Source organism: Phoenix dactylifera, chromosome 14 (genome assembly GCF_009389715.1).
Source record: "Phoenix dactylifera cultivar Barhee BC4 chromosome 14, palm_55x_up_171113_PBpolish2nd_filt_p, whole genome shotgun sequence".
In the NCBI taxonomy this organism is placed as follows: Eukaryota; Viridiplantae; Streptophyta; class Magnoliopsida; order Arecales; family Arecaceae; genus Phoenix; species Phoenix dactylifera.
Window position 1 is genome coordinate 5,347,999 of NC_052405.1, and position 71,774 is coordinate 5,419,772.

Sequence of the window (71,774 nt, forward strand, 5' to 3'; positions counted from 1 at the left end):
GATTAGAAAGTTAAGTATCTCTTAAATAAAGGTCACTAAAATTAATGAAAATTAAAAATAGTGTTATCCAGACACTTGGAGATAAAACTCTTACCGACTTCATGAGCAGCCCAACAAGCCAAGTCTCGATTGCACACCCTGCTCACTTGCAATTCATAGGTAAATCAATACTTACTTGCAGACAAGTATCTCTATGCAATATTGAATAAAAAAGCAGCAGATTTCCCTGCATGAAGCATATCTAAACCAACTTTGTTTTGAGAAGTAACTCAAGAAATTAATATTCATGGAGTCAACTCATTTGCATTTCATAGGCTAATTGATACCGGCAGACAAGAATCACTCCGTATATAGAATTTTCATGGACGAAGTATATTTAAATCAACTCTATTTTGAGAAATTACTCAAGAAATTTATATTCACTACGTTAACCGTGACAAATATGAAGCTTGTTGAGTAAAACTAGAGCATGGGTAGCTACAATGTACCAATTTGATGCACATGAAATGTTTCTCTTATATGGTGCCAGAAATTAGTTCAATATAGGACAAGAGGCTAAATACTAAGTCAGCAAGTCAACCATCTACTATGCCAATTTTAGCTACATCTATCCCTATAATTGAGCTAAAAGCAGTATGGGAGGAACTTATGGTTGCAATTTTCACTCTACAATGTCAAAGTTTTTTGCTTGAAGGTAATTCTAGTACTATCATTAATTGGAAGACCTCTTCTACAGTTCTACACCATTAAGTTCTCCATCTCTCTACATTTTTTGATTTCTTCACTGCTAATTATATATTTAAAAAATCTAATTTTTCTATGGATTGGCTAGAGATTTCAATTGTGACTTTTCCTCTTGTGATGCTGTACATCCAAAGTTATCTTTATTATTACAATTTGATCTTTCTTATTTGCAGTCTGAAGCCATTTAAGGATATTCTTCCCTCTTTTTTTTTTATAAGGAATATGTACATTTTTATAGTAAGAATCATTCTCCTTGGAGTCTTTTTCCTTCCCAAAGAGCCAAAAAAAAAAAAAAAAAAACCTCATACGCTCATAATTTCTATTCATTTCACCTCCCCAATGCTATGATTAAACTTTATTCTTGCAGAGCAGCCTACATGCTTACTACTTACTAGAGAATTCCACAATTATCATAGTTTAACATTAAACTAATCTTTTGTTTTATGGTAAGATGACATTAAACTAATTCTATGTATAAATACTGGTAGATGTGTATGAAACCAACGCATTGGATGGCTCACCTCTCCAAGGTCAGTCTTCCCCCACTGCTCATTTACACCCCACGCCACCCCCTCCCTCTCTCTCTCCCTCCCCTTTATAAAAATCCGATTTTTTCCCTCCCCTTCTCTTCAAATCACGCCAATCGGATCCGAAAGCGCGAAAAGAGTTGATAGAATTCGATCCCGGGAACCCCGGAACCGACTCAATGCGATCGGTGGAGGAGAGATTTGGATGAAAAATCCGATCTTGGAGGGTTTTTCTTCCCCAAGTTGTGATCTTTCTGCGAAATGGGTTGCTTCCCGTGCTTCGATTCAAAGGAGGCAGCGCAGCTGAATCCAGGAGAGGGGAGAGATGACAGGAGGGAGGAGCTGCCTATGGTCCCCCCTCGTGTGGAGAAATTATCTTCTGGTGAGTTGGATTCCTTTGCGTTCCTACTGAAATTATTCAGTGAATAGATCTGATCCAGGGTCTTGGAACTCTGGATGCTGAGAATGGAAGCTCAGTCTTAGTTTGCTCGATCCCAGTTATCTAGAAAAAAGAAGCTTACCATGTCTTTGATTAGATCTTACCGATATATGATCTGATTACAAATGAGTAATCTTAGTATGTCTTTCCAATTGGTAGTATGGATTTTGAGTTTTGCTTTGTTGATTTTCTGATGATAGAGTGCAATTGGTCAATTTGAACTTCAAACATTTCAATGCGCTTTAAGATTTACCAAGTATGAGCTCAGTTGAATTCATTTTTGTTGATCCATTTATAAAGTTCAGAACTTTAATTATAGATCATGGATTCTGTTCAATGATCGCCCAGTTTTCTCCCAGGTTAGAGATATTTATCTGTATTTTTTTCTTGATTTGCAGGTGCTGATAGGTCGAAGACTAGAAGCAATTTGGATTTGAAAAGAGAGTCATTAAGACCAAACGAGGGGTCTGGTTTTAATATTTCAGCACAGACATTTACCTTTCGGGAGCTTGCAGTGGCAACAAAGAATTTTAGACCAGAATGTTTTTTAGGGGAAGGAGGGTTCGGGCGGGTCTATAAAGGGCATCTCGAAAGCACGGGTCAGGTAATTTGGTCAAATTGCATGAGAATTGTGTTTATAACCCGATCTCTTCCTATATGCTTGAGGCAGAAGATAAAGTTTTGTGAACTAAGTGTCACCTTGTTCAGACAATACTTGAATCCATTAGCAAATGTAAAAATGATAAGAAACAAAAAAGGCTGTTGGTTGATTGATTTGTCTATGCATTTCATAGGTTGTAGCTGTAAAACAGCTCGATCGGAATGGGCTTCAAGGAAACAGAGAGTTTCTGGTGGAGGTCCTCATGCTAAGCCTGTTGCATCACCCCAATCTAGTTAATCTTATTGGCTATTGTGCTGACGGAGATCAACGCCTTCTTGTGTATGAGTATATGCCCTTGGGATCGTTGGAAGATCATTTGCATGGTATGATTTCTGTGCTTCGATTTGGTAGTTTTTTTAAACTATAACAGATGATAGTACTCTTCCTTTGGTTGGTCTTTTAAAAGCCCGATCTCTATTGGTTGTAAGCTCAAGTGAAAATAATATTCTCAGGCAATTTTTTTGTGCTCCATTTCTTTCTTTCTTTTCCTTTTGCTTTCTTATGTCAAACTCAGAGTTCTCTTTGATTGAGAAAAGGATAAACCAATGAACAAACGCTCTCAAATGATATTGTTGACTTGTGCTTGAATCCTTTTTCCTCCTCTATAATAGACTTCTTGCAAGTATCAGGAAACTGAAAAGGCATGACACAAACACTAATACACCAGAATGATCTCAGTTGCAAATATTGAGCCTTTGCATTCTTACTCTAGCAAGCTCTTAGCTTTTCATTTTTGGAACATTTTTTTCCGATGCAAGTCATTATTTGAATGAATATGCCCTTAACCCTATACGAAGAATTCCTGCCTTATACAAACATTTGGGTTTGTACATTAGTTGAAACTATAATTGCGATAGATAAAGCAAATGTAGAAAGATTATAAGATGGTGAATGTTTATCCAGTTTCTATCACCAGACAAGGCAGATGAAATTTTTTCTTCTTATTGGCACAAATCAGCAGTTATTGTAATGCCTACTTTTCTCTTCATTTAAATTATGCTGATGTTCTTTTTTTAGACATTTTATTTAGTTTACTTCATACAGATCCAACTAGTATAATTACTAGAAAGGTCAGCCTTCTATAAATGCTCAGATTATAACCATAGGAACAAGGATGAACCAAATCAATCTTCATCTTCTTAAATTGGATTAATTCTTCTTATTCCAAGCATCTCAATGTGCTTCTTGCTTTGCTTAACCAATTCTTTGTGGTCTTTTAATTTAAAACTTTATTTTCACTCTCACATCGACATGTTTCCCTATATAAGAGGCGTAAGGGCATAAAGTAAAAAAACAGCAGATGGCTGTAGCTGTAGCTTGGTAGCTCAACTTGATTTAAGTTATTCTATTTTCCAGGTCAAGGCATATCATCTCTATTTCCATTTATACTTGCTAAGATGAGAAACAAAACAATGCTTCGCCACTATTTCTTATCTTTACAATCACTATCCATTTTGAATCTTCTGCATGATTTCCCTTGTTCATTTTTCTGCATCCAAAGCATTAGATTCTTCCAAAATAATCAATAGAAACTTATGATGATGATGACTTAATGTTCTCTATATTCATTGGATAGAACTTAAAGGGCTTACTCAAAAATGGAGGAAATAGGTAAATAATAGAAACCCTAGGATCAATCTAGCAATTTTTGTTGTGCCAAGTAATTCCATGTGAAAAGAATCTCAGATATTCTTAGATTATTGATTTTCTTTGGGGTTAAGTATGACAAAGATGGCAAACTAAGATAATAATATGTCCAACTTCTTCATTCATCGTGAAGTCTTAAATGACTCACATCCAACTGTCACTCCCCAATTATGGTTCCATCTATGTGATGCATGTGCCTGTTGACTTATGCATGAGAATGCATATGCCCGATCTATTTTGTATATATTAGTGATCATTTGCTTGCACTGCTTACTAAAATAAGCAAGTTTAACCAAGTATGGGCAGTTTCTGATATAGTAATTCTGGTTATAAGCTGTAATGAGTTTTTATTGAATGATATTGATGATTGACTATGGCATATGTATGAGATAGGCATCACTAAGTGATCAATGAAACTTTTTATTTAATTAACTATTAACTAGTCAATGGATCTTCCTGTTTCTTTATATGCTGTCTATTAAGATGTAGTTGAGCATAAACATGTTAAATCGATCTATTTTTTAGTTAGCCCTAGCTCTGCCCTTGTCAACTTTGAATGCGAAATCATTTGAATTTCACCAGCTTAAAGTCTCTTTCTATGACATTTCCTCTTCTTTTGATCCTTGAACCTAAATTGGACACACCTCCTCATTATGTTATCTGTAATCCATCTCTTGCACTATCAAGAACAAGTTTTATAGCTTTTCTTTGTACTCTATTTGAAATAGAATCTAGCTCCTCTGATATTTGCGATTGCCACCCTAATCATCAAATCTACCATACAAAATTCCTAGCATCCTTATCATTGTTATCTAATCTTATTTTTGCAGCCATTTGATTGCCTAACAATCTGGTTCCTTTAGTAGAGTTGGCATCATATCACTCCTAGTAGAAACTTTTCTGGTTTATTGTAAGGTAAGGACGGCATACTTTAGTTAAGGAACTGGATAACCTGGTGGTCAGGACTCAATTGTCTTATCTGATTCCTTTCATCCAAAATCTGATCTATGATCATATTAATAATTATGCTAGGTTTTAGGGTTTCGGTCGTAAGCACCAAAGGAACAGGGTTCCTTAGACCTTGCCATTTCACCTCTTCATTTAGTCTCCTTCCTATGTCTAGGGGCCCTTTGGGAGAGTTGCTCCTTGGTTGCATGAACTTAATTTGCTTTAACAACATGCTAGGTCTACTTTCCCATCCATTGGCATTATAGGTCTTATACTTGGTCCCTCTTCTGTCTGAAACTATCTTGGTCAGATATCTCTGCTATTTCTTAGATTGATGAAAAGACTGAGAGCCAGCCAGAAAATGCTGAACCAAGCTTTTATGGACTATAGCTTGATCCACAATGCCAACTTCAAATAGATAGGGTGTCCTGTTGGAGATTTTGTTTTGTATCTATGGTTTCATAAGTTCCTACTTTGTGCAGTCAGTCTCATGGTTGTGCTTAAAGTCATGCTTAAACAATCGTCAGTTGCCTGCTATATGACTCAGTTCACATATCGTAATTGTTGCACTAACCGATCTTGGTGTATGCCAGTTGATCTAAAATATTCCTTTCACAATAAAAATAGCAACTTTGGATGGTCTTTCATTATTGAAAGATATAAGAAGCTAGTGCTTTTGCTAGCACTGTTGGGAGCTTGTGATCGAATATTTTAATGATTCTTGCAGACCTCCCACCTGAAAAAGAACCACTGGATTGGAATAGAAGGATGAAGATTGCTGCAGGTGCAGCCAAAGGGTTGGAGTACCTTCATGATAAAGCAAACCCTCCAGTTATATATAGGGACTTCAAATCATCCAACATATTATTGGATGAGGGGTTTCACCCAAAGCTCTCTGATTTTGGGCTTGCCAAACTCGGTCCTGTTGGTGATAAATCGCATGTCTCAACAAGGGTGATGGGAACCTATGGATACTGTGCTCCAGAGTATGCTATGACTGGACAATTAACAGTCAAGTCTGATGTGTATAGTTTTGGTGTCGTACTCCTGGAGTTGATTACTGGAAGGAAGGCCATCGACAGCACCAGAGCGCATGGGGAACAAAATCTTGTTTCATGGGTAAGCTTTCTTTGTTTTCTTGTAGTGGTGTTTACCAAGTCACTTGTATCCCAAGTGGATTTTGAGCTCTTGCCAATTTTCAATTTAAAAGCAATGCAGTTAAGAGCTTGTACTCTGAAAAACCCATTGTCTGTACTCTTCATTTTTATTATGTATCTATTGCTTTCTGTTGTCTGATAAGGCAATTTATCAGGCAACAACTGGCAAGCTGATTGTTTCAGCCTATTTGGGCTGAGTATATCATTCAAATTAATATACTGAAATTACCAAATTGCATCAAACAAAATAGTCACTCATCTTATTCCATGAAGTGGAAATAGAAGAGGAAAGATGCAGGGGAATCATGAATTTGAAATTCTACCGAGAGGTAGTTCAACAGTGCTTTTTTCTAATAATTTTCAAAATTTTCAAAACAAGATTTATTATCTCGTTTTTTAAATTAGAATTCATTTTTGTAAACCTCATAGATGTGCAGAACATATTATAATTTTTGCAGTATACCAGAAGAGACCCTTAAGATCATCATTTCAACAAAACCAAGGCAAACCCATAATAAAGAAAGACCAGCATCCATGACTGGTTCATTAAGATGCTCAATTAAATGCTTTATAAAGATGTAAATGGACTAGCACCAGATTAAGCAACCAATGTATGTTAAGGAAGAGCTCAAATAGCCTTGACATGGCGAGGTGCTTGAATATGTTTCTATGGGTTTAGTTTCTATTGGAAGTTCTGAGCAGTAACAAAGGGAGTCAGCAATCGTGGGTGGACACGACCATGAAGATAAATGGCGGTGAAAAATTTATCCATTACGATGCTTTGCTTGTGTTGTAACCAAAATATTCTTGAATTTATATTCCTTTTTTCATTTATTACACGGATTTAGACTTGAGATACTCAAGCATTGCATGAAAACTTATGCTTTTCCTACTTATAAAGATCATGCCTATATGTATATCTTTGCAGGCTCGGCCCATGTTCAACGACCGAAGGAAACTCCCAAAGCTAGCTGATTCGAAGCTGCAAGGGCGGTACCCCATGCGTGGGCTCTATCAGGCTCTTGCGGTGGCTTCCATGTGCATCCAAGAGGAAGCTGCCTCGCGCCCTCTTATAGCTGATGTTGTGACTGCTCTGGCCTACTTGGCATCCCAAGCTTATGATCCCAATGCAGTACCTAATTCTAACAACAGGTCTGGTGGGGAAAGGAGGAGCAGGACCAGCGATGAGAAAGGTGGAAGGATGCAAGCGAAGAATAATGATGGAGGGTCCGGCTGTAAGTGGGAATTAGATGTGGAGAAAGAAGATTCTCCAAGGGAGACGGTCGGGATCTTGAACAGGGACTTCGATCGGGAGCGAGCTGTGGCGGAGGCCAAGATGTGGGGAGAGAATTGGCGGGAGAAGAGACGGGCTAATGCTAATGCACAGGGCAGCGTCGATGCTGCGAGTGGAAATGGGTAGGCACATAATGGACCACTTCTCCTTCCATTTTTTTTTCTGTATAAGAGAGTTGAAACCATAGAGTAAGGAGCTTGTTCCATGCTACCTTTTCATTTCCTTTTTCCTTCTTATTTATTTTTCCTGTAACATGGAGGGGAAGAGGTGGAAGATTTAAGAGTGTATATTTTCTATAGGCAGGGAGGTTTTCTACTGGTTATGGTTGGTGACCAGACATGTTGTTTTGCTTATGAAGTTTTTAGAAAATTTTGAGAGATGGAAGAGATCTGTATGACGTATATTGTTTATATTGTTTTGCTTCTTCCTCTGTTCTAACCATCAGAAGGTACCTTTTGCATTCCACTTCTGTGGCAAAGGGAACTGTTGCTTAATATCAAAGCTTCTGATGCTGAACGAAGGTGCAAAGCTGGAATATGCTTCTGTTTCCAACTGTTTGGGATCACACGTCACTAGCGAAATTTGAATAGAACCCATAATTTTGTTCTCTTCAGATTGTTATACTCCTTGATATTTGGTAGGCTGACTGGAGCTCGCATGTTTTATATATACATACATACATCTATATCTATATCTATATATTTATCTCTCTCTCTATTTATATATATATATATATATATATGTATATATATATATATGTATATGTATATATATATATATATATATATATATATATATATATATATATATATATATATATATATATTTATATCTATATATTATTTTTCAGATTTTCATCCAAAACAAGTTATTTGAAACTGTCTTTTAGTATATTTAATGTGAAAATATAACAATGTAAATGAAATATGAATTGTTAGAACAATTCCTCATCCACTGCACACCCAAGTCCCATCATATGTTAAGGGGATTTTGTTGGTCGCTTCCTCCTAGTCCTTCATGTCAACATATAATGGTAGTTGAAAATATTTCAAACAATCATCGTCTTTTTTTAATTGAAATAATATATTGTTTGTATGCTAACTATAAATTATAGATTTAGGGTTCTATATGTGTATATATAAATGTCTCTGTTCAAATTCTCAAATGTTAGTATTTCTGTGTATGTATATCTATCTATCTATCTCTCTATGTATATATATATAAAGTTAGTTGCTTTGAGTTTTTGGAGTTTTCAAATTATGCTACTTATAAATTTCATCAATTCAGATATTTTGTGAACCAAAAAAGTTGAAATATTTATGTGGATCACACTCAAAGTATTATAAGAATTTCTTTTCATTTCATCCATTGATTGTAGTCCAATTTGTATGTGTCTCCTTTATTCCTCAAAAATTTACTCAAATTGGTGTTAACTACTTCTGAGAGTCGATCGAGTAATCTTGAAGTGTCAAGTGACGGAATAACATTTTTTTTCTATAACATTTACCATTCATCTTTCTACCTAACTCACTTCCTATTGGAACATTGGTCTCATTCAAAAAATTTCCTTTGACAACTATATATAGGTCATACTCATCAGTCATTTGTTGAGGGAGACTATCTTGATCTTTGATTTGAAACTAGCTAAAATGCCTAAAGTTATTTCTCAACCATCAATTGTTTTTTATTTCTAAGGTAGGATATTGATGTATTAGCCAAAATTATAGCCAATAAGCCAAGATTGTTTGTGGGTCTTCCTTTTATTTAATGGATTTAGAAAGATTGTTTAATTAGGTGGGGTTCTGAATTAGACCGAGTTCTGTGAATTGTCAACACACAGGTGCATTAAGTTGAACAAATTTGACTATTCATCCACATAGACTAATGTTCACTCAATCTGATTGGTCAAATTAGTTGTATGTATATAGAATTCAAACTAGGCCTACCTAATCAAGACCCTAGTGCTACATCGAGGAAGAAATTGTCTAGGTCTAAGAAATGGACATGCATGCTTTTGTAAAAGTTTAGGAGGACCTCTAAAATTTATCGAAAATATGGACAAGATGATATCTTCAACTAAATAGTTATAATGTCTTGTATTTAGAGGGTAGCCTACTAAAAAGACCTCTTTCCTCGGTCCATGGGTCTTCGACTTATAGCATGGGCTGAAATATTGAAATTGCAATGCATGTATAAGATTTGCCTATCCTAGAACTTTTGGAATCATCCTTTTTATATTTTGAGGTTTTCGATTTCTTGTGAGATATAAGAGCTTTAATATTAGGGCATTCTCCTTCCTTTGTATACTCTCTTCGCCATTAGTTCACGATTGTCTCTACCCCTAGATGTCCCAAACCATATAAATTTTTGTGTTTTCTCTCTTTGTTTGCTTTGCTATCTCTAAATCTAGTCACTTTGTGTTATAAGAGAGAGAGAGTCCTTCTAGGGGGCGTTTGATATAGGGTGATCGTCCTAGGATCAAGGGTGATGTCGGTGGAGGTGATGAGATCACCGCGTTTGGTTGCACTACGATGATCCTATGTGGCGGTGATCTTAAATTATCTCCACTCCTCAAATCACCTCCCAACTTGGTGATGGAATACCCGTCCTTGAGGTTGGAAATCCAAAATCACCCCAGGCTAGTGATCCTGGGTTGAAAGTTAAAGACAAAAATACTCCTCAAGTTAGCAGAAAAATTGATATATTACTATACCATCAATATATTATGTCAATGTTATATATATATAAAATATTGATATTATATATTATATTAATGATATATAATATTATAATATATTACTATCCTATTATTGGAGGATAATTTTAAATTCTAGTAGAAATATATTATTATATTTTATATTTATATAATGAAAATATTTAATATATTACTATATTACTCCTATTTACCTTATTTTTCTAATCAAAATAATTATTAGTATTAAAAAAATATTATAAGTATAAATAAAAATATTAATTGTATAATGAAAATAACATATTTTTATAAGATTAATAATTTGTAGGAGTAATAAATATATTTTTATAGAATATATTAATAATTAATATATTGATAAATATATTAATATTTTATTATAATATATTCTATATGATTAATAAATATATGATAAGAGCTACTAAAAGTAGAATATGTGACAAAATTATGGAGCTATTATAGGAATTAGTATATTGACTTACATTTTTAATTCATGAGAATTAAAAATACATAAAAAATCCATCTAAGATATATCAAAGGTATTTATGGTATTATGTAGCCAGTGATTTTGGATCTCCGTACCATACCAAACAAGTTACTCATGGATATCCGAAAATTTTTAATCACTGGACCATGGCCTACTAAATACATTGATCTTAGATCACCGGGGGTCAAATCACCTCAGCATTCGGATCACGGAGATCTTAGATCATCGTGGTGATCCTGTTGGGGTTACCAAACGCCCCTAGGGAGGATGCAGGGGCGGCCCAAAACATTTGGGGGCCTAAGGCGAACTCACAAAAAAAGGCCTTTTTTTTTAATGATGAAATTTTTTTAATAAGTATAAAATACTTTAAAATTTTTTTAAAAAATAACTCGTCTAGCTTTTTGAGATGCAAAATTACTAATCAAATTTTTATACTCAAGATCCATTAAAATACTATTTTCAATCGATAATATAGCTAATCCATTTAATCTTTCTTGTGACATACTTGACCGCAAATAAGATTTTATCAACTTTAATTTTGAAAAACTTCTTTCAGCAGAAGCAACTGTTACAGGTATTGTTAACAATATTCTGTAAGCAATGCATGCATTTGGAAAAGAATCTATTTTTTTTATAAAACTTAAAGTATCAATAGGGGTACTAGTTTCTATTTGTAAAACTTCTTTTAAAACTTTTAACTCTGAAAACAAATCAAGACCATCAATATCAGAATATTCACCATGCTTTAAAAAGTTTTCAAGATTAAGACAACACTTTTTCAAATCATCTTCATTCAAAGATTTTAACTTTCTAAAATTAAACAAAAAACCAAAAATATTTTCATATATGGTAAATTGTTCAAACCTATTTTGAATTGAAGAAATAGCTTGATCTACTATATATAAAAAGTAATCAATTCTAAAAGATTCTTCAACTGATCTTGCTGTCTCATCAACACTATTTTCATCAAAATGTTTTTTTCTACGGATCATACGTTTTTTACGAAATGTAGGTTCTATTTTCATTTCATTTGCAATTTCTTTAGATGAATTCAAAGCATTCATGAATCCATTTTTCCTATAACTTTTCAAATAAGAAAGAAGACTTTTAATTGATCTATAGCAACATCAATATGCATGCCTTCAGATTGTAAAGTCTTACTAACTGAGTTAACAGCAAACAATATATCATACCAAATATTCATGCCTAATAAGAATTCAAAATTTCCAATCTCATATGCAGCTAAGCATGTGGCTTCGCTCTTTATTTTAGGATCTTCACTAGTTTCTGCTAATTGAATTAAAGCATCTCTTATTTTAGGAGCTTGGTTTTTAATTGCTTTGACACTTTCAATACGACTTTCCCAACGTGTCTGTGGCAAGGGTTTAAGAGTCAATGTGGATATATTATTTTGTAAAATTTTCCATCGTTTTGTAGAAGAAGAAAATAAGGTATAAATCCGTTGTATCACTCCAAAAAAAGATATAGCTTTAGAACATGAGTTAGCAGTATCACATAATACTAAATTCAAGTTATGACATCCACATGGTGTGTAAAACGCTCTAAGATTTATATTTAATAATTTTTTTTGTACACCTTGATGTTTTTTTTTCATATTAGACCCATTGTCATACCCTTGTCCTCTTATATCATTAATTTCAAGTTTATGTTTTTCTATTATATTTATAAGTTCATTAAAAAGACCTTTTCCAGAGGTATCATCTACTTCTAAAAATTCTAAAAAATATTCTTGTACTTTTACTGGACTTGTTGAAGTATCTACATATCTTAAAATTAAGGTCATTTGTTCCTGATGGCTTGCATCAGGAGTGCAATCAAGTATTACAGAAAAGTATTTTGTTTCTTTAATTTCAGATGCTAATTTCAGATGCTAATATTTGAATCAATTCATTTTGAATATTATGACCTAAATAATGATTGTGAATTTCACCATGTTGAATGCGTCGAACATGTTCTTGCATTATTGGATCAAATTCTGCAATCATTTCAATAAGACTTAAAAAATTTCCATTATTATTTTGATAGATCTTTTCGTTCTTTCCTCGAAATGCTAAATTATTTTTTGAAAGATTTTTCACGACAGCAATAATTCTCAATAGAACTTTTTTCCAATGATCTTTCTCTTGGTTTATTTGTTCTTGGAGACTTTTATCAGTTGTCTTATTTTTTAGCAATCTCCCTTCTAAATCAATCCACCTATTCATGCTAGTGATATGTTCATTAGCTATTTCATGACTTTTGAGCTTGATACCTAAATTTTTCCAATCTTTAGTTCCTTCATTGACTAATTGACTTGTGCTAGGCTTTGAATAAAATAATTTACAACAAAAACAATATACTCTATCCAAATTCTTCGAATACACTAACCACCTTCTATCATATTTTTCACCATTTGATAACTTACGAATGTAATGTATTATAGAGAAGTGTCTATTGTTTTCATCTTTAGGAAAATGAATATCATAATCTCTAATTGGACCTTTTTCCACTATTAAGTCTCTCAATTTTGTATCAATATTTTTCCATTGAGCAGGATCATATAAATTTGTAAGAATAGAACTAGTTTCATAATATTTTTCCTTGTTTATCCTATCTCCATCCGATTCTTCATTGTGCTCTTCACTAGATATTGTTTCAGTAGATGTTTGAATACTACTATGAATTTGGTTGTCAATTTCATTTTGTTTCGTTCTTTTTATGTCATTTTCTAATTCTATTTTGGGTGCATGCTCTGTTGTTAATTTCTGAGTTGAATTTGATGTGGTTTTTTCTTTGTTTGTGACAACAAATCTATCTAGAGCTTCTTTTTGAGATTGAATGAGTTTATCAATTTTTCTTTTCTTTTTGAGTTTTTCATACCCACATTCATATTTTCTATTAGACATTTTAATCTAAAAATAATATTATCAAATAAAACAATTAAAAAAATACCACAAACAAATTAAGATATAAAAAAGTTGAAAATGATAAAATTTGATTGTGTCAAAAAAACAAACTCAGATCCCGACAAGTAGTGCCGAACTTGACGGGGAGAAGAGGCCGAATAGTGCCGAACTTGACGAAGAGAACTGAGAAGAGGCCGAACCGTCGAAATCACAACCAACCTACAATTAGACAAAAAAAATAATTGTAGTGTCTCTAACTTGAATAAATCAAAATTAATTGGATCCAAAAATTAATCAGTTAGCCATATATTCTCTTGACTTTTTTCATTATTGTATAACATTAAATGCAATAAGCCAATAACAACAATATGGCATATGAAAGAAACCCTATTTATATATAATTGTTCGGTGATCACAGATTCACAGAACTATTAGATAATAAAACAACAATCAACAAATACTTCCATGTGAAATAATTAGTGAATAGTGATTAGTCAATATACAACATTAAAAATTTAAAACTCACCACTGCGGTCTGCGGCCTGGGATTTGATTTTGGCCTTTGCCCTTTGGGATTTGGGATTTGGGAATAGGGATGCCAACGGAGGACGAGAGGAGCCGACGAGGCGACGAGGCCGGAGCCGCGGAGCGGCGGAGCTCGGAGGTCGGAGGCTCGGAGCTAGAGCCTAGAGACGAGTTTAGAGGAGCCGGGGGCCGGAGGTCGGAGCCCGGAGGAGCCTGAGGAGCCGGAGCCCGGAGCCGAGGACGGAGCCGAGGAGCCGGAGGCCGGAGCCCGGAGCCCGGAGGAGCCGAGGACGGCGAGTAGAGCTGGAGAGGAGATCCGGACTCCGGAGTCCGAAGCAGGGGCGGTCGAGCCTCAAGCCGTCAACGGTCGAGCCTCCCGGCTGCCGGCAGAGAAGGGAACTAGGAAAGGGCCGAAGAACGGAAGTGAAGAAGCACTGAGGGGAGATCGGGAGAGCCGGAGAACCGAAGGTACGCTCTGTTTTTTTTTTTTTTTTTGCTTTGAAGGGTTCTGCCGACTGCCGTTTAGCAAAAAAAAAACACTCCTTTTGATCTTTATTTTGGCTGTTATTCTTTCCCAAGAAAGGGGGGAGTCGGAGAGAAGGGGGAGGACCGTTGCCTGTCTCAGCTGTCATAGGCTCGTAGCCATGCCCGTCCAGCCGTAGCCTGTCTCAGCAGGCAGCAGCGTAGTCGTCGCCTCGTCGGGAAGATGGGGATTGCGGATGCACTGTAGCAGGCCGCCGTCGCCCGTCACCCTGCTACTGCCAGCTTTCGGATGTGAAAGCTCAAAAAAAAAAAAAAAAAAAAAGACTCTTCACGAGTCCACAGGCAGAGCGGGGCGGGGCGGGGGGCCTTCCATGAGCCAGGGGCCTTAGGCGACCGCCTCGGTCGCCTAAGGCTCGAGCCGGCACTGGGAGGATGGTTGATGGTTGCACACGTGTGAGAGGGTTTAGGGTCGGTGCCAAGTGGCTTCTTGGGGGCAAATCAGATCCAGCCCCGTTTTTAGTACAGAGAGAGAGGGTTTAGGGTCGGTGCCAAGTGGCTTCTTGGGGGCAAATCAGATCCAGCCCCGTTTTTAGTACAGAGAGAGAGAGAGAGAGAGAGAGAGAGAGAGAGAGAGAGAGAGAGAGAGAGAGAGAAACGAGAATGATGAGTAGGGCCCACCTAAAAGAGGGGTGGAATTCTAACGGTCCAGTTTTGGAGTTTTTTTCATGCGGAAGATGGGCTTCTTTTGGACGAGTCCCGGGTCCGATCTCTTGACGAAAAGGTTAGAGCTTTTGGAACAATGTGATCACGTTCCACGATTTAAGGGTCTATGTCACCCCTAAATTTTAAGGGACTATGAATTCGCCGACTAAGGAGGTGATCCATGTCATCCCTAAAATTTTATTTTTATTTTATTTTATTTTTGTCTCAAATCTTTCTGTCAAATGGCTTTATGAACTTAGGAAAATTAAAGAGGCCAAACCAAATCAACTCACATGAAAATTCATGTAGGACAACATCATCTTTGTTATAGCTTTGCCTATCCTAGAACTTTTGGAATCATGCCTTTTATATTTTGAGGTTTTCGATTTCTTGTGAGATATTAGAGCTTTAATATTAGGGCATTCTCCTCCCTTTGTATACTCTCTTCGCCATTAGTTTACGATTGTCTCTACCCCTAGATGTGCCAAACCATATAATTTTTTATGTTTTTTCTCTCTTTGTTTGCTTTGCTATCTCTAAATCTAGTCACTTTGCACAACACAAATTACTATGTACAAGAAAAATTCTATTTTTTTTGCAACTAAATGAGAGTGTATTTAGCAACTTTCATAGAAAAATATTCTTAAAAAATATAAAGATGAAAATAATTCTGGAATCATTTCTAGTAATCTTATCCAAATTAGAGAATATGGATAGTAGCTCTATACAAAACCTACAATAGAATGTAAAGATCATGTTGAGATCTCCATACAAAATCATTTTTATTTGCTAATTGTGCTTATGGTTAGATCTTTTTGTAAATTTTGTTCAATGTACGGTTGCATCACCTGGTCACCCGTAGTGGTCCTTCATTTTATTTAAACTACACATCATGTTCTCAAAATATTGGACAGTCTAAATAATATAAAATAGTATATATTTTTTGATTTCTTGACACATAGACCAGAGGATCTTTAAATTGTATGAATTTTGGTGTATAAGCAGTTTAGAGTAGTAAATCACATTCAACGGTATAGATCATTCATATTATTTAACGTAGATCTGACTGTATCTGAGTGGAGATCCACTCGAGTGTAGCCAAATCTAGCACACTCTCTCTCGATATGTATATATAAAAAGAGAGAGAATAAGCATAGCAAGTCTATTTAGAACCTAATATAGAATTTAAAGATCATCATATTGAGGTCTTCATACAAGTTCATTTTTAGTTGCTAATTGTACTTATGGTTAGATTTATTAATAAATTTTGTTCAGTGTGATTTATGGTGGCATTGCCTAATGAGCAGTGGCTATCCTTCATTTGAAACTGCAAATCACTGGCTAGATTCTCCTAACCGATTTCCAAGTCCAGCAAAATTTGGCTAATCAAGCGCAAGACTCTTTATTGCAAATTAGATTTTTTAGGAGAATTTGATTACTGCCATCCATTGGGACGTTTATTGTGGGTGTGTGAGTGTGCGAATATAATTTAGGCTCGTCGTAAATTAAGTCCATTGCATGGTCGCAATTGAATGGCACAAGAGTACATGCGGTGCAAATTGCTTAAGAGATGGACATAAGACTATTGTTTACGGCACATAAATGCGGTGGAGGTTGTTTCTTAGTTGGAGCATTGAGGTCGGTTTTTGGAAATGTCCAAGGTTCATGTTGTCCAAATACATGAGTTGGCCTAGTGAGCTTTCTAGCAAAGCTATAACAAAGTTGATGTTGTCCTACTTGAGTTTTCATGTGAGTTGATTTGGTTTGGCCTCTTTAATTTTCCTAGGTTCATAAAGCCATTTGACAGAAAGATTTGAGACAAAAAAATAAAATAAAATAAAAATAAAATTTTAGGGATAACATGGATCACCTCCTTAGTCGGTGAATTCATAGTCCCTTAAAATTTAGGGGTGACATAGACCCTTAAATCGTGGAACGTGATCACGTTGTTCCAAAAGCTCTAACCTTTTTGTCAAGAGATAGGACCCGGGACTCGTCCAAAAGAAACCCATCTTCCGCATGAAAAAAACTCCAAAACTTGACCGTTAGAATTCCACCCCTCTTTTAGGTGGGCCCCACTCATCATTGTCCTCTCTCTCTCTCTCTCTCTCTCTCTCTCTCTCTCTCTCTCTCTCTCTCTCTCTCTCTCTCTCTCTCTCTCTCTCTCTCTCTGTGTGTGTGTACTAAAAAAACCACTTGGGAGATGGCGGCAGAGGCGGGGTGGGCTTTATGATCAAAAGTCATAAGTCACAGCTGATTATTGCGGGCGGGAGGCGGATCGATGGGCTTTCAGCTACAGGGGCAGAGCTTAGAGCAGCTTAGAAGGATATCTCCTATGTGAGACAGAGGCTGGGGGCTGAGCGCATCATCCTAGAGGGAGATTCAGTCACAGTGATTGATTGGATACGGGAGGAGGATGGAGGGGGGATGGGAGTCCTCTGCTTTCTGACATTCGATTGATGCTAAGAGACTGCAGCACGTTTCAGGCTATGCACGTGTATCAGAAGGCGAATAGGGCTGCAGACTGGGTTGCCTCCTACACGGCGCAGCACTCTGGAGGGGTCTTATGGCCACACCAGGGCCCCCCTCGCCCCTGAGCCAGATTGTAGGCCTTGATTCTGTTGGCTGCTCCTACACTAGAGTAGGACAAGTAGCCGTTGTACTAAAAAAAAAAAAAACACTTGGCACCGACCCTAAACCACCTGACACGTGCGCAACCATCCACTAGAGGGACTCTCTCTCTCTCTCTCTCTCTCCTCGCAGGTTTTTGGGGACATCACACGCTCTTACTGCCAGGCTAACGAGAGAAGCAAGGTTTTTTACAGCATGCACGCAAGCCTTGTTTATGCCACAAGATATGCACCAAACGCATCAACTTCTGGATAAAGCCTTCCATCCTCCCTTACATAAGCTTTGTTAACAAAGAAAACCACATTACAATCAACGTAGACAACTAATATAAAAGATTATAACTCTCTCTCTCTCTCTCTCTCTCTCTCTCTCTCTCTCTCTCTCTCTCTCGCTCGCTCGCTCGCTCTCTGTATAACATTCATGTAGCGTTGGGAAGGATGTCATAAGCTAAGAAATGGGCTGAATAGAACTTCAAAGGGGAAGCGTGTGCACCCAAGTGTTCTGTCCCATGAGGGTTGGCTATCAAACCTCAAGCTGGTTCGTCTCAATCTCCTTTTGAGCTTCCATGCCTTCCATGTCACCGTCGTGGGTTGGTTCATGCCGCTCTTGGTCCTCCCTGTCCGCATCCTCTTCACCATGGACACCTGGTGAGCTGATCACATCGATGGGATGGACCTCTGAGCTCCTCTCGCCCGTGCCTAGCTTTGCCATTGTTATGATGTGTTCAGCCACCTTATTCTGATCATATGCAGCCTTCTTAGCACCCTTGTAGGCTATGTAGATTCCCATTTGGACGACTCCAAAGATAAAACCCAATATGTTTGGTAGCTATTAGAGCAAGACATGGCAGAAGCAATCAATAACTAAAACAAAGATTGGTGCAAAGTGATAGGAAACTTGGTAAACAATCAGGCAATTACCGCCACATATATGTCCTTTGTGAGCAGGCCATATGAAAACCAAGCGATGGCACTCAGTGTGAGGAAGAACGATAGCCAGAAGGGCATGAATTCCACACTCTTCGTTCGTATAACTAGCCTCTGCGCAACCGGATTATGTTCATTTGATGCAATCATAAATAATGATGCACAAATATTTAGTTAAGATGGATTGCTCAATTAAGCAAGATAGTAACCTTTGCTCATTAAAAAAAAAAAATGTTAGAAACTATACATAGATCATGTGTATTGGATACTCACAATGATGCTTAAAGGAGCTACGAAGACGCTGATAGAGAAACTCACACAGACCCATCCAAGAACACGAACTTGTTCGCGGGGACCCTTCGCTAGTAGGAGAGTGAGAAGAACTATCAATCCGAATAGCCCCACGTTCAAAAGTAGAAGAATTTGGGCAGTAAAAATCTGCAACTCCAAAGATCATAGTATCATGCAGTCATCATCAGTGTGCTACAACCATCAGCTAAAATGAACTCTAACAAGAGCCACAGCTGTATACCCTAGCTTTCTTCGGGGCATAACTGAGATACATGATGATGTACATGGTCTCGATGATGCATCCGATCGAGTTAATTGTAACTAGAAGGTAAGAATCAGTCTTGATGAGTGCATAGTATATCCATAGCATGGCACTGAATAGTGCAACCACATACGGCACGGACTGAAACCCTTCAGTCGATTTCTTTATGTAAACTCTATAAAACGTTGGCCTGTAATTAGAAGTATGGAATGGCATGGTAACTCATGGCTTGTCCCATTGGCAAAAACTGAAAGAAGGAAATTGAAAAGATGAAGTGCAAGATTAGGAATGATACTTACAGTGGGGCTACATACACCATGAATGAGATGATGTTACCTGTCAATCACCAGTAAATTGGATGGTATTAGTAAGATTCGAAATATTAATTAAAGGCAATGAAGAGAACATGCACATCTAATAAATAAAAAAATAAATCAAGAATTGATGAAGATACTGACTTATATAGCTTATTGCAACCTCAGTAGAAAGTAAAAGATTGATCAGCAGAATCCATATATAGGGAGGTTGAGGGCCAGCGGGCATCAAATGCGACAATATATACATATATGAGTTTTTGGGTAATAATCACATATATCATCTATTAAGCTGTCGATTCTTCTCTCGCAGCACGATGAAGCCTTTAATTTGTACTTCTAGCTGTTCGTTTCTCAGCTCACGATCGACTACCGAACTGAGGAATAATAAAGATGGAAGCTATTGCACGACTGTTCTACTATATATTGTGAGGAAAATATAGTTGTTGCATCGATCATTCCAACAATAGAAAAGTAAAAGAGTTTTTGGAAGGGAATTAAAGGAAGGGAGACCTTTATCAACTCGCACTCACAACTAATCCATGAAAACCATACATACATCCAAACATGATGAACTTATGATCAGGTTCTTACTTAAGCATAGTCTACTTTAAGAATGGTGCACCATCCTAGAATTCTAAAGCTTAGCTACCTCAGCTTTTCTCAAAGGTTAGCAACCTCAGTGTTTCTATGGCAGCTTTTGTAGGTAATACTCAAATCACTATTCTTAAAAGAAGAAAAAACATTTTGTATTTTGAATGTATAAAATATCTACTTAATAAAAGATTCGTGAGAGAAGACTCAAGATCATAAACTTGAAAGAAAAAAAGAGAGGAAAAAACAACTTTCCATGCATGCTTGATATATATGTATATACCTAGGATTCCAAAGGTGAAGGCCCAAGGGTGGTCCAATGATAACCCAGCCATTGCTTCTCTTTTAAGAATAAGTTTACCTGTGGTAGAAGGAAACAAGAACTCAAAAACAGCAAGCAAGAGTACTCTTTCTCCTCCTTTTTGAGAAGAAGGAAAAAAAATATCACCTCCTGCCCAAGAGCACGCAGTGGTGGTGGATGGAGGGGCGTTTGGATCCTTGAGGCTTGAGAGGGTGTAGAAGGCCCCTTTTATAGGAGAAGAGGGGTTGGCCATTCCTCATATGGTTTCCATGACTGATGTGGCATTTGGAGAGCTTCTCACGACTTAACTAAACATAACAATTACTTTATCAAATAAATGTTACAAAAATAATTTGTAAGAATACTCTAATTCTTTCACAAGCTATCAACATATATATATATATATATATATATATATATATATATATATATATATAATTATTCAGGTGGTTTCATGTTGCTGTGGGTCTTATATTTACGTTACACCTACTGGGGGAAAGATGGCTATGATAAGGGGCTCCTTCTTAAGCGAAAAAAAAAAAAGGGGGCTCCTTTCACGTGACCTCTCTTAAATAAGCCCCGCTCTCTCACATATGCCATTTAACCGTTTCTGCTCGACGCCAACACCTCTCCCTTTGCTTCTCCCAATTTTCCTCTCATTTTAAGAACTAAGAAAGAAAAAGGCTTTTTCAAATGCAACCCCCATGTATTGTTATATATGACTTTCAAATTGTTTGCTTTTGCTATTACCTTACTAATTGAGTTGATTTTCTATTAATTCGCTAATATGTAATTTATACTATAGAAAATGATACAAATACCCCTATAAAGTGACATGATGAGGGAAAAGAAAAGCTCGAAAAAAGGGTAGCCTAGACTTTCTCACAATCATATCTAGGGCTCGTTTGGTTCGCGGAAAAAGAAGGGGGGAAAGTGTGGTCAACGGGAAAGTAATGAGATGCCTCTTGTTTGGTTGGAGTTTTCAAAGGAGAGAGAAGGGAAAGTTATATTCCCATGGGAATGTGATTCCCACATTTCATGGGAAAGTCTTTCCCATGAGAAACATGGAAAAGTTACTTTCCCATGAGGCGGGAATCACTCCATTTTTACTTTTTCCCAAAAAGTCCCTTCAGCATTAAAGAAGCATTAAAGAGGCATTAAAAATCTAATCTTTATTAAGGGCATAATAGGAATTATATATAACTTTCTTAGGAAAGTGGATGGCCAACCAAACATAAGCACCTTGGAAATTTGTCACTTTCCCATGGTCAACCAAACATACCAAAAATACTTTCCTAGGCATCCTCTTCCTAGGAATTTGTTTCCCAGAAATCATATTCCTAGGAAGGAAAATACTTCCCGCGAACCAAACGAGCCCCTAAACAAAACATTATTTGCCACCAAGGTGGTAGTATGGTGGTAAGGGGGCGATAATTCCACTCGAGTTGCCCGGGTTCGAAACACGCGGGCAGCACGTGAAAACCTGCGACTTGTATCGAACATTCCTTGGTGGAAGGAGGCCCAGTGGAGCTGCTACGCGAATGGGCCGGTCCCTCCCCTCCTATCGTTTTACCAAAAAAAAAAAAAAACATTATTTCTAATAATAATAATGTTATTAGAGCTAATATCCATATATAACCCTCGCTGCTTCCTGGTTAACTTGGAAAAGATTTTATCACTTAGTTTGCCGCCCCACATCAGAAGAAGTGATTTTTATTTGTCTACACATTTGTTGGCATAGTGTTCCCTTTGTCCGAACTTCATTCATACACAATGCATGTGAAAAAAAAATTGAATTTTGAGGAGGTGTTATTCATAAAGGTTACATGCAATGATGCAAAGATATTTAGAAATAAAGGTGTGAGTCATATACATGAAAATACTTTATGCAATCCTTCTTGTTGTCATGCATGAGGTAGTTCTCACCAATTTTTCCCATGGTATGAACTAATTAGCATCACCTAGTTAGGTATCATTAGGATAGTGTACATCTAGCCTATTGTTACTATTGGAGGGAGGAAGGATTTTTTATGATTTGTTTATTATTGGATGCAGGTTTTACATGGTAATTGCTTCTCTTATCCCATTAGCATACATGGATGGCTTTCTTGTTTCTAAAGCTTTCTATATCCGTTATAAAGGCAGGTGTGAGGGAAAAGTAATAGCTTGTTGTCTTTTGTTCTGTTCTTCTCCTTTGTTCTCTCTCACCTCATTTCTTACGGGGTCTTTGGGTTGTTGAATCTGAAAGCTAGCTGGATATGGGGGTCCAGAAAGACCAAATAGAATGAGCTAAGATGAAGATTTGTCCACTCTATTCTTAGTTGTATCTTTTGCAATGAGAAGGTATAGAGTTCTCAAATTTTTTAATCAACCTCTTAAATAACTCCATTGTTGCTCAAAATTTTTGTTTTTCTTGAATATCCCAATATGTAGAACAATAAAGAAGAGACAAAAAATACAAAAAAAAGAGAAAAATATAAAGAAAAAAAACATATCTTTTGAGCTTCATCAATACATACTCAAATGCTTTGATATGTAGTTGTTTCATCAAATCACATGCATGCATGGACTTGGTGTATCTCATAATTAGAAAAGAGAAAAGATCGAAATGAGAGAAAAAACATGGTCCATGTCGTTAGCGAAGTTTGTTGCACATAGAACCAATCTTTAGTTAATGGTGCAATCAAAGTGCGGGCGGAGCTATCCGTGGTGGTCGAACTAAATGTTGCTCGAGCACATGTGACCGTTAGCCTCTATATGATTCCAAAATTCGAGTCTTTTCCTTATTATTTCGGGGGAAAATTCGATAGGCATCTTCTCACAATTTCATCTCATTTTTCTCTCTCCATCATTCATCGCTTCATAACCGTCTAAAGATGCAGCGACTAGCCCGAGAAAGGTATTGCTACTATTGCATGCAGTCATCAATTTAGATCTTCCCCATTCTGTTCATGGTTTTGTTCTTTTTCACATAGAGATGCTACTGCTCAATCTATATAAACACTTGATTCCAAATTGTGATTTGAGTTGAAAGTCTTGCTCCCTTTGAAATGGTAACTTCATACCCTTTGATATTAAGAGCCCAACATTCCATAGATTAGAGAAAGTCATATATGAACCCATTCCTAGAAAGCTATATATACTATTTTCCTCAAGGTATGGGTAAAGGGCACTGTCAATGGGCAATTGCTATCCGGCTATGCTTTTGGGTTGGGGTCCCTAAACTGAAAGAGGACATTTAGGACAAGATGAAGATTTTTTTATTGGAAAGATGTCTCCATATTCTTGCCGTAGTTTTTGAAGCCAGACACAACTCAGAAGGTTATCTTGGTCCAATATCTCAATTACATGGAGGCAAGGAACCTGCCATCAGGGGGGATCTGAATGCTTTCAGTAGTGGTTTTAGAATGTAATTGTGGTGGAAGCATGGTTAAAAAATTTGTTTGAGTCGACTCGAGACTTGGCCGTGTCAACCCGACTCAGCAATTTTCAAGCCAACTCGATAGGATTTGTTTCATGTAAAACTCAGATGTGTATTGGTCTTAATCCAGATGACTTTTCATCAAGTTACTCAAAACCCGGTCCAAGTCATTTAACTCAATCGAGTCTTAAACATTTTATTGTCCATTTCAATAACCATATTTTGTTTAAAAGTTTCATCTAAAGCAAGTCATTTAGGTTCCTTTTTTTTTGATACAACGATGACTCACACTGATGTTGCATGAGTACAACCAAGAAGGTCAGAAAAAAGAATTTGACGAAGAGGAGGAGGAACAACCTTGTGGTTCTCCCAGAACCCCATCCGAATGCTAGACAACAAAGAAGGCGACCCTATCAGCAATCTTGTTCGCCTCTTGGCAGACGTGAGTGGCTCTGAAAGTGCCACAACCTCTTGCTAGCCTGTGGATATTCTGTAGCAGCAGTTATCCATCGTTAGTCCTGTGTAGACCCCGGATCCACTCGATCACCGCTGCAGAATCTCCTTCAAGGTGGATGCTGTCTACACCCAGGACGAGCCTTGCATAAGTGAGGCCTCTTCAGGCAGCTCTCAGATCTGCTCTAAAGATAGTCACGACAAAGATGTTCGATCCTCGGCTATAACTAGTCTAGAGTCGTGACCTTTAATCACAAAACTTACACTTCCACTGCCGCTACCATTGGTTATACTGTCGTCTTCACCTTAAGAAAACTTGGGGGTGGAGGATCCCAGAAGATGAAAATCACCTGGGTCACTATAAAAGTAAAGTGGCAGTCTCAGATGTCCCTCGCCGCCCAGATGAAACCAAAGTAGTAAACTAAGTTATTTCAAAAGCATGTAGAAGTGCTCTATCCACTACGATACTTGGATACATTCTTCTATTTTTGAAGATGCCAGGTATTTTTGTGAAGCCAAATATGTTAGGCCACATAAGCACATGTAATGCCCTAATCTGCAGTAATAGGTCTCCGCAAGGAATCCTTTAGGTTGCTGAGGAAGTCCTCAACTAAGGACATGAACCGCAACAAGCTCGAAGAAGTGAGGGCCCTCCTCCAAATTTGAATTGCCCACGAGCATGCAAATAGAACATAGGTGATGGACTCCTCCATCTCTGGGCATCCCTCACATGCAGGACTAATCCTCAATCCCCTTCTAGTTAGCACTCTTCTGGTCGGTAAGCAACCCCATACTACCTTTTAGATAAATAAGGCAACATGAGAGTGGATGCACAACCTCTGAATCCAGCCACCATCAATCCATTGAGTTGCCTCCATGCTAACCAATTCATGAAGGTCTCGAGCGCTAACTTCGACATGCTAGTCGCTCTTCAGACCATCCTGTCCGTGACCTCCCCAGTGAAAATTGGTAGAGCCAGGACTCTCTCAGCCAGCTGCACCCCAAAAGGCACGCCGAATGGTGTCCACGTTCCATCTTCTCATCCTCTAGGATGATGTGGTCACAAACTCTGCGACCGACCAAGCTCTCCAGATTGATTATGATAGGTCACAACCCAAGCGGCTTCTTTGTCAGCCATCTGTCATCCATAACATCGAGACTGACCATCACCAATAGCCTATCTGATCGAGGGGAGCACCATCGGGGTTTTGGCACATATCTTCCTCTAGATGAAAGAATTGTGTCACCCAGTTTGGAAGTCTAGCGCCGAGGATCGTGCACCGTATTTGGCCCTTAACAAGGCACTTCAAAGACTCTCAAGCTCAAGAAGGTACCTGGCTACGTGTCTAGCAGCAAGAAGCTCTCGCCTTGCAAGCGTTAAGTGAACACCTAGCCCTCCACTGCTAAGAGGCTAACAAACCACCTCCCAGGCCATCAGGTGAATTCTGCTTCTGCCCTCCCGCTTGCTCCAAATTGAAACTGCCTACTTCAATTGACAGATCGTCGATCCGTGGTCGACCTGATTTGGACATAAACCATCCCCACTGATTATAGGGTCCTTGCCCTTTCTTTTCGGATCACATGCCTTTAAACTACTCAAGCTCGCGATCCTTGGGGTAGGGTGGCTACTCGCCTCCTCAGCCCGTTTGCTTGCAACCCCCATCGGAGCCTCCATGCTAGCGGTTGGAGCGCCTTCGGGTGAACTCGAAATTCGTGGCTCAACCGATAAAGATGGAGAAGTCGGCCACCACGAAGGGGGAATGCCGAACTTGACCTGCTGGTCCGACTCACCACCCTCTCCCACGACCCTAGTGTCTCGGATGCCGACCGCTCGAGAAGAAGGGGAAGTGGACTCGCGTCGCTGGGGATCGTGATTCTCCTTGCCTGGGGAGAGAATCGCACTTGAGGGAGGAGATCTGGGCCGAGATTGGGCAAGTCCAGACTCCACCAACCCAATGCCCCCACGATCCTTGGGTGGCCTCGTAGCCCGCTTTAGTGGACCTAAGCCGGATCTACCCTTCAACAATACAGTATCGGCCTGCATCCCAGCGGCTCGACTTGGCAAGCCCTCTTCTTGGGCTTGGCCCGCATTGCAACTCGGATCAGAACTTGACTCAGGTCCCAAACTGAGTTGACTCACCCCATTAGTGGAATGCCCTGTGTTGCCGTCCAGAACTCCCTTCTCTGGTGATCTCCTTTGGGCCACATTGGTGGGTTTCTACCACCTATCCGAAGCTTGTGGCGAGCCAGGCGAGGTGCCCTTTAGTAAGTATAGTGTGGACTATAAAAGATTGGGACTTCTATTCCTCACTCACCCAACAACACCATGGTGTCCAACTCCCGTCATATGTTTTAATTTTTATTGTTAAATTAACATATTATTTATATGTTTGGATTTTTTATATTTATTTTGTCAAATATTAGTATTGAATAAAATACAGTTAATGGCAGGAGATTGAAGGAGATGAGAAGTGGCACACAGCTTAACCACCATAGTTAATGGCTACTAATAGTGGATAATATGAAGCCTCTGCTGTTAGTGTAAATTATAATCATATGCATCATCAAAAACTCCGCCAAATTGCTCTTCCTCATTACGGTTGCAAGGAATTATGTATATGATCGATTAGATCATATAGTATATGACACTTGAGTGGGTAAAACAACATTGAACATCTGAATTTGAGTGATGGATTAAGCTTTTGAATCTAATGCAAGATTGTGTATATGTGGAATTTGGATTATCCTTGAATGTATCAAGGTCTAATAACATGCCCTATTAAGCCTAAATTCCTTTGATCAGTGCTGAATTTGGAGTTTCTCTCTCTGACGACAAAAAAAAGTGTTTCTGTTCAACTGTAATTCTTATTATATTGGTTAGAGACCTAGATTTGTATACAGTAGCACCGAGTAATATATACAGAACAGTCAGAATGGCACTTATCAAAGGGAAAAAAAATAAGGCATCTATTTTTGAGCATAATAATTTAATGTGGTATTTATTGTATTTCATGTATAGATATGTACATAAATTTGTTGAATGCAGCACATGATATTGCATCTGTTGCTTGTAACCTTTCATACTTGATACTTTCTGGCATTAGTTTACCTTTGAGATGGACTAGTTTCCCTGATATCAAAGATTTGAACCAAACTTGAACCTGATTGCTATTTGAGTAGCATATTAGGTATGATTTATGAGGAAATGGTCTTTGAATGGCTCTGCATTTGGACTACATAAGGATTTGGATAAAATTTGACTTATTTAACAGTCTCTCTCTCTCTCTCTCTCTCTCTCTCTCAAACAGGTGAACAATTTATTTCATTATTTCATATGAATGTAGTTGATCAAAAAATATTGAAGCTTTTATAGACTATATGAATATCATAACTACATATTTACTCCAAAGGAGGTGCCAATGATAGAGTTGGCAAAATGTCTGAACGACGATACTATCGATTTGGATGCTTTCATCCAATAATAAGGCATATTTAATTAAAATAAGAAAAAAAGTTGAATTCCATAGCTGACTCAAGCCATGTCTTTTAGTATTTTCTAATAGCAGGGGAAAGGGTGAAAGTAGTTGTAGTGGCAGATTATTCCTCTACCCCTTGGTGATGGACTAGTGATCTAAAATACAGCTGATCTACACAAAGCATCTCGAAATCTACACAGCCTTTTCTTTTCAGCAGCAAATCTGCACAATTTTAATGCATGCATTAGTTACTATTGTCAAATATATTTTTGTTTCCATGGATACGAAAAATTGAAACCATAATAATTGATATTTTGATGTAGTTACAATACATACAAATTGTAAAAAGAGGATTGTATATCTATTGTCAAATTTAATTACTGGAGATGTAAATATTAAAATTTAAACCATTAGATACAAGATTTAAAATGTTTAATAAACAAAAAAAGAAAATCCTATAGTTTTGAGATTTCTTACCTATATATCAATTTGCATAAAATTCAGCACACTGTATTGTGTCACTAGAACTATTAATTTGAGACAGTTTGGTTCATAGGCAAAAAGATCTTTGAAATATACAATTTCTTCTTTACAAGTATTTTAGACTATGTAAATCACATCTCATTGTTTAAAATTTTAATTATAGAAATCTAAAAAGAAAATGGGCATTGCCTTGGGGTGACCATGTCTTCTCTTTCTCCCCGAGCTAAGAACAACCTCAACCTACCAAGTCATGTTAGAATTTTTGAATCTACCCAAAATGAAACCTCAACCTACCACACCCCATCAAGCAGTTTTCTATCTTTCTTTCTTTCTTTTTTTTTTAAAAAAAAAAGAACAAACCCATCGAGTAAATTGGTCTTGTTCGGAAGGACCCCAACCCGGGTTGCACTCTTGACCCTAGCATGCTAGACCCATTCGAGGCGCTCTAGCCAATACACGGCGCATATAGTTTGATAGCCATCTATCTTCTGATGGTAGCCATCTAGGGATGCACAACACTCTGCAGTGCATGGGCTGCTCCGCAGAGGATCCTAGCTAGTTGCTACCCCGAACCTGTGCCACCTTATGCCATATCTCCCTTTTGCTTGAATGGTGGACCTTGTTGTGTATCTACATTTGTTTATTTCCCTCCTGTTAGATTGCGAGTCAGACCCAACCTGCAGTTCTTGCTCAAATTAGCTATCTTCATGGAAGCTTGTCCTCTTGTTCCAAAGAGCCGCCCAATATTCAATGACTACATGACCTCAACCACTAGAGGCACAAACTACCATTCGTGGTCTCTATACTTTTTGATATTAAAAAAAAAGGTTAAAGAGCAACCAATGAGACTACCTCTATGGTTAGCATTGGAGTCAATATCATGCATTGGGATGGTCGGACCTGCAAAAATTGTTAGATTGACATGGACTCACACTTCGTTGCCTGCTGCCTTATTAGAAATAGTTAGCTCCATGAAAGTTTGTCTTCTTGCCAATACAATCACCCTATTGATGACTGACCTTATGATCTCAGCTACTAAATGGTTTGATGATTGAAAAAAAAGAAATTTCTTCTTTTCGATAAAATAATTATTAAAATATTACCAACTATTTTATAGAAATGATAAGAATTATCCTTGTTAAATACTCGAGGTATTTCTACCAATACAAATTTGATCGACCATAGCCCTAGTTGCACTGTGCTTATTATCAGATTTTGGTCTTGCACATTTTAAAGAGTTAGGAGCAACCAATTGACATGGGGGAATTAAATGTTATCATCGAGATAGTAAGATACATACATTTTAGGTCCATATGTTGTCACATTTTAGGTCATATCTAATCTATATATCTCCCTTGCTCAAAATAGCTGGCTTCATACATTGGGAGTCCTCTTCTACTGTATGACAAGAAGAATCACATGCTCAATGAGATTGCAAGTTCAGCTACTATGTCATCGCAAAGTGAATATGTTTTGCAAATTCAACTATGGGATAGATGATGCTTAGATCTAGTATCTGATAATCGATTTTTTCTTTTTTCTTCTGCCGGGGTTGGATGCAAAGTCTGTCAAACTTTTACACCAGTACTCAATAGATGGTCATTTTTGCAAGGCATAGGAGCAACTATAAGGCCTCCAACTATTGCACAATGTACATCATGCACTAAGCCTAGAGGGTGTTTATGTAACTTCCTTTTTGCTACGTCTATATTATAAAAGCCGTGCCAATTATATGCAAAGAAGCTAATAGTAGTGGAGTGGTAGAGAATCATGCATTGATGGACTAGGTAGGGCAAATAAAGTTATAAAGATTGGATTGCCCTCTAAAATGATAATTGTCACGCCCCCGCCTCTGCGAGGCACGTGAGGCACCTAGTCCCCACGTGGGGGCCACATGAGGTGGGAACACGGAGCTCCCCTGCCAGATATTGTCTGGTTCTGGAGCTTCACGCAAGCGTCCTTCACCCCTCCCCGGTTTTGTTTTCCACCCAAAACGCGTCTGCAGGATTAGGAGACACCCACCTCATATGCCCAGGCTCTAGAACGAGTCTTTCCGATGTGGGACTATTGGGCCTCATACCCTTCCCACCATCAGACAAGAGCCGTCCTCGGCTCCGATACCAAATGTCACGCCCCCGCCTCTGCGAGGCACGTGAGGCACCTAGTGCCCACGTGGGGGCCACATGAGGGGGGAAGACGGGGCTCCCCTGCCAGATATTGTCCGGTTCTGGGGCTTCACGCAAGCGTCCTTCACCCCTCCCCGGTTTTGTTTTCCACCCAAAACGCGTCTGCAGGATTAGGAGACATCCGCCTCATATGCCCAGGCTCTAGAACGAGTCTTTCCGATGTGGGACTATTGGGCCTCACACCCCAATAGAGGCGGGGGCGTGACATTTGGTTTCAGAGCCGAGGACGGCTCTTGTCCGATGGTGGGAAGGGTGTGAGGCCCAATAGTCCCACATCGGAAAGACTCGTTCCAGAGCCTGGGCATATGAGGCGGGTGTCTCCAAATCCTGCAGACGCGTTTTGGGTGGAAAATAAAACTGGAGAGGGGTGAAGGACGCTTGCGTGAAGCCCCGAAACCGGACAATATCTGGCAGGGGAGCTCCGCGGTCCCTCATCATGTGGCCCCCACGTGGGCACTAGGTGCCTCACGTGTCTCGCAGAGGCGGGGGCGTGACATTGAGCCCCGTGTTCCCCCCTCATGTGGCCCCCATGTGGGCACTAGGTACTTCACGTGCCTCGCAGAGGCGGGGGCGTGACATTTGGTATCAGAGCCGAGGACGGCTCTTGTCTGATGGTGGGAAGGGTATGAGGCCCAATAGTCCCACATCGGAAAGACTCGTTCTAGAGCCTGGGCATATGAGGTGGGTGTCTCCTAATCCTGCAGACGCGTTTTGGATGGAAAACAAAACCGGGGAGGAGTGAAGGACGCTTGCGTGAAGCCCCAGAACCGGATAATATCTGGCAGGGGAGCCCCGTGTTCCCCCCTCATGTGGCCCCCACGTGGGCACTGGGTGCCTCACGTGCCTCGCAGAGGCGGGGGCGTGACATTTGGTATGAGGCCCAATAGTCCCACATCGGAAAGACTCGTTCTAGAGCCTGGGCATATGAGGTGGGTGTCTCTTAATCCTGCAGACGCGTTTTGGGTGGAAAACAAAACCGAGGAGGGGTGAAGGACGCTTGCGTGAAGCCCCAGAACCGGACAATATCTGGCAGGGGAGCCCCGTGTTCCCCCCTCATGTGGCCCCCACGTGGGCACTGGGTGCCTCACGTGCCTCGCAGAGGCGGGGGCGTGACATTTGGTATCAGAGCCGAGGACGGCTCTTGTCCAATGGTGGGAAGGGTGTGAGGCCCAATAGTCCCATATCGGAAAGACTCGTTCCAGAGCCTGGGCATATGAGGCGGATGTCTCCTAATCCTGCAGACGCATTTTGGGTGGAAAACAAAACCGGGGAGGGGTGAAGGACGCTTGCGTAAAGCCCCAGAACCGGACAATATCTGGCAGGGGAGCCCCGTCTTCCCCCATCATGTGGCCCCCACGTGGGCACTAGGTGCCTCACGTGCCTCGCAGAGGCGGGGGCGTGATAATAATAGTTGGACCATAGGGAGTTACCTGGCATTAGAGTTGATCATGGGTCGGATCTCGAGCCTAAACTCTATTTCTTTTTAGTCGGGCATTAGACCAGGCCTATTTAAAATTTGATTTTTTTTTTTTTTTTTGCTAAAGTCTGGCTTATGATCAACTCTACCTGGTATTAGGTGAGGTTGATTTCAATGTGCTTCAATATATACTTTCTCCTAAATACCATGTTCTCAATTTGAAATCAATTTTGCATGGTATTCAATAGATGGTCACTTTTCCATGGGCTAGAGCAACCATTCAACTTCCAACTATGGCAAGGTTATACATCATCCATTAAGCCAAAAAGATGTTTTCAAAACTTGTTTTTGGCTGCTTTTGTATCATGAAAGTCATGCCCATATGTACAGAAGCTATTGATTATGGATTGGTAGAGGGTCATCAGCTCCATTGATTATGGTCAATAAAGCTGCAAAGTTGGGACGTCTCTCTCCAAATAATAATGATTGTGATTATAATGAAACAAATATTTCCCAGTATGCACACCATAGGAGATCACTTGGGACTACTTTGTTTTTTTTGCATCGTACCTCATAGCACTAATTTTAAAGTGAAAATCGAAGAGTCAAAGCGGAACGAGACTCCTTCTACTAACAAAGTCCATCTATCACTCTCTCCCTCCAAAAAAAAAATAAGGAAAAATACGTGAAACATCTTCATGCTATCCACCCCCTCCATCCGTCCGTGAAATTTTTCTCCTGCTCTCTAGTCTTTTACCCCTCATCCCTTTTAGATGACTTATTTGTCAAGTACATATTATGTAGCATGGATTGTGCACTATAAATATTATATTCTAAAAATTGTATATCGATTTATTTGGAGGTAGGTATTGGATCGTTGAAAAACTAATTAATTTGTTAAATGTATATTACTTGACAATATATTACGTACCGGTGAATACTATGTTTTAGAAACTATGTCTTAATTTGCTTGGAGGTATGTATTGAGTTACCAAATGTCCTATTTCTCAATTGTGTATTACGTGACCACAGACCATGTACTAGTAAAGAGAGGAGGAGAAGGGAACTCAAGGAGGAGGAAGATCTCATGTATGGAAGAAGACAAGCGGATGGCTGCATGACAGCATGTATTTTTTTTTCTTTTAAGTATGAAATAGTTATTTTTAAATATAAAATGAATTTAGAAAAAGAAAAGAGAGATGAGGTCTAAGTATCAGTACAATCTACTTTCCTGCCATGCAGCACGCATCGCTTGCTCAAACTAGGCAGCTTCGGAACCCTAGCCAGTTAAACTTCTAAGAAGGATTAGAAGACCAGCTATTGAAGAGATACTTCAAGATATGAGGTGTTGGAATGGCCGGATGTGCAAGAGCTAACCTGTACTTCAATCCAAAAAAAATAATAATGCTAAACAGTACAACTTGCTTCCTTATTGAATCAGGACTCAAATCATATGTCCAATAGCTGCTTCTTGGCAGGTTATTGACCCTACTTGGATGAGCCTTAGCCATAAATTTATATTTGGATCGCACTTGCACTTGCCAGATAAAGCTTTACTTCAAAGGTTTTTTCCTTTTTTTTTTGATAAACCAAGGTCACCTACTTACCTTGTTTTTCTGAGAGAAGTCACCTAGTCAACAATCTATTAGCACTATCTTTTAGGAAAAATCAAGAGTAGAGACAGAGAAATTAAGAGCTCATAGTTTTTTGTTTTCTAACTTTGATTTACCACCTCAATAACTTTTGATAAAAGAGACCAAGTGAAGTAAGCAATACCCTAAAGTGGCACCCCTCCTTTAGAAGTTTTGCATCCCCAACTGCTTGGAAAATTTATCCTGGTTGGGTCTTCTCTCTCCCCCAACCCCCACCAAGACACACACACACAAAGAGAGAGAGAGAGAGAGAGAGAGAGAGAGAGAGAGAGAGAGAGAGAGAGAGAGAGATGAAAGATGCAAATAGGGTAGGTTAGTGTAGACCTAAGGAAATGTTGGACTGAGCCCATATTACTAGATATTGGGCCCAAGCCCTGCCCAGCTCACATTTGAACCAACATATATGATAAAAGTTTCCACTTAATAACTGAGGTCATGCTGAAATCAAACTACTCTAAGTTAGCTTTAAGACTTCTTTTCTTCGATTATAAATAAACAACATATAAGAAATCCTCTTATCCATCTCTTTGATCATGAGCATGAGATACAAAAGTTGCTTCAATAATTCACATGTAATTGGAGGGATAACCCTAAAGTGACTACTAATTACTGTTTATAGCCTCGGTTTATGTATATCAAAAATTCATCGTATCCTGTGGCAAGGGGGATCAGTGTCTTGTAGAAATTAGTGCAAAAAAATTTTAGGGGGAGGGCGTATGAGGAGACCCATAGTATTACTCTTATTTTTGTATCAAAAAAGAAATATTGGAAGTTGGAAATATTATATGCACAATATACAAAAATTTAAATGTATGTGTATACGGTGACAGCTATATTCTGTACAGAAATTAATAGTCCACCATTAATATCATTTAGATAATGTAATATTACAATTGAAGGTGAAAAATAATCTCTTTTTTTTTTAAGAAATACCTTTGCTTCATTCACCAAAAGTATATGTCACTTACCAGTTTTAAAGATTATTAGTTCAAAAAATTTTATTTGTTGACTTTGGAATCAATTAGTTTTCTCATCGAATAGTATTTATTATCATCATTTTAACTTTTACTATATCATCCACCATTCTGAGTTCTGCTCAACAGAAGAACTCATAGGCAGTTAGGGTTCAGTCACTTTTTCCTATTTAACTACTTCAAACCAACTGTTCATGCTTAACAGAGAGAGCTCTAAATTACCTGCAGCCAAAACCCAACTGACTGGTGAAAGGTTAACTGGCTTGTAGTGCCAAATCACAGGCAGCGAATTCTAGTTAACTGGGATCTACTTTTTCAAATGATCAGTCATAATGGCTTCATGAACTTAAAATACATGTAGTGCAATGGTTAGAATTCTCTCTTTCATGCAGCAAGCAACAGAGCTCATCTTCTTTTCAAGAATCGTTTCTACTGCATTCTGCCAGCTTTCACCAAAAGCACGGTCCAATTGCAATTACCATAGCTATTGATAAGCTTGCCTCATTCAGAAGACCAATTAGTTGAAATTAGTACACCATACATCGACCACCCAATCAAACAAGAGCCCTGTTTTAATAATTTTGCGCCTTAAAATCATGACATTTAAGACCATCTAGAACCAGAACGACAACTAGAGAACGAACTGGAAGAAATAAGGGAACCAAACAAGATTTTCAGGAACACAATGTCCACAGCATTGAATAATATAGTGGCTCCACTACTCCATTGCAACAGGGAAAAAAGAAAGAAAATTGCGTCAACTAAGTGCATGACTTGAATCCTTCAAATTTCGATCTCTTCATCTCGTGTTAACTTCTCAAAAACTTACAGGCTTCCAGTGTTCGTGCTGCCACTGCGACCACCAGCACTTGCTCTATTTGATTCCCCGACGCCTGCTGCCAGAGCCAGGATATCGGGCGATAGTTCCCAGTTCCCGCTCCTCCCCCAACTGGACCGCCTTGAGTGCACAGCAGAACGCCCTGCTTCCAAGCCCTCTGATGGAAGATCCTTATGTATACCAGGGGGTGCATCAGCAATCCCACCATCCTTATCCTCAGACACATCATTGTCCAGCCCTGCTTCCAGGTCACCGACACCTAACCCTGCTTCGTTCCAAGCCATAGCCTTCCTACCCACGTCAAGATCCCCTTTGCCCATGTTTGGACTAACAAATCCTCCACCCACTGACCTTGCCTGAGAAGCCTGCTCTCGTGGTACCCTCGCTCGAAATTTGTTCTTGGAGGGAGGGATGCTTGAGAAGAAGATCTCTTTAAAGTTCTCCACAACTCCTTGGTTATATGGGTTAGCTCGCCGATCATAACGGTATCTGAAATTCTCATAGGTTGTCTGCCAGAGCAGCAAGAAAGATTGAATAGAACTATTATAACATATTCACTGGTTGGCACCATTGACTTTAGGCGTATTGTACAAAAGTAAACCAATTACCTGGTTGGTGCTGATTAGATATAAATGGAAGGCAGAAAGGCCGCCAACAAACCACACTGAGATGAAGGTGTAGATTAGAAGAACAATGGAAGCTGGTGTCTTGGTCATTGCCCTCCATACATTGGTTTGTTGATCATCCATAATTTTTTTGATATACACCGAGCAGAACCCGAAAACATAGATGCAGAGCAGAGTAGTCGAGAAGACAAACATAAAAAAGAATCTGTAATTGCGCTGCACCAAAGAAAACAAGTAATTAGCAAGAGTGTATATCACAAACACAAGACTAGCAATTGAACAGGACTTTCAACTTTTCTTGCAGGAATCATGGCAATAGAAGTGCTAATTTCTGTAATGTGTCATAAAGCATCGCCTTTGAAAGAATTCAATCTGCAATAAATAACAGTTCAAATGATTTGAACTGATGTTTGTTATATTATATAATGGTTTTTAGTAGGTTCCTCCAAAAATTTCCATTTTGTATGTATTCCAACTCTTTGTCCTACTCTGATATATTTATCATGTGCATAAGAGCAGCAAGTCATGCTTTAGATGAAGATTGTCTTAAACATTAATATGCCTTACAAGTCCAATGCATTGCCCAACCCATGGGCAATGGTGGTCAAACCGTTCAACGCAATTATTGCAGATTGAGCAGTGTGAACAGCGAGGAGGCCGATACAGCATGCAGGTATCACAATATTTAATCTTTACTGTGATCCCATTGATGATTACATCCCTTGTTCGAGGCAAACGCAACTGTGGAGTTTGGCTGCCCCCAACTTCAGTGTTCTCATTATAGACTTCTGGTTCTGGAGGATGCACATTACGAGGTAATATACCTGGATCTCTTCCAGAGGTGAGAAGAAGAAGAACTAAATCCTGAAACAAATAAAGCTTAGTTTTCAGTTTTTACATCATAAAAAGAGAAAGAGCAAGATCATTGACATGATGGATTTTTTTTTGGGGAAAAGATCAGTATTTTATATTTTTCAAATCCCATATACAAACAATATCGAGATCCTGGGGAAGACATGAGGTTCTTTGACAGATATAGCCAATAAAATGCTTTTAAAGATTTAATCATGACTGGGTTCATGAGGAAGTCCATATCAATTCCACATTTGCATCGCACAGGAATTCTTTAAGGAATGCTATAATACTAATGCAACTGTTAAGAAACATGATAGAATTAAATAGTTCATTAGCACATAATGGAGGACACAAGCCACAAATTTAATTAACCAAGTTCTGGATTGTTCTCCATATCTGTAGAACATGGACCAAGATTTGCAGTCTCGGTACTGAACTCTGTACCAGTACCATTCTATTACAGTGTCGATACGTGGTATGGTACAAGATGGCAAGGCGTACCGAGTGTCAATATGGTACGAGACTACGTACTGGTTAGGTATCGGTACAATATGATACACCTTGTATGGTATAGTATATCTGCTACAGTACGGTGCCAATCAATACGGCAAACCTTGACACAAACCAACCTATAGATTGCAGAATAATCAGCACAAAGGATGAAAAAGACATGAAGGCCCTAATCTAAGTATATGGAATGTTGTGATATATCAACATGAATGACACCAGATGAACGGTACTATTTTGATATTCAAAACTTGTTGCTATACTTATTTCTTGGAACAAGCAGGGGAAAAAAGCATAAACTATGATCTCTGTGTTCATAAAGTACTAGAAATCACAATCTTAGATGAAAGATTCATTTTTTTTGCAAACCATATTCATAAGATTTTTTTTTTCTTGGGTCCATGTTTACACCAGATGGAGATTAGATATCATACAGTGGCAGATTGTGATCTTGCAAAGCCTAGTATAACAAGCTCTCCAGCAAAAGATGCTCTAGGGGCCCTAAACAGTTAAAAGTCAAAATTTGTTGAATGAAAGCTAATAAAAGGGAACAAATATATAAAGACGCAAGAGGCATATTCCAACTGCTACAAACATTTCAGTATGTCAAAGGATATAGAAGTCTATCAGGTAATTATAACCAATATAAACAGCTCCATGATCTAAAATGGTTTGTATAATATGACAACTTCTAAGTTTTCTTATGTGTCCTTACACTTTTCTGGTACACAATTTGTTTTTAGCGCACAGGCATTGAGTTTTACAGAAAATGACTATAGGCACAACTAAATTCGTGAAATAATTTATGTCATACTGAAAAAGACAAGGATAAGGTCCATTTTGCGATGGAATGACTTTTTTTTTAAACAAACCCAAAACTTCCCTCCATCCTTGCATGCCCATGTGTGCATGAACTTGAGTACATGGCAAAGCATCAACAAGGAAGCTTGAACTATGCAAACCTGTTTTTACTGAACAAGTGTCTTAGGCATTTACTGCAATCAGATCATTCAATGATAAGAGGAAATGCATATAGATTAAACTTTACAAATTGTCACAGGAATGCTAGTGCATCTTCTGGGAATAGAAGGATCATCTCGATGCAAGAAGCTTATAAGAATGGTACGGGCTTGTCCAGCATGTGAAGAGAATGCATTTAAATAATTTGAGAGCAAGCAGATAGAAAGGAAAATGGAATAGGAAAAATATTAAGCCATAATGAACCCTAATTCCTCATTTTAGCATTTTTTTTCCTTTCCTTGATCCTCCAGCATTCAAAGAGAGACCGGATAGACCTCTTGTAGTCCGACAAAGACCTTTTTTGGAAAAACTTCAAAGTTTCAACCAAGTAGACTTGTATAGCGTGAGTTTATTGTTGTTTAAATATGCAGAGTTTGTGTTAACCTTCATAAGAACCACAATAATACGAAACTACAATGTCTTAACCTTTTGGAAAGTCATGCAAACTGCATGGTAAACAATTATTAAGTATGAAATTTATAATATCTTGAAAATTTTGCAAAGCTATATGCTCACTCCTATATATCCACACTAACCTGTTCTTTCATATATTGCAGAGGCGCCTCGAGTTATTTGAATTTTCGCAGGTGAATTCATACATCTTTCTGAGAATCATAATATGCTCAAATTTATTTGATCCCCCGCCCCACCCAAATAAATAAATAAATAAATAAAGAAGTCACAAAGTTGAAAACATGAATTTAAAAAATTGATGGACTTACACAATAATAGGATTCATCATGAAAACTAGAACAAAAATCACCATCATAGAAACAAATACTAATGACAATGAGATGCTACTTTTTTAATGTATTTGTGAAATTCATGCTTATTAGTTTCAAGTATTCTAAGAACAAATAGGATTCTTACTTCAAGAAGCCTATATAATGAAATGAATTATTGAAGACAACATCAAGATCAACCAATTCATAAACCTAAAACAGAAATAAAAGTATGCACAAATTAATGAAAATCATAAGAAAATTTTTTTTTCCCATATCCACTAGCCTTATAGCCGATTGCATGCTTAAGTGATACCTGACTTTCATTTATGATTTTGTGCCTGCAAGAAGCAAAGAGCTCATTTTTTCCTTTAGGAAGCTGTTAAAGAAATATATATGTCATAGCCCCTTACGTGTGCCACCTACGGTAAAGAACAGTGGGCCGGCATGGTTTGAAACAGTCACCCCATGGCCTGGTTTGAAAAATTTTAATTCCTTCAATGCCACATGGGTGTGCATGTGTGTGTGGGTGGGGGAGAGTGAGAGGGGGCGTGGGTGGTGGTGGAGGGTTCATTTTGGTTTGTGACTCTGTGCTGCTCAACATGGTTGGTATTGGTTTCTGCTGGTCACTGTTTAGAGCATTTCTATCAAGTAGAAACTGACCCCTCTAATATGGGTTTGCCTGTATTTACTGATACATGTTGCCAAAGGCCCTCGAATAGGGGCCTACTTGTGTAATAGTACCACTAAAAGTTTTTATGCATATACTAATGTCAAAATCAATACTATTAATAAATGTTAATCCACACATGACGAGTCATAAGAACCTCAAAAGTCAGTATGAATTGACTTTGGTTAACCAAGTGCTTTTTGCCATGCATTAATACTTCTGCTTGTAGTTAAATTATATTCACTTTATACTCAGTTCTCCAGCAAAACTAAAGATTGCTCAAAGGGAATGACCAAGCAGCCAATGCAATTAGCTTCTTTTAACAGAAAGCAAAATCCACTACATATTTGAACCATCTAATGACAAGCATAACCTTTGAGAAAAATAGAAATATCCAGCTCACATAATGTACACAAACATGATATAAGATTTCCCTCACAAGTAAAAACAATTATAAGCCTTCATACATCAGCCTACAGACTACACTTTGCGAATTAATCACATGGACATAAAATGCATGCTTCCTACTAATGAGCATTTATAATAAACTGAACCTAACAAGACAGAAAAATAGTAACCCATTGAAAAAACGGGCAAGGAGGAGGAGGAAGAATGACAGAGAGAAAGAGAGAAGACAAACAGCACTTACATATAGTGTGAATGCAACAGCAATCACCATTACTGATATCCCAAGATTATAGGAAAAATCATTCATCAGTTTTCTGGCAACAAATATGCAAAATACTGAGACAGGAGCGACAATGAGGATTATGGTCAGAAACAGTGATCTCACATCAGGTCCAAATATAAACCTCCCTTGAAGAAAAAATATCTGCACAGCATGTGATCAACAAGATTAAAAATAAACTTGAATAAGTACAAAAGGCATTGCAGGCTCTTAATAGAGATTAGCAAAATGTTCTAATAATGCATTACTGCAGAGATCTAGTAATGTCTATGTAGTAACTAGAGATATTAAAAAGAGACCCAAGTATTATCCTTTTTCTTTTTGTTTATTCAAGATTTTGTCAGAACAACAATGATATAAACATATCGAGTCCATCACAACAACAGATAATATAATCCTCCAAACAAGGAGGACAAAATGAATCATTATTGCTGTGAACAAACAAATTCGATAATGAATGAATTAATATGCATTGGTATTAAAGAAGGAAATACATATTTAACATTGAAGCTAGAGTAAAAGAAAAATTAATATCAGGGAAGGTATTGGAGATCCACCACTTACGGGAAAGTGGTGAAGAATGGTTCAGATGGCATGGAAATGGACAATTAAGAGAAATGGAGGCCCTTATAAGGAAAGGCATCTAAACAATACATAAAGGTCTGTGGGGGAAATCCACCTAGAAAATCTGGACTTTAAGTTGCATGGAACGGTTTGGAAATTCTAGAACTGAGAATATTGTAGCCTTGGTAGGAACAAGTAACAAAAAAGGCTCATAAAATAAACCCCAAAAAACAGGCTTCTTGCCTAAGGCTTCATGGTTATGGCATGGCTTGACCTGATCATCGCACTTACTACACAATTGTATTACCATTTTTCATCTTCTAATTGGTTTGAAAAACTTAAGTGATGGTTGAAACATCAAGAAGATTTCACTTGCTGCACATTTTTGCATGACCGCTTAATTAAGCTACCAAGATATAATGGGCATGCACCAGTTCATACAACCCACTGACCACCACTTTTTTTAATGAGGCATAAGGTATATGTTAAAATTCCTTAATAACTATTTCAGCCTAGCATATCAGCTTGGTGCATGGTAGAGGACAAAAGTTGTTTCATGAACATCATATGTACAAAATTTACTGTTTCACAATGGTGCAGACCAAGGACGGTGGAACTGTCCAGAACCGAGCGGTTCCAGCCGATCCGAGCCGTACTAGTGGCTGACCGATATGGTTCCGGCAACAGAAACGAGACTTATTATCGAAGCTGGAGAAGGAGAAGGAAAGAGAGAGCGAGTAGGGGAGGGAGGGAGAAGGAGAGGTAGGAACGCCGGCGGAGGCCGCGGCCGTTTTTTCTATTTCCAACGAAATAAAGGTCCGGCTGCGGCTTTAAAAAATTTCGCAATTTTTAAGTGAAGTCGGCAAGCTATTTGCCGACTTCACTTAAAAATCCCAAATTTTTTAAAGTCGCAGCTGCTTCCTCTGTTTCAAACGAAACAGGAGAAGTGGCCACGACCTCGCTTCCCGCAGCCTTTGCCGGCGTCCACCACTCTCCTCTGGCCTCCCACTCCCCCCTTCTCTCTCTCTTTTTCTCTCTCATGGTACCGTCCCTCTCTCCGTACAGGCCCGGCATGGCCCGTATCGAGTCGTGCCGCCGAAGAACCGGTATCAGTTCCTCCGACCTTAGTGCAGACCTACTACCACAAGAAAAGTTGGTCCAATATACTAAAGATCAAAAGATAAACATTTGGAGAATGCTATAAGTTGGTTGCTTCCATGCTGGAACTTCACTTAAGGCATTTTTTATTTCGTTTGGCCGCCTACCACCAAACCAAACATGCCTTAAGTGAAGTTCCACATTGGAAGAAACCTTCACCTATTTCATAGCAAACATCGTCAGAACTTTAACTTTTCTCAATATTAAAATTCAAAAACCTTTCAGCAACCATGCGAACATTGAATTTGTTTCAATCATTTTAAACTTGTGAATGATGGAGTTTTCCCATAATGTCATGCAAATTAGTTTTGAACTTTCAATCACAACTTTCTAGAATTAGAAATACCATTTTGCCTGCAGAAGCATGGAAACAACCTTTCCGAACATGGCGGCAAGGCTGCATATATTTGACCCTCCTCAGATCCGGCAACGGTGAGAGCCTCGTGCACAGAAACACCCCTATTCTATATGTAGAAGCCGCAATAGGATTATAATGAACTGACAAATTGAGAAAAGATGTTTTGATTGGAAGGTTTTTGTAATCCAACCACATGTCATATGATTTCCACATACTGCGAAACTAACACTCAATAGCATGCAATCCCATCTATCTCTCCCTTTAGCCCTCTCTATTATTCCCTTACATCATTGCATGAGACAAACCCAAGAACAGAGACATTTCTCTATGTCTATTCCTATTTCAGAGAAGAATTTTTCGATTGACTAAATGCTATTGGTATGAAGTGTCATCAGTCTCTTCTTATGCACACAGGACAGGATTTGACAGCTGATGATTGATTATTGCACTAGAAGGGGCCTGAACTATTTGAAGGGCAGCATCACAAATGTGCCCTCATTACCCAGGCTCTCTCTAAACCATCTCATCGTTCTTGTATTTACCTTTTATGTAGTTATAAATTTGTTGAATTTATTCTTTAAATCCTCTTCTTCATTTAGCGATTTATGTATTTTTGAGATTAAATACCACAAAATCCCTCTAATATTATCATTCATTTCTACCACCTTGTTCATTGATGTTAATAGTTGCTGCCTTTTCTATTTTTCCTATTTGTATCTAATTATTTCTTTACTTTTTTGTCCTGCCACTTTGACAAGGGACTAGCTTTATCCTTCTTGTAGCTATACCTCCTTTTCCCAGTCTCTTTCATTTAATAAGAATGTCTCAATCAATGCACGGAACTAAATGAAGAAACAAACAGAACAGGCATCAGATTGACGCATCATAGTCCATAAAACAAAAGACACAAAAATAAAATTAGAAAAAAAAACCATTTTTTTCCATTGAATCAAACTACATAAGTAGATTCCTTTAGTTGGCCAGTTCTTCCAAGAGTTAGCATTAGAAACAAGGAAGTGCAAAGTAAAAAAAAACAATCAAATTTGGATATATCTTATCACATCCTAAATCCCCAAATCCTGATTTCCGAATATAGCAAACAGTAGATCCTCAGAAAGAAGTCACGGAGGGAATGAACACCACTTACGTTGCTGCCTTTCCAGACCTCGTAAACCCTTGGCATCTCCACGTCCGCCTCCGTCGCCATAGCGGCGGGAGTCGATCCCCGAGGAGGCGGGGCCACGTACATTCCCCCTCTTCGCCGCCGCCCAAACCTACTTCCCTCACACACACGAAGAACTAGATCCTCCAATCACGACCGGGAAGCAAAGATGGTGGCTAAGCACCGTCTTCCATGGGTTCAAATTCCTCGCCACCACGGCCTCCAGCCTCCACTCCCTTGCTAGATCCAACAGATAGAGAGGCCGACCAGACTCTCGCGATCTCCGCCGCCGCGCGAGCTCCCGGCCACGCGGTGCTCCGGCAAGTAGAGATCTCCTCGCCGGCGCAGATTTCGGCGGTCTCCGTCGTCGTCGCCCCAACCTTCGCTTTTGCCTCGCCGACGGCACCGTGATGGGTAGGAACCGGAAAGGAAAAATGGAAGCTTTTAGATGAGACTACGGAGAGTGGATATGCCCAAACGGGAACGTGGCAACTACTTATTGGAGGAACGTTCGTGTTGCCTGAGCTGGGTCGTACTCCGGATCGATCTCCCAGTTCGACTCCGCGAGTCCCCACCAAGTCCCTTCTTATGTACTGAGTGTCTGAGTCTACTGTCCATAACTCCAGTCCAACGAGAACGCGTTTCCTGTCTCCGCTAACAAGGGGAAACGAATGGCGTTTCCCATGTACTCGCCTTCTTTCTCCTATCCCCGCTAAGCCCTTCTCATGCACCGACCATAACTCCAGTCCAACGAGAACGCGTTTCCCCGCCCACTGACAACGGGAAACGGGCTCATAAGAGATGAGAAGCATTTTAGTAATCACGTGATATTGACGCCCCATTTGTTGATTTCGGCAGCCGGCGGACATTTCCGGCAGAGCTGACTGAAAGAATGCGGCGTGGATGACTACTTTTGCTTTAAAAAGATTTGTTTTTTTCCCCTTTTCTTTTGGATTATGTTGACTGCGCTTTTATCCATCGTGTGTGTGAACCGTCGTTTTCAAAAAAAAAAAAAAAAAAAAGCAACTTGATGCGAAAGAATGATGATGCTACCTTTTCTTCTTTTTTTTTTTGTGGAATAGGGAAGGTCTTAGGGACAGGAGCTGCGCCTTTCGTGCGAAAAATGATGCACCTTTTCTTTTTTTCGCACGCATCCACCACCGTTGGATTGCAGGGGAGTACCAAGAATCACCACTGCTTTGAGCATGGACAGACCCGGTGGAGAACGGACTTCACTTTTTTTTCTTTTCTTTTTTTTGAAGTGAGAGTGTTTTTGTTCAGGGTTGAATTGGCGCGCAAAAAAGGATTCACGTTCCACCGCTGGATCGCTTAACGGTTGATTCGGAATGTCGAAATCTGTACCTTGAGATCTGTGCCGAGCGCGGTCCGACAGGCCACCTCAGTTTTGGGCAGCAAAAAAGGCGGGGACCAAAGACATGAATTAACGGGATGGGTTGTCGTCCCTTTAGTTTCTCCCTCTCAACCATCCACATTAAATGAGGTTTCCAAACGAAAGGCTGAGTAAACGAACGAGCACTCGCTCCATCGAAGAATTATTCCAACTAGAAGGTTGAATATTCCGGTCTACATCTAAGTTAGTTTACAAGAGCACAAAATAATTTAGAAGAGTAGTGGCTAGAGCCGCATCACCTATGCGAGAAATGTTTTGGGCGTGGACCACATCCTCCTCGAAAGAAACTCGGCCACGGTGATCGAGTGAATCAAAGGTCGAAGATGCGGCGCTGGCTCTTAGATGAGTGTGATCTCTATCAGATCACATATGTCTACAGAAAGGTGAATAGTATTACTGACTGGATGGCCTTCTTCGCAGCTTAGAAGACTTCATCTAGACAGACACATTAAGCAAGAAATATTGGGAATGACACGGACGCATGCATAGGATATGGGAGATTGCATAAAAGTGCCAAGGATTAAACTAAGAGTGAGATGGAAGTGTCTTACTGCTAGTCAAACAGTTTAAAAAGAAAGGTGGAGACCCAGTGACTTGCAAGAATGGCACAATGATTTCAAGGACATGCCATTGTGGATCATAGAACACCATTGTCAACTGTAGGAAGCTTATGCCCTTTGAAGACTAGTTCTTCATCCTTTTTCTTTATTAATTTAGAGAGGGACAAACCTGCTTGATCTCCATCTTCTTCTGCTATTGCTTTTGGTTCTGAGGGAAATACGTTTTTCTTATTATAGAGATAACTCAAATTTGTAGCTTTGAGATTACCCTCGGGGATTTTTTTTTTGAGCTACCGTTTTTCTTAGAGGAAAATTTTCTAAACTTATGTTGGAAGCTCACTGCTTAGTCCAATTTTCTGTCACCACCTAGAGCTCACACGTCCCTCTCATTATTTCAAGTATTCAGAGCCCAATAGGCATACTCTTCTCAGTTTTGAGTATAATATTTGGAACTAGTGAAGGTTCAAGACCATCCGAAGCTCTTGTCACCATCCAAAGCTCAAAAACCCCTCATTATTTCAAGTGCTTAGAGCCACAATGGGCACTACTCTTAAGTTTTAATCTTGTTTAGTGGGAAGTTGGGGACACTATAAGACAATGGGTGGTCTCAAGTCCTCAAATTCTTCATGCTTCTGTACTTTGATTGTTTAAAAATCTTATTCAAGGCTCTTGCCCCCCTCCCATTGCTAGCACAAATGGGACAAAACAACAATTGGATGGCTTCTTCTACTATTGGGCATGTTTGTTTGGCTTCTTTAGAAATTTCTCGTTTTTCTAAATGGCAGTTTATTTCTTTATAATTATCATCCTGAACCATCTTCTAGTGTGCAATGGTTAGAGCTGGTCAGAAGGCATGGCTTTAGTCTCTAACATTTCAATGGATTCACTTTGTGATGATTTTGTCCGATTAATATTTGAAATAGAATGCAATTGATATTCATAGTCGGATAGAAATTATGGATATACTTAATATTCAATCTGTATCTGTATCTGTTGAGAATAAATATAGATATACTTAATATCCAATTCACATCTGTGTCATTTAGAACAAATATGGATATGCTTAATATTTGATTTATATTTGTATCCATTTAGAACAAATTTGGATATTTAATATTTATTTAATATCCGTATCCATGTCCATTAAAAAATATGGATACAAATATGGTTATTGATACCCAATCCATATCCATGCCATTTTTAGCCCTTCTCATGAAGCGACTCCGGATTTTGAAGCCAGGTGTTCATTCCCTTGCCCTCTCTCTTTTTTGTCGGTTTTTTTTTATCTCAATTTTTACAGAAATCTAAAGAAGACATTCTAGAAAGAATGGGCTGCTTTAGTTGAATATATATTGAGATTCTATTCTCGTGTAAATTAGAAGCACATACTGCTAAGATTTGAGATATGTACGATATTTCAATGATTCTTTTTGTTTTTTGATTTTTTCCCTCTACCATAAAACTTCAGAATATGAAAAATTTCAAGGATCTTTTTGGATTTTTGTTACATCTCTGGTAAAGTAGCATTGGTCCTGTGATGGGTGGTGTTGTTCTCGTAAACCTGCATCTCGTTTCCGGCGTGCATGCTAGCCTCCTAGTGACACTTTTCCATCAAAAGAGTGTTCTATAGAGCTCGTTTGGTTTGCGGGAAAAAAGGGGGGAAAGTGTGGTCAACGAGAAGGTGATGAGATGGCTCTTATTTGGTTGTAGTTTTCAAATGAGAGAGAAGGGAAAGTTGTATTCCCATGGGAATATGATTCCCACATTTCATGGAAAAGTCTTTCCCATAAGGCGGGAATCACTTCATTTTTACTTTTTCCCAAAAAGTCTCTTCAGCATTAAAGAAGCATTAAAGAGGCATTAAGAACTTAATTTTTATTAAGGGCATAATAGGAATTATACATAACTTTCCTAGGAAAGTGAATGGCCAACCAAACATAAGTACTTTTAAAATTTGTCACTTTTTCATGGTCAACCAAACATGCCAAAAATACTTTCCTAGGCATCCTCTTCCTATGAATTTGTTTCTTAGGAATCATATTTGTAGGAGGGAAAATGCTTCCTACGAACCAAACGAGCCCATAGTGTTACCATGAACTTATTGTCCAACAACCCTAAATATTTCTCTTCCTCAGGCTGAGGATACCTAAAGATGAATGTTGACAGATGTACTTTCCCCTGCCATACAAGTGTGTGGCCGTGCTCTTTGTTTTACCATTGTTAAGGGAAGTGAAATATTCCTATTTCTTTTTATCTTATGTCTGCAACCATATTTACTTTGTCTGGGTTTTTAATTCTACCCAATTTCTTGCTCTTGCTTACGAATTTGTGTTTCCAGATATTTAAGCAGATTTTGCTGTGTTTTTGTTTCGAAGTTTATCGCTGTATCTGAAAATTGAAGCAATGGTTAGTCTATCATTTTTCTTTTTAATCAAACGTTCTTATAATTTATACAAATTAGTGTTTGCATCTGGTAATGATCAGTACCTTGTGAATTAATGAAATAAGAAAAGGTAAAAGTTAGCATATGTGATAGTTTAATGTCTATGCATATCTGTTTAAAAGGGCTATCTGATGTTGAAGGAACACATAAAAACATAGGCTATCATGGAGGAAGAAGACTCAGCCACCATTATAGAGAAGATTCAGAAGGTTCGCCAATTAGATAGCTAGTCACTCAAACAGTACTCTATGAATACAGAAGGAAGAGCAGACTAGAGCTCATTTTGTTTTCTGATTTTATTGAATGTATTGGTACTTATGTACTGCTTAAAATAAAATAAAATAAAAATAATAAAAAAAAAAGATGGGACTGGGCAAGGTGACTCCAATTATTAGCTTCTCCTTTTGGTGTCAATGTGACAAGAAAGGCAGCATTGCTGATCCCATGGTTGAGTGCCAAGTTTGTCTTTCTCGACAGGCAAAGCATCGACATCTCAAATGAAATATGTACACCTACTTATTTGATGAGAGAAATGACATGGAATGGAGCTTATTGCAGACCGGTAGTTAATTTACAATGGCTATCATCCAGGAAAACAATAAGAAGCACACACATCGAGCACTGGAAAGGGACTCCACTAGTTTCTTGGCAACATTCTTCTATATTGTATTGGTCTTGGGAGATGAAAAAGACCACTTAGAATTTTAAATTTACAACAGAGAGACAATTGAAATATCTAAATTAAGGTCTCTTGATCTTTGAGAATGTCCCCATCTCTGAGAAGTAAGTGCTTTGGATTCCACTGCCGAGCAGATTTCCATGAGACTGTGGATTCGTGAGCTCTATTCCCTGAAAAACAGAATGCCACCACAGATTTAATTCATGAATGAGAAAATCCTAAATCCTTACATCGGCAGTCAAAAAATGTTTATCCTGATCCCGATTTGCTATAACATGATTCATCAATTTGTGCACGAAATTTGTCACCTACACTCATCACTTCTTAAGCAATGTCAATATTTTATCCAAAACGGATGCTGGATGCTGGATACTGGAAAAGCTTGTTTGCACTCATAAACTAGTGTAATGGCAGATGAACCCCCAACGCCCCAAGGATATGTCAAAATCTAGATATTTGAGCCGTAGACTTGGTAATTTCATTGCATCTGGTAGAGAAGATGACCACCATAAGCTTTTATTTTGGGAAAAGAATTGTGCCCAACAATGATCAAATGATTTCATGGTTCAATGCAGCAAGGGGCCCTTGGATCATGCTATGAGGTGCATGATGCCTCAATAGGCATCCTGAGATTATTATGGACCCATACGAGCGTATGTTTAGTCCCACATCGGCTATACAATGAATAGATCTTAAATACTTATAAAGAGCTAAGGAACTCGAGTAAATCTTTGCAGCTATACAACGTTCCTTTCACTATAGATGTCTGTACCTATGGATTGACTTCATTTGTATCTATACATGCATTCTACTAGCATCTTTATCGGTTTATGTTACTGTAAAATATGAAAATTTTACACATGGTTCCATCTTAAAGTTACTGAATTTTGACTTTGAGTTTGACAGAATTAAATCAAGAACTGGAATGATTATATGCAGCTTGGAAATATATACAGACCTGTACAGGGGTGAATGCAAGACTAGATGTCAGTCCTGAGGTTGCACCACTGCTTCCATAGTTCTTCTCCTTAAACCTGGTGTACACAATAAACAGTGGGCAGTTCATAGAAATATGGAAAAACTGATAGAGACTCTAATTTGGATTTTGAGGCAATAAAGGAAAAAGCCAATAGAATATCTCATATTCGATAATCTAGAGGATGGAAATAGAATCCTAAAAGATGAAGCATCCAAAAGGATCTAACTGCCTACTTTTTAGCAGCTTTGGCCGCAAGTTTGCTTTGACCAATTGACACACGCAACTTCCCACTTCCTGCCTGACCAAGCATGCCATAACCTTCACCCAAGCCATCACCTGATAATGGAGAGATAAAAGTTAAGAACATCTGAAGAAGCATCAAACAATTATGTCGGCTACAACAAGTCAATAAGTTCTAAGCATGGTGGTTTCCAGAAAGCATGTAATCATGAGAAACTAAAAAGGAACAGCCTTCACTGTCAACGTTATGAGAACTTCCAAAAGCAAATAGAGTATTTTCATGAAGCTAATAAATTATTTTGTATTTATACTTTTTTAAGAATGTTTTGAGATTTGAAAACAAGTGGGTGCCAAAAACAAATCTCGCAAAACCATTCGTAACTGTCAAGCTCAAAGTATCAATACTTTTTTAGTGTAACAGTAAAATAAATGCTTTGAAAATAACTTTTTGCACAGAAATGTGAAATCAGAAAATCAGCAAGATTTGAAATTAAATATGGACCAATTATACCTTTAAATACTGATATAGTCATTATCTACTTATTAAAGTGCTGCTGCGATTTCAAATGTATGTAAACATCTCAGCATCTTACTATTATGAATTTTGCCCCAAAATTCATACAGTAAAAGAGTTCCATTTCTACGCATCTCAGTGGCAATCAACAAAAAAACTAAACTTACCCAGAGTGATTTTCGAAAATTCAGAGAACATCAAGACTAGCAAGCCCCATCTATTAAAGCAAACTTAATGAATCATCTTTTGATCATATCTTTGAGAACAATCAAAAGTCACTTGAAAGTGGGAAAATAAAAATGTGAAGACTGGAGAAATGAGGGATAAAAATATGAACAAGTCATGCATGAGTGTATGCTCACCAAGGGAACTTTCTTCTGGCACTCCAAATTGCATTCTGTTAGCCAGCTTCCTCATATCAGTGATTGCATATCTGTCAAATGCCAAATTTTCAAACACACAAAAATCAAGTTATGGAATAAAACGATCTTGCTAATATGATAATTTTTGTTGCAGAGCACTGTCATAAGAAATTGCTACCTCTCTTTCATTTTCCGCAGTCGACGACCACCTCTCTTCTTTTTGGGCTCTGAATCTGGAACTGGAAGGGGTTTTGGTTGCTTTGCAGGGGGTGGCTCTTGCCACTTCTCAATCTTCTTACGGATTTCCTCTCTCAAGTTCCTTCCAGTCTTCCCCGTTGGATCTCCTCTTGTTGAGTCTACTCTTGCTGCTAGCGTTGATTTTGAAGCCAACAGTCTACAAGCACGGGTCCTCAAAGAAGGAGGGGTGCTCTGAAAAATCTCAGCTTGTTCAAGATAACCTACACGAAACTGAGAGGCTGCAGTAGAAAATCCAGCAAGGGTTTTCTTCTTTGCCCCAAGAAGCTGAACGTTGCAAGCTGGCATTTTTGCCAATGAAGACAAGCCACCAGCTGTTCCCATAAGTTTAGCTGCAACTGCACTTCCAACAATAGCAGAAAGATTTGGTGCGATATACCCCATCCTGCTCTCTACAAAATCAAGAACTTTCTTCTTTGCAATGTCAAGATCAAGTGCTCGGTCACATGCATCAATTGTTTTTTTTAGGTTCTCTTCTGACAGAGGCTTGCCACTTGTAGTTGATGCTGTAACAGAAATGACCATAATAATTGCTGAAGGTAGAAGCCCCTCCAAGTCAACAAGGGTCAAGTCCATCTCATTTCCAATCTTCTTCACAACCCGAGCATAATCAATTGGGTGGTGAACAAGAGATTCAAGTTCAGGAAACTTCAAGCGGTACTTATCACGTATAAAATTGTGAATTATGATGATTTCATTTTCAATGTCGACAGATAAAGAATTGCAATCAACAATAAGTTGATACTCAGGATCATCCTCCAAGACTGTTCCATGACCAGATATATCGGATCCTCTCTGGAGTGCATCTTCAACTTTCTGCGATTCACAAGAAATGAAGAGTGATTATCATATGTCACAAACTGAAATATCTTCCTAAGTTTTGCATGATGCATTTCATTATTATGCAATATATCTAAATGAGTCGGAACAAAAGAGAATAAAATAAATAAACCAACAAAATCATCATGACAACAAGAATAACTAAAAAATGGCATAAATACATTCTAAAAACTTTTGGAGTTCAAAAGGAAATATTGCCAACAGAGAAAATTTTCAAGTTTATCCTAATACACTTTCACTAATTTTAAAGGAAAGGGAAATAAATAGTTAAGCATGAAACAGAGAAAAAATTCAAATCAGTCAAAAAAAGGCAACCATGAATGATAGACACAGATGAAATATTATCTAGATTTAGGTTATAAATGCAAATGAATAAAAGCTGAGGCAACCATAGCCCAATAACCATGAATATGTAACAAGACATAACCACAAAAGCACATGCTACAGTTGTGAGGTTTACCTTAATAAGAAAACATGACAACCAAATGTATAAAGAGTTTTGAGCATCACCTGCATAATATCATTATAGCGTTGCGTCCTCTGCAGCTTTGAAACACTATCAAGATCATCATAGTTTAGTGCTTCAATATCAGCTATATCACCATCAGCATCCTCCTCCATGTCTGCTACATCAGCTTCCTCATCGTCCTAATAGACAAGTTCCATGTGAGATAGGAGCAAGTAACCATGATGCAGAAATATACAACACCGAAACAAAAGAAACAGGTAGAAGATGAGGTTGATACATAAAATTGCAAACATCTAAATATTATCTATCAGCCTAAAATTGTAATCAAGTATAAAGTTAATATATAAACTCACAAGATGGGCTTCATTGTCCGATAAATCTTCAAGGTCCGCCAAGAAAGAATCAGCAAGACTGGCCTGTTTAAAAACCACAGCTATAATATCAGTATACATCTTCAGTTGTTCGCAAAAATATTACACCTGAAGTAAAGAAACTGCAACATTGCATAAGACCTATTTTCCTTGTGAAATTGATACAGAAATGCTAAAAGAAGATGCTTCCAAAAAATCATGCTTGTAAAATCCCACATACACATTCACCATACAGGCCTAGAAACTGAATGCAATTAAAACATACTGTGAGTGGTACATTGCATGAAGAATTGCCAGAACTTAATCAGGCATTTAGCTGCACATAACTTAGAATAACTCATAGATATAATATTAGCATTACAAATTGCCGCAAATATAGTAGTAATAAAAATGCAACAATACGGAAATATGTCAATAGAAGAAGAACGTAGGAGATGTTCAGAAATAATGCAACTTGTTGAAGTCTACTATTCACTGCCATCCTAGCAAACAAGAAAAGTAGATACCTAAACTATTTATTTGCTATATATAACTTCAGGTTCTGAGTACCAGACTAGTGGCTAAAAAACTGAAGATAAAAAGTATGCCAACCCACACACACACACACAAACAGACATAAACAAACAAAAGCACAAATACGTGTATAACCATCACAATTAAAATTTTTACAGCATTCCTTGTGTGTCACATGTCCAGCAAAATCTGACAAGGGAACCTCCATGGAATTTGGCACAAAGACATGTATGTATTATATAGATGTTTGTATAAGCATGCATATCTAGTCTAGAAAGCTTGAGATTATTAACAGTTTTAGTAAGGTCCACTGAGTTTCAAGTTCAGCTCAAGTTTATGAGTTTCACCCACCCAAAAGATGAAAAAGATTATGAAAAGATAGGAAAACAAGGGAAATGTAAAACAATTTGACAAAAATATATCACACAATTTGAAGGCATATTTAATAATCTGACATCTTTGGTTTTTATGGTTTTGGTGTTTTCAGACCAAAAGCCTAAAAGTACAAAACCAGTTAAAAAGAATATCTGTTTGGACATGATGGAGTGTTAAAGAACTATATTACATTGAATTGCTTAATAAGAATCTAACAATTAAATACCCAACAGTGTATCCCAACAAAAATAAACTGTAATAGCATAAAACTACATATGGCTATAAACTTGATACCTAAGATAACATGGATCGACATTGTGAGGAAGGATATGGAAAACTTAAAATAACAAAAGGGATAGCCCTAAATAGGAATACTTGGAGAATAACAATCCAAATAGCTGGAAAAAGGCTTGACAATTATGATTATAGTTATTAATATAAACATGATACCATTAGATCAAGTATTGGTTATCAAATTATATTTTATAGTAATTTGGAGTACGAAATAAGATGACAAATGGATGCATTTTATTTAAATGTCCACAAAATCCAAGCTCTAGCTAATCCATGTGTAGATCTTATAAATCCACTATTCAAGGGGCTTGCTCAGTTACACCCCTTTTATCCCTTCACCTAAAATAACTCTTGAAGATAGAAAAAGGTATTGTATATAGAATAAGCTACACTTCACTTGAATTCTTTAGAACCAGAATCCCAAATGCTTCCAGTGTTCTGAAAAAAAAAAATAAAACTCAAGCCTAATTTTAAGAAGATACTTATGTATTAGGCATCTCCTCATCTAACTCCAAGGAAAAAAATATCCTCATCATATATTTAAAAATAAATGAAGAATAATGATGCTATATATCAAAATCATGAATAAGCAAAGCATCCACAGTCATTTTAGGTTGAAATGTATCAACTTGAGCCAAAACTTCAAACCTTTGTACAAGCATAAATTATATTCAGTAAATAATCAATTAGACTATTTCCTCCATAATTTTGACATGATTTACTCCGCATGGAACTTAATAACTTTTACATAGAAAAACCAAAAGTTAACATTTAATGTTGATGAGATTGTGGTTCACTTTAGTATCAAGGAGGGTCATGATGTGTCATTAAAGTGTCCAAAGCGCCAAAATTGATTCATAGGTAAGATTCCATAAGGATAAAAAAGCAGTATCTTAATGCTCGCTATCTATCTACCTAGTTCGGACCTTCTCACGAATTGTGCCAACAAAATTACACATATAGCAAGCACCAGCAAAGATGCACAAAAACAAACCAGAACCCAGAAACCAAAGATCTCAACAGACAATCCTTATACAGTGATAGATCATGTTTAACCCTTGGTATCATTAAGTTACCTGTTACCAAAAGAACTATGACTGCAAATACCAGCATCTGGTACAACTGCAACATAAATCTGACATAATCATATTAATATAGTTCAGTGTACATCTCTATGCAACTTCAGAGCTGATACTTAGTAATTCCAAAATTAAAAAATTTAATTTCAGTATTTGCTGGTCCTCAAGTAATTTAAAGTCGGGCTGATACTTTGTATCTCAAGTCAAATCCTAAAAATATACATGTAATCGCCTAAAGGAGTAATTCAAATAGTCGGTCCTCCTGTTTTAAATGGTAGCGAGATAGTTGCAGGTTATTTACCCACTAATAAGTAGGAGCTCCTCAACATTGAGTGTCAGAGATATAGACCCCATTTCAACCTTTACTTTGAGTGGAAAAGAATTTGAATTTTGATAATCACCTATAATTAGAGATATAGACCTAATGCCAACAGAAAGCAACATAATATGCAAACTTCCTAAGTAGCCAGCCGATCTTCTATAAGAGCATCTTCAGACACAAAATACACCACTCAATTAAGTAAAGTTTGACGAAGAAAAACAAGGAAGAATAATATAGTAAATACATAAATACAGACATTCGTACATGCATCCACATATAAGTATGCATATGCATAAATACAGTTACACCAGCATTTTTAATTTTTATAAGATTTTTTTTAATTATTTTCCTTAACTCTCCTAATTTCTTCTTTTAACATATCTAGTGTTATTGCAACTTGCTTTGCTGTATTTCTTTCTAATAAAGCTACTATTTGCGATTAAAACCTAATGGTGCTATTAACACATCAATGACAATAAATTATAGGTTCATTTAGCGGGATACTTTTCCTACGAATGAGACAGACAAATTACCATACAGCCTACTGGTAAATGGATACATGTTACTGGTGCAAACTTTCTATAAAACTCAAACAAAAAGATGTTTGTGTGTTCCTTCAACATCAAATAGCCTTTTTAAACAGTTAATGCACAGACATTAAACTATCACACATGCTAACTTATACCTTTTCTTATTTCATTAATTCACAAGGTGCTGATCATTACCAGATGCAAACACTAATTTGTATAAATTATAAGAACGTTTGATTAAAAAGAAAAATGATAGACTAACCATTGCTTCAATCTTCAGATACGGCGATAAACTTCAAAACAAAAGCACAGCAAAATCTGCTAAATATCTGCAAACACAGATCCAGAAGCAAGAGCAAGAAATTAGTTAGAATTAAAAACCCAGACAAAGTAAATATGGTGCAGACGCCAAGAATTAATTTTAATAAGATGAAAAGAAATAGGAATATTTCACTTCCCTTAACAATAGTTAAACAAAGAGCACGGCCACACACATGTACGGCAGGGGAAACAGTACATCTGCCAACATTCATCTTTAAGGTATCCCCAGCCTAAGGAAGAGAAATACTTAGGGTTGTTGGACAATAAGTTCATGGTAACACTATAGAACACTCTTTTGATGGAAAAGTATCACTAGGAGGCCAGCATGCACGCTGGAAACGATATGCAGGTTTACGAGAACAACACCACCCATCACAGGACCAATGCTACTTCACCAGAGATGTAACAAAAATCCAAAAAAATCCCTGAAGTTTTTCATATTCTGAAGTTTTATGGTAGAGGGAAAAAATCAAAAAACAAAAAGAATCACTGAAATAACGTACATATCTCAAATCTTAGCAGTATGTGCTTCTAATTTACATGAGAATAGAATCTCAATATATATTCAACTAAAGTAGCCCATTCTTTCTAGAATGTCTCCTTTAGATTTCTGTAAAAATTGGGATAGAAAAAAAATAAAACAACAAAAAAGAGAGAGGGCAAGGGTAGGATGTAGAATGAATAATGCAGCAATTTGCTAATAGACAGACACATTAAGCAAGAAATATTGGGAATGACACAGACGCATACGTAAGATATGGGAGATTGCATAAAAGTGTCAAGGATTAAACTAAGAGTGAGATGGAAGTATCTTACTACTAGTCAAAAAGTTTAAAAAGGAAGATGGAGACCAGTGACTAGCAAGAATGGCACAATGATCTCAAGGACATGCCATTGTGGATCATAGAACACCATTGTCAACTGTAGGAAGCTTAGTGGGAAGTTGGGGACACTATAAGACAATGGGCGGTCTCAAGTCCTCAAATTCTTCATGCTTCTGTACTTTGATTGTTTAAAAATCTTATTCAAGGCTCTCGCTGTTGGGCATGCATGCCCCCCTCCCATTGCTAGCACAAATGGGACGCAACCACCAATTGGACGGCTTCTACTATTGGGCATGTTTGTTTGGCTTCCCACCAGAAATGGATCGGGGCCATTGGTCAACCTTAGATTCTGGAATTTCTCGTTCTTCTAAATGGCACGATCATGTTTTTTGTTGATCTCAAATGAAGCACGATCACCATTACCATAGATTTTTTGAAAGCAATACTTAATAAGCTTCATCTTACGTCTTGGTTCAAGAACAACCCCTATAGCAAGAATGTGAGAGCATTCCTTCCAATACTTGTCAAATTTTTCTTGCATCTTTAAGGCCATCATCCTCACAACTTCATTTGAACTCCTAGATTCTTCAATCAAAAGCATATGTATTCTCCAAATTTCATAGAAATACAAATTTGTGGTTGGATTTTTTGTTTGTGAAAAAATTTCAATTATATGATAGAAAACCTTTAAGAAGTTACAAATAATGATGCCTTGAGACCAATCTTCCTCAGTTAGCGCATCTTTAAAATTAGGATCCTGGGCCACAAGTCGCACAAATATATCCTTGAATTGTATAGCATCATTTAACATAAGATACGTAGAATTCCAACGAGTAGGTACATATATGCATATCCTTTTTCTTCATAATTCCCATAAACAATTCCAACCTTCTTTGAGATGATTTTACATATTTTACAGCCTCACGGATCCTGTGAATAGTACCCTCCGCTTACCTTCAGCCCATCCTTCATGATCCAATTAAGACTATGTGCACAGCAACACACATGAAAGAATTTACCATCCAAAAGTAAATCTTTTCTAAATTGTTTTTGAAGCTCCGTTGTTACAACTGTATTTGCTGACAAATTATCAAGGATGATTGAACCCAACCTTTTCTCAATATTCCACGATAAAATACAGCTAGCTATACAATCACTAATGACTAAGCTAGTATGTGGTGAAGAAACCAACTTAAAATTGATAATATGTTTTTTAAGTTTTCAATCATTAGTGATGTAATGTGCAGTGAGACACATGTATCCCAATGTCTGATTTGATGTCCACATGTTCAATGTTAAGCTGATTCTTCCACAGTTCGTCTTGAACAAATCTTCAAGTTTTCGTTTTTTTCTTTACATATGTTTTAAAGCAATCAGAAGCCAATGTTGTTCTTGAAACAATATGAAATTCTGATCTGAGGTTCCTAATAAACATTTAAAAAGCTGGGTGTTCAACTGTTGTAAATGGCATCTCTTGTAGAATTACCATCCTTGCAAGATCCTCACGGCTTCTTTCTTGATTAAATGAATAGGGAACCAACTCGTTCAATGGAACACCATCTTTTGAAGTCACAGTGCCTATTAATATTTTTTGTTTCCCATTAAGATTTTTTTTTGTCTTACAGTTCTTTATATATTTGTAAAGATGACTTGTCCCATTTTTAGAATCAGCTGAAAAAATTAAATGACAGTAATTACATTGAGCTTTCTCCTTTTGGTTTTCTACCTCACAATAATGATTCCATATCTCTGACCTCCTTTTTTGTTTCACTTTGGAGCTATCTGGATGGACTGTATTAGAGGGCTCTATAGCTTGAGAACTACTGCAACGAAGTATACTTGAAACTTGAGCCATTTTTTTATTGCTATCCATCACAGACATTAACCTATTTTGCATAGAATTCAATAAAGATGTATAAGCATGAAATGTAAAAGCATAGAAAACTTTTAACCTATAATAAGTATGTTATAAGGGAGCATAAAGCACAAACATGTGAACACTGAGCACATATGGCTTGGCTGCTTCTATTTGAATGGATAGGAGATCAAAAACAAAGCATGGTACAGACAACAAGCAACATCATTAAAAAAGAATGCACACATGCCTGCAGACAAAAGAATGTAGTTGGTACAAAATAGATATGGCTCATTCAATCTGATTAAGGATTGCTGCATTTTAAAGTCTTTCAAAATGCAGCATAAGATATTTCAGACAAAAATGTTCTGTTGAGTTGTAATTCTCTGGCCCTATTTCAGACTAAATGTAGAAGCAACTGGCTGCAAAAGAAGGAAAATTACACAAACTATTGATGAAGGGCCAAAATTCAGTCTCTTGTTACTTGTTAGTGACTCCATGGTTGCTGATATAAAATCAAAGAATAAATCAGCCAACAAGCAATCAGTAAGCAAACAGTAATCATGGTTACAGAAACATTGGGAATACACTTCAGATTTGGACTCGGATCATGCTTCATAGCTTCAGAAAGAATTAATCACTGTAAACACGTAAAAAAAAAAGGAATCGAACCTCTGTCGGGAATAGCAAAGTGGGGAGTCGGGACTCACTGGAGTAGGGAGTCGTGAGGAGGTGCTCGGAGGAGGTGCTCGGAGGAGGGGCTCGGAGAAGGCCCTCGGAGGAGGAGGGGCTCAAAGAAGGCCCTCGGAGCCCGAGGAGGCGCTCGGAGGAGGGGCTCGGAGGAGGCACTTGGAGGAGGCCCTCGAAGGAGTAGGGGCTCGGAGGAGGCCCTCGAAAGAGGAGGGGCTCGGAGGAGGAGGCCCTCGGAGGAGGCGGCGGCGCTCGGAGGAGGAGGCCCTCGGAGGAGGCGGCGCTTGGAGGAGGTGGCGCTCGGAGGAGGAGGAGGAGGTGCTCGGAGAAGGCACCGCTCGGAAGAGGAGGCCCTCGGAGGAGGCGGCGCTCGGAGGAGGAGGAGGCGGCGCTCGGAGGAGGCGCTCGGAGGACGAAGAATGGCGATAGGGTTTCGGGAGAAGAAATCCTAGACATGCCTGGGCTTTTCATTTTTACGGCTCCAGGTTCGGGTCGTGGGTCGGGTCTTCGGGTCGGTTTCGGGTCCAGACCGTTGCAGTGGCCAGCGAGCACTGAGCAGTGCGCATTCCGGGTCGGGTCGGATCTTCAGGTCGGGGCGGGTCATAAACGACCCAAAATAGACCAAAAAAAGTAATGGTTTGGGTCGAGTCGGGATTCAGTAAATCCAGACCCGACCCAGAAAATGGTTCGGGTCCAATTTGAAAACCCGATCCCAACCCACGAGTCTTCCGAAACAAACGTGGTCAGGTCTAATCGGGTGACCCAACCCACTTGCAGCCTAACCTGCATCCATACGCATGACCCGTTTGGATAAAGTACCTACTACTGATCTAAAGACCAAATACAAACCTACCAGGCTACCACCTCAACCAACCCCACCCCCTCCCAAACCAATCCTTTCCTTCTTCCTCTTGTATGATTACACTCTTGACAAACTACCAGACCCTTCTCTCTTGTGTATTGTGCCTGCCCTCTATAATCCTCTATCACATTACCTCCTCCCCAACTCAAAAGGCACACGCATAGAAGCCATCAGTGACAGCAAGACACACATTTACAGCTACAGCAAGCTTGAAGGAAAAGTTCAGCTACGAAACCAAACACCTATAGGGATTTCTCACAGACACCACGTACAAACTGGGGAGGAAAATGCAAAATACCATTTTTTCAGCATTTTTTTCTCTCTTTTATCTGATATGGAGGACTTACGCTGACATCATCTTTGCAGTCAGTTTTGTATTATGTAGGAACGAAAAAAATTCGTGCTGAAAATAGGAATCACAGGAAATTTACTTCGAGAAAGAACAATAAAAATAAAGACCTTACGAACTATAGGTAATTTATCTTTTCTGATTGCGAGTTGTCCCAAAAACGCCGAAGGAACCCTTTTTTTCATCGTCAGATCAACCCTACTCTTCCTATATATAGAGAAACAACAATGCCCAAGATTTTTCAGAAATAGAAATAAGCCATGGAACCCATCACAGGGGTCGAAGAAGCCATGGAATCCATCACAAGGGCTGAAGAAAAGCAGTAGAGGCTCGTTCGAAGAGCACGTACCCTCCAAAAGACTCCATTATAACAATAAATCCCTGTTGACTATTTTCATAACAAAAATATTTCAAAAAATTCTTCTTTCCATGGCTATTCACGGCCCGCGAAGATCAACCACTCGTGCCCGAGATCACTATCCAATCAATGCCCAAAGCATTCAAAGAGTAAGGCGTGGGATGGGACTACTTGTTAGTTGGACTGCTTTTTCGTTCTCAGATACATGTATTTGGTAACTCTCTTATAGTATTCTTTAACCTTGGATTCGTCTGCAATAGTCCCTCGGACTCAAAAAGTGTTAGCGAAAATGGCTGATCCAATAGCAGATTCCACAGTTGCCACTGTTATCGGTCCAGCACATTTTTAACTATTTTTTATGAGACAAAAATACCTCTCCCTCATGAGTATATGGTTTCTTCTTCCCAAACCAAAACTCTTCCATTTTTAACTATTTTTTATGTCAACGGCGGCTCCCTCCGCAGCCATCCTCCTGCCAAAACCTCCAGAGCTGACATAAACGGCAGAGGAAAGTATCTGCCTTGAAAAATCATGAAGGGAAAAAAAGTCTGGAAAGCAAGTTAGCTAGGAGTAAGGGCTGCCGTCCGAAGAAATGAATGTTGACCAAAGAAAGCTAAACCTGTGAATCCAGTAAGTTGCCGACCGAGACGATGGCAGGAGAATATTTCATGATAACGATAGACAAAACCGTGTGGAAACTCCAGTATTACATCCCGTCTACTCACTTTAAACTTAGGGATACTTCTACACTAAAAAGCATATCTCCACAAATGATGACACAGACACGCTAGAATACTCAACCTTTGGTTCCTCATAAATTCCACTTTAATGGAAAACCACCACCTTCATACCTCTGCTTGGCTTTCAGCATCTGTCCTGTCCCAACTCACGAATACTCATGGACAGCTTGCACCAGGGGCTAGGGTGACGGAGTCCAGAGGTAAAGGATGGAGAAACCAATACCTATTACCGGCTGGAAGCCGAGAGAGAGAGAGAGAGAGAGAGAGAGACGAATGTTACAGTGAATTCAAATTAGCAATTTATTTTCCAATTTTCTTCCATATGAAATTTGCAAATAATTCATTTGTCGATTTTCTTTGGGTGGCCGTCACCATTTTATTTATTTTTTATATATTTTCTCTTAATTTCCTCTAGCCTCTAGGCCAAGTGCGACTCCGTCTCCGCCGCCGCCTCCCTTGCCCTCGCCCTCCACCTGTGCTTCTTCTCCACCATCGCTGCCCGCAAGAGGATCCGAAGGAGAAGAATCTCCGCCGCACTCCACCAGCCACGTCACCGAGCCACCGCTGGCCTCGGCACTCTTCCGACGTTGCCAGCCTCGTGGGAAGAGAAGAAAGAAGAGAAGAAAAAAGAAAAGAAAAAGAAAAGCAAAGAAAAGAAAAAAAAAGAAAAATAAATAAATAAATAAATAAATGCATATATATGTATGAATGAATGAATAAATAAATAAATAATTAAGATAATAAATAAAAATATTTTAATGAAATAAAATAATAAATAAATATCCGACACTCTTCCGGTGCCGCCGGCCTCGCGGGAGGAGAAGAAAGAAGAAAGAAGAAGAAGCTTCGGAAAGAAGAGAAGAAAAAAAAGAAAAAAAAAAGAAAAGGAAAAACAAAGAAGAAAAGAAAAAGAAGAAAAAGCAGTGGATCGGTATGAGATGGACTGGAATCACCAAAGGCCCAGCGAGCATGCTGGTAGCCTAGAGCAATCTTCATTTGCATTACATGAAGATGTAAGGTTTGTCATCTCGGATGGTTGCGGTGATCAGCACTCCCTTTTCCAACCCTTCAGAGCTCCAAGGTTCCTTTCCTCTAGCTCCCGGCTCCAGGGTTCAGCTCCTTTGGTTAAATACTCTAGAGAGGCTGAGGGAGAAGAGAGGGTACAGTAATCAGTGTTTAAAATGGGAGGTTCAAATAACCTCCCTTAAACGTTGTCCTCAGGAGAGGTAGCACCCTCTCCTTCCTCAGTGGATGGGAGGCCAACAGCTGACCTTTTCCCCTGGCCAGCTAAGGCCGTCACTTCTACTTGAAGCATGAGGTGGCAGCCCTCCCTTTCTTCATGAACGAGGGCCCAACAGCTGGCCTTCTCCCTACTGGCCAGCTGGGGCTCGTCACCTCAACCTATAGCATGAGGTGGCAGCCCTCAAATAGGCTGCCAACCATGAGCCCAAGTTGGCCCATTTAGTGACCTAGCCCAAATACTCAGGGCCTCAAAAATATTGGCCCAGTTAGTATTGGGCCAGGATATTACACAAATCACATTCCACATAAAAGCCAATCTAGTTGCTCCTTTGTGTAAAACTGTGGTCTTTCACTAGTTTCATGCTGCCACCCCCAAAAGTAAGAAATCCTAAGGTTTTTTTTTGAAGGAACTAGACAAGATGGAATGCAATAAAGCGGCTTATAAAAGTTTTAAGCATTCATCTCTGAATGGGTCATAGGACTTGGGAGGCATGTCACCCGCTAGCTCACCTAATAACTATTTGGAGAAGAAACAAGAAAGTTGAAAAGGATAAGATGGCTGTGAAGGGCAACATGGAAGGAGGAAAAAGCAATTCCTTCTCCAAAACCAATGCACATATTTACACTATAAAGGATTGTAAGGTGTACAATAAGAACTTTTATATGTTTAAAATGCTAGCTGAAAGTACACTACTATATAAGACCTGTGCACATCTGTCAAAAACTTACAGGTCACATCCTACCAGCACAGAGTTCTCGCTCCCAAACAACATGAGCAAACACTGGATAAATGCAATTGCTTTTCTATCATGCATTCCTATCTGAGCCATATGTAGACATTGTATCTCAGCTCTTATTTATTCAAGCATTTTATTTGGGTATAACAAAAAATGTAATTTTTTTTATAAAAAAAATATCAAAGGTAATTGAGTGTACTGAAAGCAAGGCAAACGAGAGCTAAAAAAATAAAATGTCTAAGGCTGCTTGGAGGACACCATATGATTGAGATGTCAATGAAATGGAGTCCCCTCAAAAGGCCTGAGAAGGTTGAACAGAACCATCAATTTATGCCTCCTAACTAAGCCAGATAGTATGAATTTGAGATGCAAGCAACATCTCTAAATCACCATATGGCTACTCAAAGAGGCTTTCTTTTCTTCCATGGGATCGTGTAAGGTGGGGCTATGGATTTATGAAACTAAATACTAAGGAATTTTATTCTACAGCACTATGCATGTACATGTGTTTGTACATGCGTCTAGACATATATACATATGTTTCTGTGTGTCTGAGGACATTAAAGAAAGAAATCTCACAGACAAGAATGCATCCTTCAACTCAAGTATTCCCAGTGACAGTCATGTTACATATGAATATCTTGTACATTTAGCAATAAATAGCCAAAAAATGAAGTTCGATATCATATTTTAAAGTAATGAAAATTAACAAGTGTTGTTTCATAATCCTTGCATGATATGTGAAATTCAAGTTACAATCAACATGAACAAAAAGATGAAACCTCACTTATTCACACATGACAAACAGACTGCAAAAAAGGACAAAATAGAAGCACCAACATAGCCAAAAGTTAGCCAATCGTTGCCTTAATGTTCTGCTATCTATTAAAACCAAGATTTGAAATGTTCCGTTATCCACCAAATCCAAGATTTGGACTATTTGATTGATATACTTGATGAATAGTGGAGAAAAATATAAAAAACGTTGGATAACCAGAAAGCTAGTCAATCAGTTGAAACATCATTACAGATAAGAGAGATTAGTAAGAGAAAGGAACATTTGGGTTTTTGATCTTCGAATAGGAAAAATAAAGTTTTATAAGCGCTATACCCTGATGCTGGTAACAAAGAATTATGACATCATGGTTACCTTTCAGGGCATAATAAAGGTAGGCATGAAAACCACATACGTTATTCACCTCTTTTCAATTTTAATTTCTCACACTTGTATTCTGGACCTCCAGGTTTTAATAAAATTTCAGGCAAAAAAGTATAAAAATTCATAAAGCAATATCAACCTAAAATTTTGATCTGCTGATGAAGACTACTTGAAAAGCAATAGCTAATTAATTGAATGCTTAGAAAGTCAGAAATCTCGTGTGGAAAGAACCGCACATCGCATCAAAGGATGCTGCGTTATCACAAGATGTTCATCATTCTATCATAATTTACAGTCTGTTTGCAAACTTACTCGTTTAAAAAAAAACACACTAATCTTACCTTTCAGAACCCAAGCACAAGACAATGGTAGGACAGTCCAAAATACCTGAAACTCTCAGAACCTGCGAAAAAACCCACCATGAGAATCGTTTTAAATGCCAAAAGAGGCAAAGCTATAATGTCTCTACCTCTATATACAAATTGTATAAGAAAACCACATCAAGACAGACTTTCTCAAAGTCCATGAAATGGTTATTAAATATGTTTGGAACAAAACAAAGCGATCATCAAAGTTGGATCCTTTTTATGTTTTGAGATGCAAGTATCTAACTCATTCCTATGCAACTCCAAGTTCCATAGATTATCTTGTCTATTTTAATCAGCTAAGCCTCCAGCAGTCAAACCAAAATTTTACCCCACAATCTCCATCTAAACACAAACATTCAATGGGAGATAATGGCAGAAAAGGCATCATAAAGCTAACACCAACTATCTACCATAATACTCTTTTCCATGGAAATCCCTGCCATCAGTCCATCTCGATCAAAACTGGCTGCTTTACATCTTCTCCCCATCTATGCTCTGCACTTACTCCTTAATTATAAGACACTTTCAAAAGAAAAAACAACCTTTTCCTCAATTTACAAACTTCCTAGATTACTTACTACCTTCAAACACTCTATCATCACATCAAATGGTTCGTTCCCAGAAATTAAAATTAAAAAACAAAAATTGCATCTGGGACTTAAAATTCTGTATAAATTAATCAATCACCACGCAAAACACAGTTACAGAATATATGCAGTCCATTAAAGTTCCGATCTGAGACATAATACGAGAGAGCTCAGCATGTATCTTCATTAAACTGCCAAATTTGAGAGAGATAACAGGAAAGGGAATCAAAAAAAAAAATCAGAAAAGAGGATAAATTGGAAACCTAGAACATTAAAAAAAATCCAAACTTTGTAAAAAAACAATGGAAATTTACGGGGTCATGATGTTCAATGAGAGAACAAGAGTTTAGAGATTTGAACTCGAGAAACCGCTGCAATTCCGGGGGATTTATCCATCCCCAGTATTACCGAAAACCTTAGAAGAACCCTATAGAGCTCTCTGCAGCCGAAATCCAAAACCCTAGAAAACCCTAACGGCGCTGCAAGGCCAGGAAGGGCACACATTTATAACGTATGAAGCCCGATGAAGAGCCCGACCAGCCCCATGTCTTTTGCACGTGACATCAGTCATTTTATAGCCATCAAGCTTCATGCAGAATCGGCATCCATTTGCCGACTTCAGTTTTCATGGAGTATGAGAACCAAGTTCGAATCGCCCTGCGCGTCAATTAAAATGTGGTAATACTGATTTGACATGAGGTCTAGGGGAACTTATTGGTCCGCTGGTAACTTTGGTGGTGCCAGATGTGACGTACTCACCTTTGGGTAGGAAGGGTATGAGTAAAACTTACCTGCCCGCATCGAATATTTTCCTAGCAGGGCGAAGGCCCAGTGGGAGCTGCTACGTGGGGGTAGGCTTGTCCCTTCCTCCCCCCTACCTTTTTTATTCCAGCGCAAAAAAAAAAAAAAAAAAAAAAAAAACAAAGGGGAGGAGGTCCTTCAACATTTATTATGAAATAAATTACAAGGTGCTGCTAATGCAGCTCGGAATGCAAGAGTTTTCATGGAATATGATGGGAGCAAATTATTCCTTTTTAACATCATCAAAATGATATACATTGGGTGCATCCAATGCTCTAAGATTTATTTAACGAGAGAGAAAAAAAATCGATCACATGTTGATTAAGCTAGCTGTTGTACTATTCTTTCAATTCTTCCTAAAGAAAAAGAAGAATATACAATTTTACATTCTAGATTCAGAGCATGACATGGTCGTGCTACCGAGAGGTCATAAAGTAAATCATGCATGAACTGTGAAGACCCAAGTTAGGATTGGGCCGGCCTCTGAATAAGGTGGCCCAACGCATGAAAAAAAAAAGGGGGAGGGAGTCTCCCGATCGGAGTATCCTCCCTCCCCTGTTCCGAAAATCTCTCCCCCTTTCGAATCCACCGGAAGGGAGGTTTAAGGGTGATAAAAACCCTACCAAATCGGGCCGATATTCCCTCTTTCTCTCCCTAGGGCATCAACCGAGAGCCCTCCCACACACACACACACACACACACAAAAAGGATTGGGTTTTACCTTGCCGCGGGAGGAATCGGAGCAGTCACCGTCGATCCGGCCGGAGGAGTTCACCGGAGGTAAGGTAAGGTCCCCCTCCTCCTTCTCCTCGTCTTTAGGCCACTGTTTTTCTTGAAAATCCGGCCGGCAAGCCGCCGGATCGATGTGAACCGAACTCCCCTATTTCGGTTGCTTTTCCTCTTCCGTTCCGGCCGGCCGTCGCCGGACGTGGCACCACCGGCACCGCCACAGGCCAACGACCAGGGGGCGTCACCGGCCGTGGGCCACCGGCGGCCGAACCCCCTTCTCCCCTTTCCGTCGGGAAGAAGGAAGAAGAGAGAAAGAGAGAGGGTCTTTCCCCTCCCTTTCTCTTATTATATATTTCCTCTTATTATATTATTTGTTGTTGGGTTCCCTTCTTACACTTGGATCCGGAGAGATCATGGCTTTGAGGACTCTAGATAGTCTTGGGATGCTAGATTTTAGAGGACCCTTTAGAGGATTAAACAGGGGTCCTAGATCATCATATATCTTTGATAAATTTTAATAATGACTTGGTTCTGTAGGGGAACAATCTATTGGACAAGAGGACGCTGAGCAGAGTCCTGCGCATTCCGGTTCGTAGATCGTCGTAAGGGCGGGTGATTAGTTGTTTGAGTTTTTTTATAAAGGGTAAGGATCCTTGTACGCCAATCCTGCATGATATAATATTTTTTATGCTTAGATATGTATGATATGCTATGATCCAGACAAATCAAAAAAATAGTTTTATATTAAATTATATTTTGATCGTGTTGGCTTGTGATTGGTAGTATGATGGATGCATGTATGTGTATAACTTATACCTGCATAATTGAATTTATGGATGTGGTGGTATGGACTAACCATGTTATATTGATTGCCCTGTCACGGGCCGGAAACGTGACCATGGTTAGTCTAGACCGAAAATAAAGTGGAAAAGGGAATGGATGTGTTTGTGAATTGATTAAATGAACAGGAACTTTGGGCTTATCTCGTTATTATTGATTGCCCCATCACAGGCTGGAAATGTGATATTATTGATTGCCCCGTCATAGGCTGGAAATGTGATACTATCGATTGCCCCATCACAGGCTGGAAATGTGATACCATTGATTGCCCCGTCACAGGCCGAAAATGTGATACTATCGATTGCTCCGTCACTGGCCAGAAACGTGACCGGGATGTAGCCCAAAGTCGGAAAGATAATTAATCCGGATCAAGTTAATATAGAATGAAAAGAAAAAGCATTGAAAACAGTAATGAAGATTTATGAGCTATCATATGCTATATCATTCTTGTGTGGCTGGACTTTCATTGATGTTTTACGTATATACTTATATTGATTATTTGAGCTTATTGATAGCCGGTTTATGATTTTATGACATGTGCATCAATTTCTTGTGGTTTTCAAATCTATATTATTATTGTGTTGGTGTGGATGTGTAGGGGTTCTTACTGGGCTGTAAAGCTCACCCCCTTTTCTTCTTTTTCTTTACCAGAGTTGCAGGATGTATAGATTTGGATGGGATGGGCGCAGAGTGCAAGTACCAGAGTCATTAGTTAGTTAGTTTGTTTATCCTTCTTTGATGTTGATGAACATTTGAAGATCTTGTAATTGAACTAATTTGTTTATTTGGACATGTCGGATTTGTCTATTTGAATCATCAATTTCTTGTGGATTTATTAGAATTTTTGGTTAATCATAGGCCTCGCATGATCTTTAGGGCACTGCTCTAGGGCTCATGCGGCCGGTCGCGTACCGGACCCGGGTGCTGGGTTCGGGGCGTGACATGAACAAATCATCCATCTTTCATAAATATAGTTCTATTCCTATTACAAATAAATTCATAAATCATTCTTCATGTCATATAATCCTATCATAGATTAAAACATTGCTCACAAATATTTGTGTGGAGTGATTGATTAAAACCCCATTTGATTTTGATGAGCTCAAAGCATTTGAGTATATCTTTTAATTACTAATGAATTCAATTGAGTGTTTCAGTGAAAATCCTGTCTAAGTGTCCCAAGACTTGGTTCATAATTGTTGGATAAGTTAAGGAGTCTATTTGAACCAATGTCTGAGACTCGAGTCGACTCCCGAGTATCACGAGTCGACTCCAAGCATATCAAGTTCACTGGCACGAGCTCGAGTCGACTCCAGATGAGTACGAGTCGACTCCGACTGAGAACAGACAGAAGAACAGAAAGGATCAACTCAGAACCTGTCAACGAGTCGACTCCTGAAGTGCGCGAGTCGACTCCAATGTTCACCAAGTCGACTCCAGGGAAGTAAGAGTCGACTCCAAGCAGTCACAGGCAGAAAAGTCAGAGAGCAGTTTTCGGGTCTGAGATTCGAGTCGACTCCAGTGGAACGCGAGTCGACTCCGATGGTTGACAGGTCGACTCCAAAGAAAGCAAGAGTCGACTCTCAGCGGTACACAAAGAAAGTCAGAGACCATTTTATGGACTCTGAGATTCGAGTCGACTCCCGCAATACGCGAGTCGACTCCAAGACACCGCGACCCCAAGACAGACAGAAAACCAAGTTACTGCCTCTGAGATTCGAGTCGACTCCCAGACAGCTCGAGTCGACTCCAACACAGCTTCACGTCAAAAGGCAGAAGACCATCTTTCGGAAACTGAGAGCCGAGTCGACTCCAAGGAAGTTCGAGTCGACTCCAAGACTGGACGAGCCAAAAGACAGAGGATCGGGAGTTCGGGCTCTGAGATTCGAGTCGACTCTCAGGACAGTCGAGTCGACTCGAGTGGACAAAATTCAAAATTGGATCCACGGACTTCAGTGGATGAGCCGACTCCAAAATTGCCAAGTCAGCTCCAGAAGTTGACGAGTCGACTCCAGGTCAAGACGAGTCGACTCCCAGTCGTGAAGGCAACTTTAATTCAAATTTGGAACGGTTGCCGAGTCGACTCCGGAAAAGCTTGAGTCGACTCCCGCTACAGCCGAGTCGACTCCTGATCGCGCGAGTCGACTCCAACCCACCAACGGTCATATTGTCAGGCTGCGCAGAGTGTTCAGAACGGGCAGAAAAAGCACTCTAACGGCTAGTTTCCGTGGGGGTTGGCTTAAATAGCCACAGAGGACTGTAGCAAGGGAGAGAACAACTATTTCACTCCAACTAATCAAGCATTCAAGCTCCGCAACGTGCTCTTCAACGAAAAAGAGGAAGATCTGCATTTACTGCTTCCAACTACATCTTTCCAGCAATTAAAGCCTCCTTCTCCTGCATTCAAGTCGACTACTCTTTCAAGAGGAGACCAGAAGTTTAAGAAGCCATTCCTCATCTCCAATCTAAAAGCATTTGAGGCTTCTTAACTTCATTTATTGTTCATATTGTTTTCATCTGCTTTTTGAGAAGCTCATTTTCTGTTTTCTTTTTACAACTTGTATTTACTTGGTTCAATCGGGGATTGAATCAAGGGGATTGAGGTTGGTTGGTGAGCCGAGTTAAAACCAACGTGTGTAAGGGTTCGATTGTGATCCCGGGAAAACAATCGGGGGTGGTTCTAGTCGGTGAGCCTGGGAAAACCGACCGAGTTCGTTGTGAGCTCGTAAAACAACAAGTTTGGTTGTGAGCTTGGAAAACAACCGGCTGTAATCCAAGGGGATTATAGTGAATTCCCAAGTGAGACTTGGGGAGTGGACGTAGGAGCAAGGGTTAGCTCCGAACCACTATAAAACTTGTGTTTGTGATTGATTGTCTCTCCTTCTTCTCATTTCATATTACTCACAGCACATAGTAATTAATTAAATAACTTGCAATAGTTTTTAATTAATCATCCATAACGTTTTAAATTATCTAAATTATTTTAAAACCCAATTCACCCCCCCCTCTTGGGTTGTCTATCTGGGCAACAAGTGGTATCAGAGCCTAAACTCTTCCACCCAAGAGTAAAAGATCGAAATGACAACCCCATTTGGATCTTCCCACATTGAGGGTCAGTCCACCCAAAGACCCCCATTCTTTAATGGGTCTGACTACTCATATTGGAAGGCTAGGATGAGAATATTCATCCAAGCCCAAGACTATGAGATGTGGACTATTGTAGTAAATGGGCCATACATCCCATCCATATATGTAGATGGTGTCAAGGTACCCAAACTAGAAACGGATTGGGATGAA

At 38.8% G+C, this 71,774-nt stretch overlaps 4 protein-coding genes and 1 non-coding gene across 7 annotated transcripts; 1 reads left to right on the top strand and 4 right to left on the bottom strand.

Moving 5' to 3' along the window:
• Nucleotides 1-1,264: 1,264 nt before the first annotated feature.
• Nucleotides 1,265-7,858, top strand: LOC103708100 (serine/threonine-protein kinase PBS1). Its single transcript, XM_008792877.3, has 5 exons — nt 1,265-1,653; nt 2,109-2,314; nt 2,505-2,694; nt 5,694-6,085; nt 7,052-7,858. Exons 1-5 carry the CDS (start codon nt 1,533-1,535, stop codon nt 7,541-7,543), a joined length of 1,401 nt encoding a protein of 466 aa, XP_008791099.2. The 5' UTR covers nt 1,265-1,532; the 3' UTR covers nt 7,544-7,858.
• Nucleotides 7,859-18,106: 10,248 nt separating this feature from the next.
• Nucleotides 18,107-20,747, bottom strand: LOC103708099 (bidirectional sugar transporter SWEET14-like). The gene is made up of 7 exons (XM_026805002.2): nt 20,697-20,747; nt 20,532-20,609; nt 19,640-19,676; nt 19,320-19,530; nt 19,061-19,225; nt 18,782-18,901; nt 18,107-18,689 (listed from the first exon to the last, which is right to left on the bottom strand). Exons 2-7 carry the CDS (start codon nt 20,581-20,583, stop codon nt 18,384-18,386), a joined length of 891 nt encoding a protein of 296 aa, XP_026660803.2. The 5' UTR covers nt 20,584-20,609; nt 20,697-20,747; the 3' UTR covers nt 18,107-18,383.
• A 14,410-nt stretch (nt 20,748-35,157) lies between these two features.
• Nucleotides 35,158-44,210, bottom strand: LOC103708098 (probable protein S-acyltransferase 7). The gene is made up of 5 exons (XM_008792875.4): nt 43,765-44,210; nt 40,499-40,681; nt 36,643-36,939; nt 36,058-36,291; nt 35,158-35,958 (listed from the first exon to the last, which is right to left on the bottom strand). The coding sequence occupies exons 1-5, from the start codon at nt 43,864-43,866 to the stop codon at nt 35,437-35,439; spliced, it is 1,338 nt and encodes a 445-aa protein (XP_008791097.1). The 5' UTR covers nt 43,867-44,210; the 3' UTR covers nt 35,158-35,436.
• A 4,502-nt stretch (nt 44,211-48,712) lies between these two features.
• LOC103708096 (U4/U6 small nuclear ribonucleoprotein Prp31 homolog) lies at nt 48,713-66,639 on the bottom strand. Of its 3 annotated transcripts, none has more exons than XM_039133415.1 (10): nt 66,516-66,639; nt 65,494-65,555; nt 56,278-56,344; nt 52,885-52,947; nt 52,573-52,710; nt 51,146-52,038; nt 50,968-51,038; nt 50,085-50,187; nt 49,831-49,906; nt 48,713-49,042 (listed from the first exon to the last, which is right to left on the bottom strand). In XM_039133415.1, the coding sequence occupies exons 3-10, from the start codon at nt 56,278-56,280 to the stop codon at nt 48,935-48,937; spliced, it is 1,455 nt and encodes a 484-aa protein (XP_038989343.1). In that variant the 5' UTR covers nt 56,281-56,344; nt 65,494-65,555; nt 66,516-66,639; the 3' UTR covers nt 48,713-48,934. The 3 variants fall into 3 exon arrangements, with proteins under 3 accessions (XP_038989343.1, XP_008791096.3, XP_038989342.1); XM_008792874.4 differs by having other exon boundaries at nt 66,422-66,639; XM_039133414.1 differs by lacking the exon at nt 66,516-66,639 and adding an exon at nt 65,931-66,412.
• Nucleotides 64,225-64,345, bottom strand: LOC113462781. Its single transcript, XR_003385911.1, has one exon. It is a non-coding gene; the product is annotated as a small nucleolar RNA U19 (small nucleolar RNA).
• Nucleotides 66,640-71,774: the final 5,135 nt, after the last annotated feature.

What these genes read in the sequence shown, in the direction of transcription:
- LOC103708100 (XM_008792877.3), top strand. Translation starts at nt 1,533, where the DNA reads ATGGGTTGCTTCCCGTGCTTCGATTCAAAGGAGGCAGCGCAGCTGAAT. An exon ending in ATCTCGAAAGCACGGGTCAG is followed by an intron (nt 2,315 to 2,504) that starts GTAATTTGGTCA and finishes TGCATTTCATAG; the next exon opens with GTTGTAGCTGTAAAACAGCT. An exon ending in GTTGGAAGATCATTTGCATG is followed by an intron (nt 2,695 to 5,693) that starts GTATGATTTCTG and finishes TGATTCTTGCAG; the next exon opens with ACCTCCCACCTGAAAAAGAA.
- LOC103708099 (XM_026805002.2), bottom strand. Translation starts at nt 20,583, where the DNA reads ATGGCTGGGTTATCATTGGACCACCCTTGGGCCTTCACCTTTGGAATC. An exon ending in ATGGTGTATGTAGCCCCACT is followed by an intron (nt 19,531 to 19,639) that starts GTAAGTATCATT and finishes TTCTAATTACAG; the next exon opens with GCCAACGTTTTATAGAGTTT. An exon ending in TAGCTCCTTTAAGCATCATT is followed by an intron (nt 18,902 to 19,060) that starts GTGAGTATCCAA and finishes CCGGTTGCGCAG; the next exon opens with AGGCTAGTTATACGAACGAA.
- LOC103708098 (XM_008792875.4), bottom strand. Translation starts at nt 43,866, where the DNA reads ATGTACGTGGCCCCGCCTCCTCGGGGATCGACTCCCGCCGCTATGGCG. An exon ending in AGGTCTGGAAAGGCAGCAAC is followed by an intron (nt 40,682 to 43,764) that starts GTAAGTGGTGTT and finishes CATGCTGTGCAG; the next exon opens with ATATTTTTTCTTCAAGGGAG. An exon ending in TTGGGCAATGCATTGGACTT is followed by an intron (nt 36,292 to 36,642) that starts GTAAGGCATATT and finishes TCTTTGGTGCAG; the next exon opens with CGCAATTACAGATTCTTTTT.
- LOC103708096 (XM_039133415.1), bottom strand. An exon ending in GCTATAATGATATTATGCAG is followed by an intron (nt 52,039 to 52,572) that starts GTGATGCTCAAA and finishes TGTGAATCGCAG; the next exon opens with AAAGTTGAAGATGCACTCCA. An exon ending in GCGGCCAAAGCTGCTAAAAA is followed by an intron (nt 49,907 to 50,084) that starts GTAGGCAGTTAG and finishes TGTGTACACCAG; the next exon opens with GTTTAAGGAGAAGAACTATG.